Here is a 64345-nt window from a genome sequence, read left to right on the forward strand (position 1 = left end):
GATTTTACACCTGACTCAGATTTTTATTTTCTGTGATGTTTTACACTAGCATCTGCTTTAATAGAAAACTTTGTACTTTAAGTAGGGTACAACTACATTTCCTTTCTCTGAACACTGCTTTGGCTAGAAATGTGTAGTCCTTTGTGACAAGGATAGATTAGGACAGTTTGTGTGCAGTGTAGCACTTGCTCCATTTTTGCTAATCCTCATTTTCATAGCTTAAGGAACAGCAAAAGAACTCTCTGAGCAAGTGTAGTAATTCCTAACAGTCTGTAATCCAGATCTTCACACAGAGCCTCACTGAAAGAGGCTTTTCGCAGTGCTCACTTCACACCAATTGCAGGCTGTGGACCCCAGGCTGAGCCATGTCACCGAACTCGCTCAGTACTGGATTTGGCTTTTAAACTCAGTAAGAAACCATTTATGTATGTAGGTAAGGAGATACATATACATATTTATACATGCCATTGTTCCCCCATTTCTCTCTGTCTGCTGCAGCCATGCAAACTTGCAGTTTTCTCTCAACTTCTTCCCTTGGGCAAAGAAAACATTGTAAATTACTCTGTATTAGTCATATTCTGTATTCTGGTCCTTGGCTGCAACCCTTTGTTCACATACCAAGTTATGCAACAACCTGCAAAGAAATGTTACATATTTTGTCTTGATTCCTCTACTCAGAAAGCATTTATTTGTTTGTTTGTTTAGGGGATATTCCTGGCACCAATGAAATCAAGTAGAAGGAAGGGGAATGGTCAAGGTGTATCTCCTCAAAAACACAGCTCCAAGAAAAGGTAATACAAGCAAAGCTGCAGAACATGGTCACATTCTTAGTGTGTGTGTGGTGGGCAATGTTGAGTTATCACAGTTTAGAGGAAGACTGCTTTTATGGCTCCAGTAAATGTAGTCTGTGACTACAAAGATCAGTTTTCTCTTTTCAGTTCACAAACAGTGACTGGAAATGATTTGAAATAGATGTTCTCTCTAAAAGCATTTGTAGTCATTTGCCAGAAAGTCTCCATCAAGATTAAATTGTTTCGTGTGGAGCTGACATCTGGTTTATTACAGTGATATTTTGTAATTAACCCCCCACTATATGAGCTGATAGTTCTCCGTCTCTGAATTCAGCAAGATGACAGGAGGCCTGCACTCCTGGTCCCCTCAGACGTGGTTTCTCTCTGTGGTTAACTACCCATAGGGGAGATTCTCAAAGATGAAGAGTGTTGAAAATCCCTCCAGAGACAGATGATAAACAAGCCTTCTCCTGCCTCAGGTCATCTCCCATATGACATCCAGCTTTCGTCTCCTGCCGCCTCCAGGAGCAGCCTTTACTGTAGGGGATGATGGTGACCTCAATGGCCTTCGTATCCGCACACACAGATCACACTGCATTAGTACCTTAGCATGGCAGGAGAACAACCTTAAGAGAGCACTGCCTTCCACGGGCACTGGTGTCTCTTCCACTTCAGTGAGGACTCAAATTAAATGGGTCAAACACCCGTGGTGCCCCCATTCTTCTCTGTCTGCCTCAATTATGCAAACTTGTAGTTTTTTCTTAATTTCTTCCCTTGGGCAAAATAATGCTTTTTTTCTTTTTTGTCCCCCTTGAGGAATGAAGGATCCTCCCTCAGAAGAGGGAGGTACATGTCAGAAGATGCAAGCAGTAACGTGTTTGTCCTGTGATACCCAGTTAATGTCGGTGACCTGGGTAGAAACAGCTCGTGTGTGGTGTGGGGAGGGATGGCCCGTGGAGCCTGCTTGTGTTACTGACTCTGCTTGGACTGCAGCCCAGCCTGCGCTCCCGTGTACAGAACACCCTCACCTCAGCGCTTGAGCTGAGTCCTCAGACAACTCCACTGCCCCGGGGTCAGTTCAGGGCTGATAAACACCCCAAATCCCAGGCTGACCTTTCACTTTGTGCCTTGATTACTCCCGTTGCTTAGCTTAACACTGCTGACCTTTAGATACTGCAACACGGCTCAGTTGTTGCTAGGAAGTTATTCTCCCTGCCTTCGTTTTTCTGCCTCAATAATTACCGTGGGGGGCTGGGGGGGGGAGGCGGGGAAGTTTATGTTGTCGTTTCAAGCATTTACGCAATTTAATTTGTATATAATTCCAGAAACGGTGTTACTAAAGGGATGATGCGAGCGGCTGCGGAAGGCACTACAGGTAATAGTTTAATTCCTTGTGCTGTAATTCCGTGTTTGGAACTTCTGAAGAGCAGGAAGCACTATGACTGTTGAGTTATTTGGTTGTTTAGGGTCCACGAACGCTCCCCAAACGCTATTCTTAAGACAGACGTGGCCCAGCGGAGGTGCAGACCTGCCATCCGCAGCCTCAGCACAGCACGTAAGTAAACCGACCGCCACCCCGTTCTGCCCGGAGCCCCGTCTAGCCCCTGGGTCGCTGGCCGGGCCGGGCGTGACCGGGACCCGGGAGCGCGGCGGCGGCGGCGGCAGCGCCGGCCGAGCGGGGGCCCGCTCCATCCCTCCCCTCAGCGCCTCTGCGCGGCGGCGGCGGCGCGGCGCGGCGCGGCCCGGCCCGGCCGGGGGGGGGGCGGGCGGTGGAGGGTGCGCGGAGGCGCCGCCCCCAGCAGCCGCGGCGGCAGGAGGCGGTGGCGGCGGGAGGGGGCTGCGATGCTCCCGGCTGCGCGCCCCCCCGGAGCCGCCCCCGGGCGAGGTGAGTCAGCGGGGCCCCGCGGTGCGCGGGGGGCCGGGCCGGCAGCCAGGCCCGCGGCAGCCCGGGCGCCGCCGCCGCCTCCCCTGGCCGCGCTCCGCGGGGCGCCGGCAGCGGGCGGGCCTGACCGCGGGCCGGCGGGTACCGACCCGGGGGTCGCTGCGGGGCTGCCGGCGGGCGGGCCGGCTGTGGCGCACCTGGGCGCTGCCGCTGGGAGCCGGGCCGCCGGCGGGCCGGTGAGGCCGTTCCCCTTCCCAATCCCTGACCCGGCTCCGGCTTGCTCCCCGCTGGGGTGAGGGGCCTTGTCCCGCAGCCGCCCAGGATGCTGCCGTTGGGCCCTTGCCTCAGCCTTTTCCTTCCCTCCGTAACGGCTGCTGCGTTCAGCGCTTCCTTCCCGGAGGTGTTCGCTGCCTGCGCCGCGCCGGGGCCGATCTGCTCCTCAACTGAGCCGGGTGGTCGGTGTGCGCTGCTTCGCCCTCACTGAGGTCCCCCGAGGTTGGCTGTGGCTAAGCGGCGACCTCGTTAGGGTGCTGGTCCTCACCATCAGGAGCTCAGCGCTCTGGTTGAGGCGTTACCACCGTACCTGTGACCGAGCCATCCAACGCCGAATGTCCCGAGCCCTCCCGTGTGACCTCCATCCCCGGGCTGGGCCGTGTCCCGTGGGAACTCCTGTACAGGCGTCCCTGTGCTCGTCCCTGCTGCTAATACCCAGCCGTGGTGTTACGTGTGGCTGTCATTCGGTTTCTGAACCCTTAAATCCTGAAAGTACGATGTTTTTTTAGTAAGCAGGTTGTCAGTTGCTCCTCTGTTTATTAAAGCAAGCGTGGGAATAGATGCTTGTTTAAGAAATTGATGCTGGAGGTACCATAGGTGTTACAGATGCCTGTTAGATCCTAAGTTAGATGGAGTTTACAGCCCACGTTTGGTCAGCACACTTTTTAAATGTTGTGTTAATGAGAAATACAGTGTTGAAGAGTGATGAACTTGTAGTTTGGTAGAGAGGAGAGTGGCTGTATGAATGTAACTCTGGAGTATCTCAGTAAAAACTTCCCCAAAACATTTATTACGTTACTGAGATACACAGGGTCTAGTTGTCCACTGTATTTAGTAATGACCAAGGAAAAAGATTGTAAAATGCTAGTTTTCTAGCTTGGTTATTTTTTCGTACTTGTTTCCCTGGTTATAAATAGTGGACAAAGGCGACGTTTATTGTTTGTATTCTCCACAGGCAGCACTGGGAAATAGGGGAAAAGAAAACAATCCTCTTTTTAAGGATGGTGCTCGTGATAGCAGTCATAAACGTGGTAAAAATCCTAAGCAGATTTCAAGAAAAGAGTTCAAACAGGTGGGCTGAGACTATGAGAGCTAAAAGCTGATGAAGTGAGGAAGCTGTGGTTGATCCCTGATTTAGCTGGTGCTAGGGCACAACTGAAATACAACGTAAGATTCATCATCATCTCGGTTACAGCACAGTGGGCCCGAGTGCGTACAGCAGTGTGGAAGAGCGTGATGGGTGGCACAGCCCGGCCCCAGCAGCAGCTGGGTTTGCCCCGTGGCAGGGTTTGCTCAGTGCTGGCACAGCCCTGCTGCTCCTGCCGCAGCCGGGCTCCAGCCGGGTGCCTGCCTCCCTCCCCAGCGCTGGCAGCAGCTCAGCCTGTGGAGCCCTGCAGGCCTGACCCCGGGTGCTTGCCGGGCCTGTTGTTGAAGGCACGCTTGTTGTTTGCCATCACTAATGAAGTGTAAATCTTGGTGGTGCAGATGTGTCTTTGGTAAATTAAAAACTGGTTAAAAAAATTGAGTCTAATGCTGACTAAAACCAGGCTGATTAAGAAATAGAGTCTTCTGGGACACCTTCACGTGCACATATTTAATAGAAAACATGATTGGAAAGCAGGAGTCCTAAGATGTGAGTTTAATGGTTTTTCTTTAACAGATGAGGATCTGATAGTGTTCTTGTCATCTTTAATGTTAATGCTAAGCACTATTGTATCAACTTAGCAACCTCAGACCTATCATAAAGCGCATTAAACCTATTATAAACCTGATGTTGACATACTTCAGACATACTGTCGTGTCTCAATCTAGTTGACTAAATGTATCAAAGTATGTGGGGTTTTATATGCAAATTGAATGAAGTAGAAAAGCCTATCGACCAACACATTAAGTGAGTGAATGTCAGTAACACAAAATAAAGCAATTTTAAGAGTTAAGTGGTTTAGAACAAGGTGGTTTCACTTCATGGAAGCCCTAATTGTGGTGGTTAATGTTACAGCGCTAATATTTCACTTCAGACTTGAAAGAAATATATTTCCCAGCACTGAGTTAATTCACTAAATGTGATTTATTCCTGATTTTATAAATTCAGAGCAAGGTGTCCATGGTGGGGCCTCACAAGAGGACTCCTTGCTATTAGAGAGCAGGGGATGGTGATGTGGGGCAGGTGGGTCAGCCTGTGCAAGTTGCCTATATGGCTTGGCAGGGGACAGCCCCTCCAAGGACTTTGCCTCAGGTCGGCCTACATGAGAGAGGTTTGGGTACGTGAAGCAAGAGTAAATTAAGCCTATGTACTCCTCTGTCATGATGTAAGTTGTTTGCATAAAATTCTCCTCCTTTTTGGCATGGATGCGGGCGACAGCGCCAGGCTGTTCCTTAGGGGTGAAACTTCCTTGGAAATGGAAAACATGGTCTATTATTCATGTTTATTACAGCGATGCCTTGCAGGCTTGCTGGATGTAGGGCTTAATTCTGGGAGATGCTGCACAGATCCTGTAGCAGAAGGTCTTTCATCCAAAGGTTTTGTAGTTTAGATCAATGAGACAAGGGGGGCTGAGGAGGACATACTGTGCATGAGCAATATGATGGGTGCATTCATGGCAGTTGCATCAGCTGGGGGCTGAGTGAGGTGAGCTTTCTTTAGAAGATGGATAGTTTTTAAGTCTGCTTCCCTAGCACAGACCTGTTCTGAATCAAACAATAATTAGTGACTTTAAAAAAAAAGGGTTATTCATGAAACATATTTCCTATTAACAGATTTAAAAATATTCATATGAAAACGTCATGTGTTGGCTACACCATCAGTTTGCTAGTCTGTGGAAGTCTGAGAGCATAAAATAAGATGTGATGCCATGTCCAGTGGCTTTGTCTTATCCACACAGTGCAAACAGGTGTGGATAAGACAAAGCAGATATCCTGCTCTGTTCTTACAGGAACGTGTTGCTTCAGAGATCGGTTAATGATTCCTGGTTTGAAATTCTATTCTTAGAGTATTTTTTCTGAGACTGTATAAATACAAATCTTCTATAAATACAGTGATTTTGCTAGGGCTTAAGCTACTCTTGATCATTTGCACTGTCTTCTGGTTAACTGTCCTCTGGGTTTTTTTGTTTGGTTTGGTTTTACATTCATTGTATATCCAAAGCCTGATTTTTGAGGCTCTGCTTTGTGACTCTTAATTGTGCTTTAATTCTCAAAGCCTAATGAATGGAATATTTATGCTGAATTAAACTTTATTTAAAAACAGCAGTGTTCCTTCACCCCAAATCTAACTTTCTGCTGGTCTACAAGTGAAGTGTTAATGCCATGATGTTTTCCCTGAGAGGTTTAGGAATTTGCTAACCCACTCTGATCTGTTGATTGGCTTTAATTTCTGTCCTGAGATACAGTGCAAAGCAGGTGTTTTGAGGTGTTCTGGTTTTTTCCCCAGGTTTTGGGAAGAGTGACTCCAAGGGGAGAGCTGAGTTTTAGTATACTCTATTTTCCTTATTATAATTGTCTTTTGTTTTATAGTGAACTTCTTATAATGTCAGGTTGTCTTGAACAGATTAGCTTTTTATCCTTTCTGAGCTTGAAATCCTCTTAATTCCTAGGAAAGCCAGAGTAAATGAGGATCAGTTTAAGAAATTAAAAAGCCAAGAACGCTAAGAAGATCCTTAACTATGTGTAGAATACCCATACTTGACTTGTTCCACCTACCTGCCTAAAAGCCTTGTTAAAATAGCCATTGCATTTGTCATCATTGAATTCCTTGGGACAAATGGTTTTTCCTGTTCAGGTTGCTCAAAGGTACAAGTCTTCAGGAAAGTTGCTGTAGCTGTTAGCAGAAGATGATTGGACAAAAGATGTGTCGATGTAAGGGTTTGAAAGTGTATTTTGACTTGCTGGAGGTACGATGTAAACCAGGTGGCAGCAATCTGTATCAGGAAATTTAGGAAAAATAACGGATTCTAGTACTTATGTATCTGTGCAAAGCCTGAAGGAAGAATAGTCTTGTGGTTGAAAAGTATATTCTTCATATCTGAGCAGCGCATGAGCTGCTCAGAGCACGAGTGATGTTGCAGAATTAATCTGCAGCCTGAGAAAGCCATGTTGGCCACAAGTTTCCTGTGCAGCTCTGAGCAAGGGACTTGTGCTCCTGGGCTGGTATGATCATGGACTGGGGGGAAGTGGGCAGTTCAGGTTGTAATGAAGACTTTTTCCACCATGTCAGGGGTGACGGGATGGTGAGGAAACAAAGACTTGGTTCCCTGTTCTGAGTGGTTTGGAAACGTAAACCTGTGGGAGGACAAAAGCTTGCTTGTCTGCTGCAGGACCAGGGTGTTTTCCTGTGATGTCTAACTGCTGCGCTGTCCACATGCTACACCTCTTCCCCTTGCCCTTTGAGGGGCTTTCTCAGCATCTTTGCAGAAGTTTCTTCTTAGGGCTTTGTTGTATGTGTGTGCACTTGTCTAGTTTAGGGAAGATGGCTTCAAAACTGTTACTCCTATTTTTCAGAGTGATGTTGCCACTCTGCAACATCTCTGGTCTCACTTGACCTGGCTGAACTGATGACAATCGACAGGCGTCTACCAAAACTTTGCTTCATTCTGCCTCAGTGAGTTAAAATCTGTTCTCACACTGAAATCCATTCTGTTTACTGTCTAAACCTTTCTTCCTTGCTCATACTCTCTTGTTCATTTTAAACTTGCTGGTAGTGCTGTCTTCTATCCTCCTACCGTCTTGTGGATCGGAAAAAGGTTTTGCAAAGTGAAGATACAGTATTTGAAGACTATGGTTAAAATAACCAGTAGATAACTAGTCTCACTTAAAAGGACATTGTTTTTCCATCTGGTTTGATTTTCTGGAGGTATGATGTAAACCAGGTGGTTACTTACTGACTGGCATAGGTGTTTTTGTCAGTAGAAGGAAAGTCCTGTAGATTACTAAGTTTTCTGTGGATTTTTCAGTAACAATACCACTACTTTGGTTTTCTCATTTGCAGTCATTTATTTTTAGTCTTTAAGAAGTTGCTAAATAAAATCACTTTCAAAAGCCTGGCTCCTAAAGAAACTAGTGATCAAAACATTAAAGAATGCCATATGGCTTCTACTAGTCTTGATGCTGTTACATTTCTGAAGAGTATATTCTGTGTTATTAATAATATTCAATGAAACACTCTTAGGGTGGGAAAATATTTACTGAAATGCTTGTGAAATATACTTTTCATACCATTCTAACCCAAGATGTTCTAGTCAAAATACTAGGAGTGGATCTTTTGGATTAATCCTTGCGCACAACAGATTACAATAAGACGGATGCTGGGGCAGATATGAGTTATGGAGGGAGGGAGGAAGAAGATGCAGCAGCTGAAGTGTTTAAAGATGAACAATATAACAATTTTTAACATACCCCCTATTCATACAACGTACAAAATTGAAGCCCCATTACAGTGAAAAAGGGAAATGGAGTTTAAAAAGATTTAATACTCTTTGCTCTAAAAGCTTTCAGTATAATTTATATGAAATCAGCTGGTTCGGAGCTCATATATAAGGATAAAGAACATGGCTGTGTTGTTTAAATCGGGGTAAGTTTCCGTTCATACTCGCAAAGAAGTTGGCCTAATACCCAGGTGGTTAAAATATGAGTTCTATCTTGTCACGTCATGGGGACAGGGGAGGAAATTTATTCTTCACAATTAAATGCTGTAAAGCTCTGATACAGCTACAAAGCAAGTTCTGCAAACAGATGAGCATATACTGTTTTGGTAGGACACAGAACAGCACTGAAACCGCAGTTACATCCCCTTGACATAAGTGGGGCCCTGCACAAGTTCTGGAGTCTTTGTTGTGAAAGCAGGCAAGGCATAAAGAAAATAAAAGCACAGATGATGACTGATCTAATTTACTCGTTAGAAGGACTTGTTTTACGGATATAGAAGCGGAAAATGAGCAAATATATGAGCAAAAACCCCACAGTCCTTCCAGCTGTCAGGTGGAAGTGACTGCCTGAATCAAAAACTGCAGGAGCTAACTAGACAGCTGCTGGGTTTTGGTTCATGTGGCTTTTGATGGTAGTAGGTAAGAGCAAGAAAATGTGTTTTCACATTGGCCTGTTCTAACAACTTAATGAGACCTTTTTCTAATCTTTTGATACTTGAAATACTTTTTTTAATTGGATTGTCTCTGAAGGAACTGGAGAAAAAAGCAGTCTCTGTGTGCTGGCATTGTTTTAACTTCTGACCTTGAATACATGAATATTTAAGGTTCCAAGATTTTTATGCAACCTTTTCTCCCTAAGTGAAACCAGAGATCCTCCTAGGTAGTATCCCATTGAAATCACATTTAGAAGTGAAGAACACAAAAAAACCTCATGAGTGTTTGGGAATTTAATGGTGGTATTTTTAGACTTGTCTATCCCTGAACTGTGTAAGGTTTAGATTATTTTAATGGACTGTTGCTTTCAGAAGTATCCATGGTTTGTTCTATCAGCTGATATGTGTTGGATCAGTAAGAAACAGTTAAATTAACATGCTTGTCAACGTTAGGGTCTCTTTTCGGTTAATAGCCTTGCATTGGTTTGCAAATCCATTGTCAGTATTTAAATAAATTCTGAACAACAATTAATTTAAAGGCACTGGCTATATCAATGCATGACTAATTTTAAGGGGACGATACTGTGCTTACAGTTGAGTTTTGAAAGACTGCAATTTCATTGGAGTGTTTCTCGTGGAAGTAAAGTGCAGACCTGCAAAAAAATACTTGAAATTCCTGGAGAAGTTATTCCTGATTATAACTTGAGTGCTTTTGGAGAAATTTCAGGTTCTTCTAGAATAAAATGCTCTTTTCCTTGATGCTTGGAAAGGTTCCTGTGTGATAGGAACACTAATCCAAACCACAAAGGGATGACAAAACCAAAAATAGATTAAATGTTAAACTTTCTCGTAATGAACATGAGCTAATATTCCTAGGTTAAATTTACAGATACTAATATAGCAGAAATAGTTGCCTGATAGAATGATTTTGAGCTGGTAGCCTGCTGGCAGAGCTTTTCCTTTGTATTCCTTGAAAGGAAAGCAGGAAAGCTGCTGTTAGTTTGCTTAGCTTATTAGTTTGTTGTTTTTAAATGTGAGAGCTGGTTGGTCAAATGAAAGTCTAAGTAGTGGTGAATTTATTTTCAATTGTTGCTTTTCCAGTTTTACGGTTTTCTGCAGAGGGTAAATGTGGGCAGCTACAGGCAGTTACCTCCCAATCCACCTCTCTGCAATTTCAGATTTGGACTTGAAGAGGTCATTATAGGGTCTGTACTTGTTCTTTGTCCCTGTGTTTCATTGCTCCCAGGTCTTTGATGCCTTTGAAGTTGTTATCCTAATTTTGAGAGTTCCTTGTTTTAACCTTAAAGCCCCATCCTGATTCCCATCTCTCTTCTCATTCAGCCAAGAAGCTTAAGCCTCCCACCAGTTTCTGCTGGAGTTGTGTTTAGGAAATTGAGTTTCAAGAGGAGGTTGATGAACCTTTTGAAAGCCGTCATGAGGCTTTGGATAATAATTTGTTTTGATAATTAAAAAAACACAGATATATATGTGGCTGCGTTACTTAATTACAAAATCATGGCTATCCTTTAGTATAGTAGGGAATACTGGAAATAAAGCAGTTAGCCTTGGGGGAGAAAAGACAACTTGAAAGAAAAGACTTGCAAGTGCTAGCACGTAATTGCCACAGTAACTTTGAATATATAAATTATTCCCTGTCCTAAACGTGAAATATGTCTTATAGCACAATATTAAAGCTGCTGTTGGGAGAACTTCACAGAATTGGTCATAAACCACATTTTTATTGATGCTATCACATACCACTAGTCTAGACAAATGGCCTTCCACACCTTGATAGTGCATTTATTGCTCAGGGATGTCACCTACAAAAAAAGAAGCTGGCTTTGTCCTTGATGACTGGCATTGCAGGTCAGTTCCCGTGTGGTACCTTAACCATGTTATGTTTTATTTGTTCACAGGGTAGCCTTAGTTCCTTGAGAGAATATAAAGATACTGGATGCTTGTGGTAAACCATGGCAGCTGATGATAAGGTTGCCATTTTAACCGACGACGAAGAAGAACAAAAGAGAAAGTATGTGCTTGCTGATCCTTTCAGTGGCATTTCCAAGGATCAAGACTTGCCACCCCATAATGAGTCCCCTTCAACAGAGACAACCACTGTCCCGGATGAGGAGCTAGACTGGTTAGAAAAGCACTGCGTCAAAATAAACAATGATCTCCTCATCTCAAAGGTCTTCTATTTTTTCTTCTATTCTGCATATGGCTCCCTCTACCCCTTGCTGCCTGTGTATTACAAGCAGCTGGGTATGTCACCCAGTCAGAGTGGACTCCTGGTAGGCATCAGGTACTTTATTGAGTTTTGCAGTGCTCCCTTCTGGGGGGTGGTGGCAGATCGCTTCAAGAAAGGGAAGATTGTCCTCCTGTTTTCGCTTTTATGCTGGGTTTTATTTAACCTGGGGATTGGATTTGTTAGACCTGCCACGTTAAGATGCGTACCAAGGGGCCTCCCCCCAGCACACCCCACCAATGCAAGCAGCCTTTTCACAACAGCTTCGCAAAACATCTCGATGTCTTCTCCGCTAACCACTGCAAGTACTGCATCCCCGAAAGCTCGCAGGAAGAGAGACCTGCTCACTTCCAGCCCAGTCGCTTTGGAAACAACAGGGACAGCTAATCCTGAGGTAACATTCCTGTTACCTACGCAGAGCAGTGACTTGGAGTTTGTCGTGGAAAACAGTACCCATCTTACTGTGAAAAACACCACCACTAGCCCGGTCTCACTAGGGAACATGACTCCAAGTACCCTGCCAGCTGCCGTCACCACAAAGCCAATGCCTTCTGACCAAGCTGTGCTCATTTATGATCAACAAGAAGTAGAAGCCATCTTTCTACTCATTCTGCTGGTTGTCATCATAGGAGAATTTTTCAGTGCTTCCTCTGTTACTATTGTGGACACTGTAACTCTGCAGTACCTCGGCAAACACAGGGACCGGTATGGATTGCAGCGTATGTGGGGGTCTCTGGGCTGGGGCCTGGCCATGCTCTCTGTGGGAATTGGTATTGACTATACCCATACAGAAGTTAGCATTGAAGGTCAAGGATGTAAAGCTCCTGAGTACAAGAACTACAGGATAGTGTTCATCGTTTTTGGTGTTCTGATGACAATGGCATTGATCGTGGCCACCCAGTTTCGATTCCATTATGCGCACTTCAAGCAAGATGAAAGTAAGAGAAAAGAGGTAGAAATCTCACAGGTGGATAGAAATGCCTCCAACGAATCCTCTGATAACACTCCTACCAGTATGACCCAGTCACAGTCATTCAGTTTTTGGGACCTAATAAAACTGCTATGTAGTATCCAGTATGGCTCAGTGCTCTTCGTGGCATGGTTCATGGGGTTTGGATATGGCTTTGTGTTCACCTTTCTGTACTGGCACTTGGAAGACCTGAATGGTACCACCACGCTCTTTGGAGTTTGTTCTGTGCTCAGTCATGTGTCTGAGCTGACTGCCTACTTCTTCAGCCACAAATTGATTGAATTGGTTGGTCATATCAGGTAAGATGTTAGCAATCATTAAAGAGCTGTACAAAAAGATGCTGAGTTTCAGGCTTAGCCTTATGTTACAAAGTGAAATTCAAGCTAATTTTTATTTTAAAATTCCAAGTCCTGCTCAGTTACGTAGCTTGCCTGATGGAGTTTTTTATTGTTATTTTAGGAGCTGAAAATCCTCTGAAAAGCTTCCTTTGTGTTTGAGTTGCACGTTCGTACGTGCATTGTGCCTGGCACTGCAACCTTTTGCAGACGGTTTGGAAGACACCCTAGTTCAGTGATGCAAAGCTTTGTTAGAGATCTTTGCAAATCGCCACCCACTCAAAGATTGTCTGTTTTGACATACAAATACCATTAATTTTACATTTTTTTCCTGTGAGTAGCAGCATTCTGGAAAACTCCTGCTTTAGCCAGCTTTAGCATGCTCCATCCCTGGCAATGTTCAAGGCCAGGCTGGACAGAGACTTGGGCGACACGGTCTAGTGTGAGGTGTCCCTGCCCATGGCGCAGGGATTGGAACTAGGTGATCTTAAGGTCCTTTCCAACCCAACCGTTCTTGGATTCTCCTTGTGGGGCAGTTCTTTGCCCCCGCGGTAGCCTGGAAAGGTGTCACTTGCACGCTGAGAGGAGGAGGATGAGATGAAGAAGTGAGGGGAGCACCTCCTGTGCACATGTCCTGGTGATCAGACTCTGGGTGTTGGCAGAATGAGGCTGCAGCCTGGTGGTGTCATTTACGAGTTCAGTTCCTTGCAGCTGCTTGTGTCAGCTGCTGAAGGGAGATGGCCCTGCGGGGCTTCTCCCATCATTTTTGCCCTGTGTAAGTGAAACTGACTTCTTCCAGCATGTTGTTTAGTGTACATTGTTTTCCACTAAATTCATAATTGACTTAATTTTGCATATTCTAAATCCCTTCACTGCTCTTTAAGAAAAGCTCAGGGGGAAATCTGAGTTAATGAAATCATAAAAGGGTGTTTTTACATTTACTCAGGTACTCTGTGCAACTGAGCACAGAGCTCTGTGTTCTTAGCATCATGTCCTTTCCAAAGGCCCTGTTTATAATCATACATGAGATGAATTTTTAAGCTGTCTTCACTGTTCTTTTTGTGCATTTTCTGTTTTGTGGGTTTGTTTTTTTTTGTTTTGCTGGGATGAATTTTTTGATTCATTTGACCTCTACTAAAAATGTTTGAGATGCTTAGCATGGTAATTTGAGAGATTACTTTAAAGATGCTTTTTTCCTTCCTTTGAACTAAGGAGGATCCCTTGGCTTTGAGTCACTCTTCTAATTTCTGAGTTTGACAATAATCAGTATGAGAAAATGTGACACCTTGCATGCAAAGACTGGAGGAAGGATATGGTGATGGAGGAGCGGTGAGAACAGATCACAATCTTGATATCTAAAAATAGCTCGGGTATGCTTTTTCTGTGTATATTGTCAGGAATACAATACAGAATTCGGGCTTAGACTTCAACTAGAGAAAGAACAAAAACCAACAGAATGGTAGGCTTGTGAATAAGATGAAATAGAAGGGGATAGAAGCATTGACCAGTGAAAAGAAAGATAATGCACAGGATTAACGCCTATATTTTTTCTTCTTCTTTGCACTGTTAAGCCTACGAAGCCAAGACTGGATCAAGATGAAGTTGTTTTAAACACTAGCTCCTATTTGCAATGAAACAACATTCTTTATACCTACACCTGGGAAATACACATTAGTCATACTTTCATGTTATCTAATGCTTGCTTGTATTTAGTCATCACAGTTTATGAGGTGTCTCCTGGTTGCCTGCCTTCCTGTACTCTTTGAGCTGTGTGTAATGTATAGTTTGTTCAAGAGGAGGCAACCTTTTTTTAAAGACGAAAGTATAGGAGTTCATAGCTCATATTCTTTGATAGTTCCGTATATGTCTGCTGCCTTTTAGTACAGATGTTAAGTCTTCCATTAATAAGAACCAACGATATATTGTCTTTGAAACCACCTTAGCCAGAAGCATTTGAGAATGGCGTTTTGTACATTTTTTCCCCCTATATTTATATAATTATTTTTTTTTTAGCTATAATAGCTCAAAATTTCTTCTGGGTTGTTAAGATTCCTAGATATAGACAATCTTTCCGTAATATTTAGTTGAACATTATCGTTCAATCTTTTCTTCCTGTTCTGATTCACTGGAGACAGGCATGAGTACCAGAACTGCAGGCGCTGTCACAGTAGCAGAAAAAAATGCTATTGACTGTGCTTTGTAGAACTACAAGAAAACAGGCCTTACACCCTTGTCAGAAGTTCAGTTTTCCTTTTCTTGCTTTGTGAAACTTTGTTTCTACCATTGTATGGGGAAGCATATAAGACCCTTAAAATGTTTTGAAAGCTGATCTGTTTTCACTGAGGTGTTGGTTTGTTTTTTTTTTAACTAATACTCAAATTATTGTCCAAGCATTTTAAACATGACCATGCTAAACAGGCGGTGATTAAAATGCCTGATTCCTGACTTCATTAGCTTTACTCTTCATACACACGTGCATGGCATGTGTGCATATGTTATACATGCTGCTAGTGTTTTTAACAGTTGTATATTAGCAGGTCACTAGATTAATCTGGAGTAATGTGAGTGATCAGCTCGAAAGCTGTTCTGTCATAGTACAGGAGAGGTAGTATTGAAGATGTTAGAAGGGTATTTTTGCCTTGTCTGCTTCAGACACCACCTGAGAGATGACAGAGTAGAGTTTCATTAAAAAATATAAACACCTCCTTGGTGTGGTGAAGGCCACAAGTTCTTTGAGAGGATATTGCGATGGAAAAGCGTACAAAACCAGCTGTCTATTTAGATACCTTTGTTGAATGGTATCCTCTGTAGAAGCACTCGAAACTGCTATTGAGTTTAGGAAGATGATGTTAATCTCTGAAAATAACCTCCTGCTTGAGGTTAAGCTTGAATGTGTTTGTCTGACCACAATTCCAGCGTGTGAGTTTTTATAGGAAGCAGAGACTGGTAGTCATGGCTGTAAACAGCTTACTCTCCTTAACATAAATATAGATTCAGTGCTTTAAGTGTTTAACCTGTAAATTGAATACGGTGCCTCTGTGGATATTGCATATAGGGTTCATAAGGAACATCTGTTTGCATTTTCCATTTAGTTGTGATAAAGAGCCCAAGTGATCATTATAAATACATTTTTGATACAACTCTAAATACACAGAAGCTCTCCTGTGATGTGCCACTCCAAAACCATAATTGCAGAAACTGCAATTTACCTAAAACTCTGTACATATTCTAACAAATTAAAAGGTAGAACCTGGCTAAATTGCTGCTCTTAAACTCTGAATCCCAATCTTTCTGCAAGTGTAACATGCCAGAAGAGCCCAGGTAGCTGAGTGTGTTAGTGGTGCTGCTATGGAGCAGGAGTCCTCTTTGCCTCTCTAGTCTGGCTGTGACAGGGGACAGCTGAGGTGGGAAGAAGGTTATTGATGCACAGGCGAAGATTTTGCTAGGCAAAAGTGAAATTAAGCTGCAAGAACTGGTCCTGGACAGTTCTGGGCACATCTGTGCTGCTGATGGGGAAAACCAAATACATGGTGAGGCAATTCCTTTGTATCCCCAAGAGTTTGCAACACCCTGGTCTATACCAGCAGGGCAATGAAGAAAGGAACCTGAAGACCTTGCATGTTTGCTTACCTTTTGTGGCACATGTGTCCTAATATACTTCAGAAGTGTGATTGTACATAATTACATCAAGTTGTGGCTACAAAAGGAACTAGCAGAAGGCATTAATTAAAGGGGGAGATGAAATTTATGATGCGTGGCTCAAAGAACAAGTTTTTTCTCTTTATTGTATCATAATGAACATTTTCATGGCTTCCCATGTTTTCTTCAATGAATGCTTGGGCTTGCATTGCCTAAAGGCAGCTTAAACCAGCTATTCATGGACCTCACATGTATCTGGAAGCAACATGGCTTGGTCTGATGCGTGGTTTGGGGTGGGATGAACTTCCTGCAAGCTTACCCAACTTGCTGAAAGTAAAACAAATTGTCTTCTGTATATCCATGTTGTTGTGAAATGCATAGCCCTGAATGTTTCTTGATGTCACTGACGTGATGAAAACTATGGTACTGGTTTTGTAGCTGTCAACATGTATGTTTGGAGACCTCAGATGTTGACAAGATGCTGCATCTTTTTGATTGCATCTCACTCTAGATTTTTCAGTGGCTATGTACCACTTAATTAAATCTCGCTTTACTTTTGCAGAATAATTAAAAATGCAGCACAAAGCTTGCCCTTTCACAGTCTATGCTTATACTTTTAATTGCATTTATTTCACTTGTGCCAAACCAGGGGTGAACCAAGAAGCCATGTGTGGACAATAAATTATCCTTGTCCCTGTAAAAAAAAAATCTTTAAACTTAGCAATAGCATCTTTCCTTAAGCTAAAAACATGTTTTGAATTAAGTCTCTCTTTCCTAAGATCCATCTAAAAATAAGGGAAAGATAGCTGGATGAGTAAGCATCCTGGAGGTAAGCTAAGCTGAGTCTGAGAACTGGAAGAGAAAAGTCATCAGGTTAAACGTGCAGTGGGAAATGCACTGCACAAATAGTCCTTGTGCTTCATTGTTTAAAAACTGTTACAAGAGCTTCTTTTTCCTCTTCATTCTGAGATGCAGCATCTGCTGCTTTTCAACAGGATCATCCTGAGGCATGTTGTTATAAACCATATTGCTTCTGTGGGATGTGTTTTTAGAGTAGTTCTGAGCAGTTTGCAGATACTGGGACTATAAACTTATATTAATTGGGGTAAAATTAATTCATCTAATACAAACCTGCACCAGGCTTACATTAAAATGGTAGAACGAATCTCTGAACCATGAGAAAAGAAGATTGTTTGGAAGGGATGTTGAATGTGCTTAGAGATGGTCTCTCTGAAATATAATGCAGTGTAGAGCATGGCATGGAACTACAGAGCATAGTTAAAGGTTCAGTAGATTTGCTGTCCCTTTGAATTTTTTCATTTCTAATTTTTTTTCCCATTAGGATTTTGAAGAGAGTCTTAACTTTAGCCTCAGCTTGAATGTGTGTTTGGAGTGGGCAAGAGGAGAGTTTATGTTTGGTTGTAGGACTTAAAGACTGTATTTTGCGTTGCTTTAGGCTGGCAAACTGTTCTGTGCATGTACAAATAGCTTCTGAAGCAGTAAGCTATGTTACAACATACCAAAAAAAAAAAAGAAAGTGGAAACTATCCTGACTTCTCTTTTCCTTACTTCCTTTAGAGTGCTTTACATTGGTCTTGCCTGTAATACAGCTCGATACATTTACATCTCATATCTCGAAAATGCTTGGACTGTGCTCCCAATGGAAGTACTTCAAGGTAAGGCAGTGCAGTAATGCCCGTCCAACATAAGATCAAGTTCTTACATTTATCTTGTTTTCAGGGGAACTCTGATAAAGTAAAAATCTGGTATTTCTGTGTTTTTGTTGACCACAAATATTCCAGAAGACCCAGGTTCATAAAACATCACTGTTTGACCTGGGAAATACTTGACGTCAAAAGGGTGGCTTTGCATTTGATTGTGCACGGTTTTTTGTTTATTTAAACAGAACTGTGCGAGACCAACACACCCTTTAACTAAACAAAGAGACAGAAGCATGAGCTGGGTACACACCTACTGCAGATCCTGTTTGGTGGAAAATGTGAGCTTCATTAAACGCAAAAGGTCGCAGCTCTTGAAAGTAGTGTGGGTCATTCTGTCTTTGTTCAAATACTTTGTAGTTTTTCATCGGTATTGTTCGATCAATACCTTTAGACTGCGGTATTATTTGTTTTCAATAGCTAGAGAGGAATTCCTTTCAATAGCTTTGTGCTAATAAAGCTTCTTTAAGATACTCACCCTTTAATATAATTAGAAGACAGAGGTGTGGTCTACAAAAAGTAAGTTGAGCCCTGTTTTCAAGTCATGTTGTCACAGAAGTCTGTAAGACCTTCATTGTGATGTTAAAACATTAATTGTTCTAACTTAGATTTTGCAACATTTTTTTGTGTCTTTGTAGTGGGTACCACTTCTCTAAACCAGGAAAAATCTAAACCTTTTTACTTTTTGTCTCTTCAGTATTTGAAGAATACTGAAGTTTTTGGGTTTGTAAGCTTGCAAGAGAATGGTTAATTTAAATGAAGAAAATATTTTCCCTGCCTTTAAAAGTAATTGCACTATCTTTGTTAAAGCCAGGATTTTGAGTTTCTGCAATACCACCTAGACTATTTTCCACAGGTTATACTGAGAAGTTTTATTCTTCTATATGCATTTGAATTTGCATTAACTTTTTCTACTCTATTTACAAAAATCTTTTTAAGGTATATTTTAACTTGAGTTATAAATGCCATTGGAGAGCACTGTGTAAATCTGTAAGCATAGAAAGAGATCTGTTTGTGTCCCGGCTCCTCACCTCCCTTGCTAACAAAAACTATTTATTGTATTTAAACTGCCACAACAGCAAGCTTCTGAATTTTGTTATTAAAAAAACCCCAAACCAGAGCTGTTGAATTGATACTTCATCATTCATACCAAGTGTTAAAATATGGAAATGTTGCAGAGATCCTGAAGGATGCGTGTGTGTTATGCCCTTGCCTGCTTAAACATCTAGGGGGAACAAATTACGAATACAAAGCTTTGGATATTGCCTTTCTAGGAAATCCTGTTTTAAAGATACCCCAACTCAAAATATAGGAAAAAACCCAGTGTCTTGACAACACAGCCATAAGTTTGCACCTGGAAGCATCCTATAGTCATGACTGAGAAAGAAGTTTCTTTTACTTTGAATCTTGTTTTTATTTTCCTGAAATTTCAATATGAATTGCATAATATGTATGTTTGCCTTTACAGCAAGGCTGTGAGGGATCTGTTTTGGTTGGGTTTCTTGTGTGGTATAGTCTTGAGTAATTTAAAGAAAAAGCTAAGGACCTTCAAAATAATACTTCATCATGAATTTATCTGCCAGACTATATCTAGCCACTGCTGAATCATGCACACTTCAGTTATTGTTGCTATTTGCAGTTGTTTATAGTCAGCAAATGAGAAAGTTAAAACAAACACATAGACTTGTCCCCCAGCCCCAAGTGTCGTGTTCTACATGCACTTTTCAGCCTGCCTCTAATATCATTTATTGCTATGAAGTCCATAGGTACATTGAATGTGTGTCTAAGTACTGCCACTATGTTTGTTACATTCCAGTAATCTCACTCAGTCGTTCCTGAATGGGAGATGGATGGAGTTTTATCTTTTTAGAAGTACTGCTGACTCCCCCCCTCCACTTTACTCTTTTCCCCTCCTCACTCTTACTGGTTTTAATCTCTTCTTGATGCATTATTTCTTTCGCAGTGGTTACCAAATCCTATTTCTTCGGGCTCTGCTTTTTTCCCCACATATCCATTGAATCTGTCAGTAGGGATAACAGGTATAACCTTAATGAAATTTGGTGAGGTGGAAGCTCTTGTTTTTGTTAAATGAGTTTGTTGACAGAGGGAGATAGGAGTTGTAGCTCCTTTGCATGTGTAAGGATTAGAAGTATTTAAAAGCAATAAAAGAGTAAATTGTGCAGAACACGTGGGTACCGTGTGGGACACATGGCTGCACCAAGTTGGTAGGACCTTTAAATAAATCCCTTGGTGAAATCCTTGTTATATGTGTATACAGCTTTTTTCCAGGAAGCTGTCAAATTCCACGTAAATTCCAGTTTCATGAGCTGGAGGGGCTTTAAGTTCAGCAACAGTTTCAGCTGAATTTTGTAAAGAATTTATTTTTCTTTTTAATATATTTCTGCAATATAAGGATTATCCCCATGTGCTGTGCTAAAGGGCATGGAGAGATTTCTGGAAGACGACTCCCCAGGCTGCATCTATTGACTGTAATAAGAACCATGCTGTGTTTCAGTTGCTGTCTGTAACTGGGATGGGGAGGACTCTTTTATGTGTATTGCACTCTCAGAGGAGTAAATGAGGAGATTTAAACTTGCTTGTTAATTTAGAGTTTTGAGTAGGTATGCTGCATTGACTTGCACATGCAACATATGAAAGGAAGAGCTTAGGCTGAATCTTTAGTAACTGAAAATGTCAAGACATCCTCATAGGCAAATGGTAAAGTGTGTGTGTATATATATATCTGCCTGCGAACACACAGGCAATCTTGTTCATTTTACAATTAACAGATTAGATTTTGATATGCTAGTTAGCTGCAGCTTATTGTTACAAAGAAATGGTCCAAATTCTCTGATAACAGCTATGCTAGCTCACCAGTTTACATAACAGGGATTTTGTAAATGACAAAACCATATTGATAACCTGAAAATTAGCTATTTTTACTTGGCAGTTATCCAACAAACTCCAAAACAAGTGCTGTTGTACAAAATGACTCCTACTGATGCTCCGGCAGCACAGTTATGTCTAAAGAGCAAAATGCTTGGGTCTTTAACTGGCAGTGATGAGGATATATGTCTCCTGAAATAAATTTGGCTCCCCAAATCTTCAGCTCTTGGTTTATATGTAAATTATCCTAAGTTTGCTAAACATTGTTATTCCAAGCATAACACTGGGGTGGTTCCGTTTGTTGGAACGATAGTCCAGATGTTGAAATGATGGTTAGTGGTTTTGCAGATAATGTCACAATATGTATATTATACACAACTTTTTCTTAAAAGAATCGTGGTTAGCAGTAATCCAGACCAGACTTCTTATAAAAGTTGTTGTAAAAATTGTTCTAAATAGTCACTGTTGTATAAATAATTACATTATTTATAAATCACGTTAGCAATATACACATACTATAAAAAAAACCCTAAAACAAAAAATTTATCTTAAAACATGTGAAATAATCTGGTTTAAAGGTATGGATTTGTTTTCAGAGGAACTGGGAACACTGTGTCCTATCTGGATTGCCTCGTAAAGGTGAAAACACCCAAGAACCTGTTGGTTAAGTTATGGCCTTTTGTTTTCAAACAAATACAGTGGTATTGTGCTTCATGGTTCAAATAATTTCTGATGTGTTTTTGATTTGCCAGGCTTTAAAACTGGACTTACTCTTTAATAGCTGATAAAACTGAATGTTTTACATTCATTGACAGCCTTTCTAAAACGAAAACACATTAGATGAGATTAGCTTTGCTTTGTTATTGGGACAGTTCTTGTTTGCTATTTTCAGTGCATACATGGGTCTCAATTTTAAAAAAGTAGGTATTCAGTGAGTTTTAAAATCGTGAGCTTTTTGGATAGAAAATCTGAGTTTTAAAGCCTTAAGCTGTAAATGGTAAGGTAAAATGCACTGATCCTGATGTAAGCTTTTTAGTTTTCACCAAGGTGATGTAGTATTACCAAAACCACCTCTGCAATGTATAAAGGTGAAAGGTGGCCTTTTACAAACCCAAAGCTTGAGAAATTTTTATTTAGCTTTGGAATGAAATTGGACTGTACAGCCTCATGGACATGTAACATGGCTATCCCTGAACTGTATCCATTCCAGTCAGTGCTATTTATTGTTTTACACCTAACCAAAATCTAAGCTATTCTGTATGTTACAAAATCTTGTATTTTCTTGCTCTTACCAGTCTTCAGCTTAAATGGCTAAGTAATTACTGAGTGTCCAACTGTTCATTAATAAGTCAAGTGTAGAGGACAGAAACATGTTGCCTGAATCATCAGTGGTGCCAATGTTCTTTTAAACTGAGGCAGTAGAGCTGAGGCATTGGTAAGCTGTGATGACTATTTTTAATACCACTCAAATAAGAAAAAAGTATTCCCACTCAATCCGAGGGTGGCAAAATAGTTCAGGCTTATTCAGTGTGTGATGAGCTAATAAACTGTTTTGCTTTTCCAACTTCTCCACAACCCTGCCTTTTCCTGTCCTGTCCTCCGCACTCCACAAAACCCCCACCAAGGCGGTGCTCAAAGACGAAGGCTTCACCTGCAGCCCGTTTCTGTGTGCTGATGGTCATTCACAGGTTATTTGCGCACAGGTTATTTCCCCCTAGAATCATGGAATCATAGAATGGTTTGGGTTGGAAGGGACTCAAAACTCGTCCGGTTCCAACCCCCTGCCACGGGCAGGGACACCTTCCACTAGAGCAAGTTGCTCCAAGCCCCGTCCAGCCTGGCGTTGAACACTGCCAGGGATAGGGCATTAGCTATCCTTCTGCTGCAGTACAAAGAAATGTTCCTAACCCCGAATCTACAAGACATGCCAGAAAGAGGCTTCCAAAACCTCTGCTGTGGCGCTGGGGCTGTCTTGGAGCTGTGGCTGTTGTTTATAGCAGCCAGGCCCTCGGCTGCGCTCGGTCCCCGGAGCGGGAGTGGGTGAAGTGGGAGGCGGCAGCAGCGTGCGGCAGCTCCTACGCAGGATGCAGTCATCGCGGGAGGAAGGGCATGCTGACTCTGCCTCTCAACAGCAGGCGTGAAAATCTGCATCTTTGGCCTACCCTGAGGAGCTTGAGTGCTTTTTTCGTCCAGACCATTCAGTGCTAAATGCAGAGTGTGTTGGTGTTGAGTTCAGAAAGAGTTTACTTGGGGGTGGTTGGATTGGGGATGGGGGGGGGGAGTGAGAAGGACAGGAGGGGATTAATTCTTGCCTGGGGAATGACATGGATATCTCTGATATTATTTGGATTTTATGACCTTTGCACTGCCTTCATTGTGGCAGTGAGGAGTCTGCTGAGAGGCATCAATGCTTAATTGCTTGCAGCTTATCAAATTAAGACTGTATTTCAAAGGCCCAGCATCACTCTCGAAGGGACAAGGAATCTGGTAGAGAGACATCTAAGGCACTTAATCTTCCGAGCGACTGTGTCTCAAGAAGAGAAGTGAGGTCATCTTAGAGGGAGAAAGAGCTATTGACAGCCTCTGCAGAAGGAGTCATCATGTCTCCTTGTGGCTTGGTTGCCAGTATCACATTACCAAAAGCTGGTTTGTGTTTCACAGGGGGCTGTCAGTAGAGGAGTTCTGTTGTTTTTCTCCAACACGTGCTCCAGCTGATGAGTGCAGTTGTTCTGACGTTGTGTTGGAACGCTCTGGACCCTGTACTTCTCACAATGTTTCATCTCTCTAGGTGTCACGCATGCAGCTATATGGGCAGCCTGTATTTCATACCTTAGCGCGGCAGTGCCTCCGGAGCTGAGAACGTCAGCCCAGGGAATCCTGCAAGGTCTTCACTTGGGTCTGGGCAGAGGATGCGGGGCTATGGTTGGAGGGGTTTTGGTCAATTACTTTGGTAAGCGAAAATCATATTGAAAACTTTCATTTTATTTATTGAAATTACGGTTTTACTGAACTACCAGCTTTAAACTGATTTATGCCTAAGGTCTTGTTGTGCTTTAAAGAGTAATAATACACTTCGGGTAAATTATGGAATCACAGAACTGCTCAGGCTAGAAGGGACCTCAGATGTCCACTCCAGGCTCCTAGTCAAAACAAGGTCAGCACTGAATGCTGACCAGATTGCTTATGGCTTTGTCCTGTGAGCACTACTGATTGATTAAACATGTTATGCCTGGATATTTTTAGTACTGTGTGAGCAAATCTCCAACCTGATCCATAAGTGAGATGAATGAATCCTTTGTGAGAGAATAGGTTGATACTATGCAGCCTCTCCATGAGCAAATGAGAATCTAATTACTTGGTTAAAAATCCTTTGCAAAGCCTGCTCAAGAGCTGGGGGGAGGAAAATATAATGAAATAGGCTAATAAGAGCCTACATGGGACAGTTTGTACCCAAGGAGTGCATAATACTGACTCATCTTAAGTACATTCTCAATTTAGAAAAAAAAAATAATCTCATTACAGGTCCTGCTGCCACATTCAGAGGAATAGGGATGGCTTGTTTAGTGATTCTTCTTCTATTTGCCCTGATCCAGTGGCTGTTGGTTCCTGATGAAGAAGAAGGTAAGTATTCATGTCCCTGAGACCCCGCAAAATTAGAACTAGTGAAGGAAGGTATCTCTGAAGCTTCTACCTGCAGTTTGAATTCTGTATGTTTGGTGTCTTTACTCAGATTTTGACAGAACGGTTTGTTTTCAAGTGGGAAGTTTTTTCCTGAGCAATGACAGAAGTTGAAGGGGTGTGCTGCTGCTGTAAGAAGGGCGTCATTGAGTTTTTGGATGTCAATAGGAGGAAAGCATAACATATTTTACCACCTGTATGTCCTCTTAGTTCTGGGAATCCCTTAGGTTAGTCTTAACATACAGCGAGTCATTTCAGTCATGTCAGTTCTTTATGGTCACCTTTGCCACTGCATGCTGTCATATTCTACCAGTCCAAGCCACCACCTCTGCCAGAAATTGTAGAGATGGCTTCAGAGGACACAAACTTTTATAGCTTCCTCAGTTCTGTTGTGGCACCCGAGAAATCTCCCTTCAGGTGGAATTTGAACTTTTCCATCTCCACCTTTATTGATATAAAGGCTAACCAGAAAATGAAATACTTGGTGCAAGGATTTAGCATAGATCTAATAATTACAATAAAACTGTGGCAAATTCTGAAAAGTCATGAATTTTTGAGCTGCTTTTTACCCAAATTTACTTTTCAATATAAGCTTTGAATAGGAAATGAAAGTTAGTTTTCTTTGGCTGGAATATTAAATGAATTGTTTTAGACTAGTTAGCAAGTTGTCTATAATAAAGTGTTCAAATATCTATTTTGCTAGAATTTTCTTCACCTCTGTTCAAATGATAATGCCAAAAAATGGAAAGGTGAAAAGGCTATTTGCTGCTTCAGTTTCCCATCAACTTCTGGTTAATTACACATGAGCCTACAAAAGAATAGTTTATTCTTAGTAGCCTTATTGTATTTAGTTTGTTTCAGTCTTTGGTTTTCATTTAATATGCACTGCCCATCTTAACAGTGTGTATCTTCATTTTAAGCATGGCACTAATTAGGTCGCTTTCAGCCAGACCAGTTGGATGAGTAAGACTAAGCATGTGGTCAAGTGTGTGCAGGATTAGTCTCTTCATTTCTTCAGTACTAGAAAACATCCAGCCATTGCTTAAAATATCCAGTGCTGAGAGTCTGTAAACAAAATACAATTTTATAATTTTGAAAAAAAAATCTTTAATTGCAAAAATAGTTCTACTCAGAAAAAAAAAAATTATTTTCTCAAAATTTACAGTGTTATTTACAGACCCCTAGATAACATACAGCTATTACTTAAAATATCTTCACAGTTTCTAACAATGTTTAATTACTTTTCATATGTAAATACTCTGGCTTTTCAAGACTGTAAGGCACATTGTGTTGGGCCATGACAGTCGTTTTGTGGATGGCATTTCAAGACAGTTGTAAAAACTATTTCAGATTATCAGAAGACCTTAGATGTAAAAATCTGCCGGGAGGATTTCTTCCTTTACCTGGAACTCTGTTACAGATATTTTATATCTCCTCCAGTGTGTCACTAACCTTGTTCTTTTCTCACTAACTGCGTAACTCCATAGTAACTACGTAGGGATGGTTTACTTCAGTAAAAAAAAAAAGTGTTGAAGATGTAGGACAACTTCTTTAAGTCAAATGAGTAGGTTTGGAAATTTTAAGACCAGAAAGGGCTGTTCTGATGATGCAGGCCATGTGCCTTCACCGAATGGTTCCTGTTTGAAGCTAGTGTTTAGTTATCCAGAGTACAAGTGAGTTGTGAGATGCAGGCTTTACCCAGAGAAAGAAGTTTGCTACAAGTTTAAAAGGCTTATTTCCAGTTTGCATGTAACATGAGAATGACTTCTTCCATGTAACCTGAAAACACGGATTTCTAATACCTGGAAATAAATGGACTGCTGCATACGCATTAGCCCTTCCTGTTTGTGCAGACATCTGAAATACCTGCTGCAGTTGCAGAACAGCCGTGCTTGTAAGGCAGCATCCGTGGCGTATTGCCCTAGCTAGGTTGTGGTGTGTCTCGCTCCTGGCTGTTTGTGCCAGTGTTCTGCTTTCAGTACAGTGATAACTGGTCTGTGAAAGCAAGTCATACTTAGTGTTCTTTGTCTGCTTCACTCTTTTGGGGTGGGATCTTTTTAAGGTCATTGGCTTTGCCAGTGACTATTTTGTTTTAAACTTCAGAAAAGACAATGCTGGCGGAAAGGATCCCAGTGCCTTCCAGTCCTGTTCCCATAGCAACTATTGACCTTGTACAGCAGCAGTCAGAAGATATCATGCCTCGAACTGAGCCCAGGCTCCCCGTAAAGAAAACTAAACACCAAGAAGACCAAGAGGATGTGAACAAGCCTGCCTGGGGCATCAGCTCTTCTCCTTGGGTCACCTTAGCTTATGCTGTCTACCAGATCAAAGAGATGGTTAAACTATCCAAAACCCATCCAACTCCCGAGAATCAGCCTTTGCAGGTAATCTTCTAATGTACAGGAAGTTCTTATGCATTTGTTAGGTGCTTGAAACCTTTACAGCTGTGTAAATCTGTTAGTACCTGGCAGGTATTCTCTGTCAGCTTGTGATAAATTTGGTGTTCTGACATGGTAGTTGAAATACTGCATGAAATGGAGTCGCTCTCTATGTATAGTACAGCAGGAGTAACTATTTTTGCAAGTATTGTTTTCCTGAAGATGGGAGGGGAGGGAGAGACATAGAATGAGACTCCGGTTTACAGGCTTAGATATGCTTGAATTCCCTTTACGTTCACATTTGGTTTGGTATTAGTTGGAGTGTGGAGGTAATGCATGTTTCAAAATGTACAAGGTGGTGACTGAACATGAAGATGCACAGCTGCTTAACAGTGTAAAATGATTTTGTATTTAGTTTTGCTTCCTTGGGTGGTGCTGTCAGACATCTACATGGTTGCAGAAATAGGTGTTTCAGACAGCTACAGATGGGATACAAACCTTCTGTTCAAATAAAAATAGTCTCTCTTTTTATCTAGAGTTACACCAGATAAGAGCCATTCTGTGACTTAAAATGTCTGATTGCTGCTGCTTACTTTACACCATTTCCCTTCTGTCCAGTCTTCCTCCAAAATACCTTTTAATAGCTTCATCAATGGTTGGATGGGCTTGGATCTTGAACTATCTTCTAATGCTTTGGACATGCCTTTCAGAAGGGAGCCGCTTAAGCAGTGGTGTCAATGCTGGGTTTAGAATAGCATGGTTAACGCTAAAACCACTGTGTTTACCTGTCTGGAAGGAGTGGGTGAGGTTCCTTCTTATGCACCCGGTAGGCGTAAACACAGAAACGCTTTTTCCACAACTGCTGTCTTTAGAAATGGGTAATTTGGGAGATGAGTGTGAATCAGCAGAGCAGAGTGTGTAGGAATGTCACGCGGTCAGCGATCTCCTGCCTTTCTTACTTGTCTTTATTCCTGAAAATACACTGCAGGCATGTCTGCTGTAGGCTGGTGGGGGTTGGTTTGGGTTTTTTTTGATCTTCACTGAGTCAAAGAACATCTTTTTTTCATAGTGACACTGAAGATATCACAAGGTCTTTGACATCAAAGTAATTTGTCCAGACAAACCGCTCTGTTTCTCATTGGTAAATATCCTCAAGGTCTTGGTTAGTATAAGCTGTCCCCTTTTAAATCAGAGAAGAGCAGTCACATGGACCTTATGCCATGAACATGGCAAGAAAAGAATGTTTTTGCAGTTGTGTGGTGTCTGAGAGGGACTAGTCCAACGCTGCTGTTCACCACCCAGCTGCTTCACTGAGAATTGTGAAGAGGCAAGAAAGGCTTTTGTGCCTGTTCTCTATGGAACATGATCTCTTCATTATTCTTTCCTTCCTGTAAAAATACAGCGCTGATATAAAAGTAGTTCTCATTCATGTGCCAGAATTCCATGCACCCCACTGTATTATTTCCTTCATCATCTCTATTCTCCAAAATCTCTCATCCCTGTTTCAATGCCCCCAAAAGACAAACCTGCCCCAAAACACTTCAAGCTTTTTTTGCTCATTTACTTTAGGCTGGTAGTAAAACACTGAAACTAGAAAAAGGCTGCCCAGCTCTCTTACTAAATTTAAGTAGCCTCCTTAAAACTAAAACAGATCATTTGGAAGGAGGGTCAGTACACAGAAAATGGAATTAGTGACAAAAATTATTCCTTCTTACTAAGATTGTGGCTTGATTTTGCTGCTGCTTGCTTATACTCCTTCAAGCAAAGAGACATACTTGCCATATTCTCTATTCTTCAATGCGAAACAGTTGTAGTGTGGCATCTTCTAAGTGGAATGTATTGGTGTTAAGGCTTGCTATTTCAACCCTGGGCAATGTAACTGGTGTTTAAATGTGCTTTCATGTTCCATAGCAAGGCCTGTTGAGTAGACTGGCTGGAATCATACACCAGTATTGCAGAAGTTCTGCCATTCAGAAAGTCTGAGGAATATCTTGGGGCAGGGGGAAGGATTAGGGAACAAACTGTTGGGTAGTAGGAGCATTTATGTATTTAAGGAGCATGAAAAATAACTTATAGAATTGCTTGGTCAATAGAATGATCTTGTCTGAACTCTTTGAAGTCCAGTTAATTGTGTGTTTTTTCCCTTGAAACACAACAAGTTTGTTTTTTGCATGCTTCTTGGGAAAGTGCAGTTAGGAAAAGAGATGGAAGGTAAGCTACTGTCTGCTTGCTGTTAGTGTCATCTGGATTTAAATGTACTGCTTTTGCTTTGCTTCTTTAAGTTTGATTTGTTCTGTTGCCGGCATTGAAAGTAAGTGCTTTGTGAATTTCCAGAAGTGCCTGAATGCATCTGGGGTGTACCACTGGGGATGGGGTTATGAGTGTTCATACTCACTTTTTGCATGCAATCCTTTCCCCTCTCTTTAGAAAATCAATGAGAATTGCAGTGCTTCATCAGCCAACTCAGCAAGACAACCCCAAAATCCGACAGATTCTGGGCAGTCCAGCAATTGTTCAGCACTAACACCTACAGCAACATCAGATTCCCAAGTAGATGGCAACCGCGTTGTGTCGGATCATGATGCTCAGCCTGCTGCTGCAGGGCCCTGAGATGCGCTCATCTTATCAAATCCAGTGCATGGAATTCTGCTTCTCACCTGGGAAACGCTGGAGTAGGAGCTCAAAAGTAGGACTTCTTTCATCTTAATGATCATAATGTGATGCAGTGCAAGCTTTTAGCTATATAAAGAATATTCATATGACTACACAGAGCAACACGAGCGGGGAAGCCAAAGTTCGGAATTCTTGAGGGAAGTGATGTGGCCGGATCTAATGGTAGGAAGAATTCTTGGCTGCTTTGCTAAAGCTGAGTCAAATGCTATGTAGAAAAAGGGAGTTCACTCCTCACTTGTTGAGGCACAGAGTGTCTGACTTGATTGGATAATTTTTCTTCTTTGAGTTTGTTCCCAAGACAAAATGAGAAGACTTTTTAGGAGAGAAACTTGAGTTTCCCTGCATAGTCTACTAAAAAATATCCAGTAAATATAGGAACAGCATGAAACTGTCTCTGTAAAGACTTCTCAGAAACAGAATAGCTTTAGGAAGTGTATCTTCATGTTACGGTGGTGGATTAAGTAAAACACACACATATTCAAAGAATATGTTTTTGAATCTGATGTTATCTTGTTTGAGATAAAGGTTTAGTTCTGCAAAGCAAAGATTTTTGAACTGGGTTTTTAGTGAAACAGAAGAGCTGGAGGAAGGCTTCTGAAGAAGTTAACCTCTGCACTTGCAGCCCTTCAGTTGGGCATTGGCTGTGTGCGTTTGGGTAATTTTAGGTTTGATGTTGTATTGAGACAAGAATCTTTGGTCAAGATTGCACAACCTGAGATTGATCGAGGGTTTCAATGGACACGCCGTCTTCTTGGGTTTTTTATTTCATCACCTATACAATGGTTTATTTAATGCAGTGTAGTTACTGTGGTTATTTATTAAGAAAAGAGTAAGCTTTAAGTGCCTAGGGAAAGTGGGGGATAAGGACGAATTACCTGCAAATCTTAATGATTAAGATTATGGAGCAAAGTTGTTGATGCAGAAATCAAGTAGAGTGAGAGATCCTCAGGAGGAAGCAAACGTAATTAAATCGCAGTGTGTTTAGGAAATGACTTTGCCCAATGTCAAGACACTGGATGACTTTGGCTTATGTTTTGTTATGCTTTTCAATATTAACTGCAGCAGGCTCACTTAGTGCATAGTGAAAATTGCTGCTGGAGGGAAATCCTTGGGCTCAGGGAGGAGCCTGGGGGTTTGGTCAGGACAGTGGTTTGGCCCATTTGCTTGTATTAACAGCTTTTTCCTGGGAGATTCTGAGCACTCGGCTTCTAGGGGACCGAGTGAGTATTGCTCAGCCCTCCTTGGGATCAGCTGTCTGATGTTTCGGGCCTTTTGTGGGGAAGATATGTGCTGTGGGACTGTACAGTGATCCAGAGGCAGACCAACAGGAGCACAGGGTTAGGGGAGAGGAAGATGGCAGCAGCTAAGCAGCAAAAGGGATGTGCAGTTTTACCTGCTTTGACTGAAGGGGCGTCCCGTAGCTGTGCTTTAGCTGTGCTTTTGGAACAACCCGTGTTCTGGTGGTGCCTGGGACCAACACCATAGACAATAAAAAGAAACATCGATGACTAACCACTAGTTACTTTTTTTGCACTTGAACTTAAATGTACTGTACTCACGTAAATCCTCATGACTTGTCTAAGTGTCCTTTAAAATCAGAAATGTATTTATTGTATGTTTGTATAACTCGGAGGAGAACTAAAGACTGAACAGGTGACAGGAGGATGCTGAAAACCATCTCGAGGCAAACCAACCATTTGTTGAGTTCATGCTGTATGGTGTTACCTCAGCTGCTACTGCATAGCACCAGGTTGAAGAGCTTGTACACTGTGTTTACACTTCAGAATCGTGTATTTGGAATGCCTGCTCTTTTTGGAATCGTATAGTCATTCTATGTTGCAAAATGGACATGTACACCTGGGTTTTGATATTTGTGAAACTGTAAAAACCGTGGTAAGAAATATAAAATATCCATAATGTATTCAGTAGCGTGGATCTGAGCCTTTCTTACATTTGCTCACATTACGGTGCCAGCAGTGAACATAATCACCAGAACTGGGAAGAATTCAGTGATAATGACCTTTTCCTAGGATCACTGGAGGGCAGCGCCCAGAGGGTGGTGAACCTAGAGCCTGGGAGCTGCTCTTGCACAGTGTTAAAATCTGTTTCATGATAAAATCTGGCTGTAGGCACAAATCCCCTTCTGTGGGCTGAGGGGAATGTAAGGGATGCACAGTGATGCGCTTCATAAACAGGTTGATATGAAATGTGCAGGACACACAGAATCAATGAGGTTGGAAACGACCTTTAAGATCATCAAGTACAACCTTTACATAGTGAGTGAAAGTCAGAATTGGATTGTGTTTGTTACCTGGCAGTTTTGAGATAGAGGCTGCTCTGAGTGCACGTCATGTCAGCTTGTATGGAGATACTTCCAATTTCTGTTTCTGATTAATGAAATACATTTGCACCTACCATAACAGGAGCACATTTGGCTGGAATCGATTTTTATATTGGGTGTAAGGACAATTAGGTTTTTACTTTTAACTGCTCAACTTGCACGAGTACAAACGTGCTGACAGGGCTTAGTTTCTTTGTTTGCATGTGTATAGTGTATATGTGCCACACCATGTCACCTTATGAATTTGGCTTTGGTGGAGGTTTGGATGCATCAGGAAGGGAGAATGGGGATGGCAAGCTCCTTCAGGGAGAGGCATCTGAGGTCGAGGGGACGCTATTTTGGAGCAACCACAGCTAATGCGCAAGTTACGGCTTCTTAGATCTGCAACAAGGGAGAAAACCTCAGGACGTAAACATACCCAATTTGCTTGGCTCTTCCTTGCCATATGTCCTGCTGCTCTGAAGACAGTAAATGCATAAGGGACGAGAAGGATATAGTTGAAAAATACTTTAATTTAAAAAAATCTTGAAAGTACAGACAGTGTATCGAGTGTGTTGTACCATGAATACAAAATAAATATAAAATCCTAACTTTTTTAAACATCATGAAACAGAAGATACATGTAACTCATCCTTTGTTAAGGAAGAAGGGCTTTTATAACAGTTGAGGCAATAGATCAACATTGGGATTCTGTTCCCAGATTTTCTGGGTGACCACTGGACAGCACCTAACAGTTGTGTTTCAGTAAACCTGTGTGATATCTCCATATATCACAGGAGCACTGTGCAAGGAAACTCACTGTTGGCAAAGGGCTCAAATAACAGCACTTGGGTTTGGTGGGTTTTGTTTAGGAAGTGCTTCCAATGTTGCAACAGGCTTGGGAGCATTGTTAATGTCGGTACCAGCTATCCACTAAACTAGTCATCGTCTTTCTCATGTTGCTGCACCTACCTTGGATGTACTTGGTTGGTTCCTGCTCTGCTTCGAATAGTGTTCACGCATCCCTGGCAAATGCTGGACCTCAGAGCTACACAGAACGTGGGTTGGTTTTGGTTGGTTTATTTGAGGGTTTTTGGTTAGTGGTGTTTTTTCTGTGTTGGAGTAGGTGTAGCTGGTATTGCCCTAAATAATTCAGTAAAAGGAACAGTGTCTGAAGAACGTAATTGCCTATTTTGAGGGGCTTTTACATTTAACATACCGCTTAGGTAAAGTATTCTCTTAAGGTATTATTTGGACATATAAATACATATTATGTACTTATGGAGGGATAATCATTGTTACCTCAGTGAAGTGGAAATCCAGACAAACTGTGGGTTTGAGCTAGGGCAAATCTGATTCTTCCCCCGGCCTCAAATCACATGGATGGGAGTTCTTAGCTAACTACAGAGTACACTGCAATAAACCTGTGTACTTGACAACATGCAAAACCCACTAGGCATCTCTTCAGATAACCTTTTTTGACTAACCTGTAATAATTTTAAGTACTTCACGTTCATGGTGGTAACACAGGCAAAGGTAAAATACATCTTTAGTCTACAAAGATCATTGTTTGGGGGGAGTTTCCATTGTTCTCCCAAACCATCACAGCTAATGAGGCTTTCCTGCATTTTCACAACAGCTAACACTGCCAGTCTCCTGCTAGTGACAGAACCCCCCAAGCCAAGCCCAGCTTCCAGAGCGTGGTGGTATTAGCTGTGAATTTGGTTCTCAGAGGTGAATCTTCCTGCTTAGTGGCCTTCCGCATCAGAACTCTCTTGCTGTTTTGAATGTTGTGGACTTAACAGTATTTTGGATCACCTGCTAGAAAGGGCTTCTCTCTGCTAAACATGCTATAGATTTGCATATGTATTTATAAATTTATGGCACAGAAGGCTGTTAAGTGTCTCTTCCTCTTAAAATGAAGTTCAATCATTGTAAAGGAGAAAGAGACATGTAAGGCTTTCAAGCACCAAATCTGTCTCCTCTTTTAGACAGAGTTGCTCCTGGAATGTGGTACAGCAGCACCTCTCAGCACTGTTAGAGGTAACAGATTTTCTCCCTTGTCCAGCAATGGACAATGAGAAACCATGGTCGTGCATGCACCACTGAAGTCATGCTGCATCATCAGGCATGGTACAAAGAAAAGAGATCCCTTTTAAAGCATATACATCCTGGTCGGACATGCCCTTCTGGAGAGCTGACTTGCTTCCCACCACTGGTAACCCCTTTTGGGTTTGGAAGATCAGATGGTGACAGATTAATGGTCTTCTGTTTTCTGCAGTGTGGAAGACAGTAAAGTAAAACAGTGAGGTGAGGACAGAAGAATACAGAGATAGTTTAAAGAACAAAAGAAGGAAATGACCTCTGCAGGTGGGTGAATGAGGGGACATGATCTACTCCCTAGCCTAGGATTGTGAAATACCTAACTTGAAAGATACTTGACAGTCTAAATTTTTCTCCCTTTTCTTTTCCTCCCCACACACCTTCTGTGTTCAGTCCCAAAATGAAGGCTGAAGAAGGGGAGGCAGAAGCCAGGTATCCTTCCCTCCTTGTTTTGCCAGGAATTACTTTCTGCTTTTTACTGAATGAGTAAACTGCTGAGTATTTTGAGGACAGTGGAGCTCTATGTGGGTTATCTGTATTCCTAGTTACATGGTTACGGCATCACGCCGGCTGTGCTGACAGCAGTTCCTCCAAGCAGCTGAAAACAGCCTCAGCCTTTGTTGTTTTTTCTATGGCATTGAGAGGCCTGGAATGGACAGCAGCACCCATCCGAGGTAAGGCAACAGTGAAACGGAAAGCAACAGTAACTATACAATTGGGGATGGAAATCCTCTCCTAAATCACCTGCAGGTGTCAGATGGAGAAAGAAAGGACTGAAGGAAGGTTCCACAGAGGGACCTGTTGAAGAGGGGAGGAGAGTTCTGTGACAAGCAAAGGCATGGAAAGAGCAAAGTACAATGTAAGTAAAGCAGAGACCAAGAACAGAACAATACAGGCAGAGGATAAAAAGTCAGGCAGGGTTCTGAAGAGTAAGGAGAGCTTAAACCACATGTGGAGAGGCAAAATGAAGCTAATGTGCAGCAAGCCTAGCCAGAAGAGCAAACAAATCTCGTTCAGCTGTGTTAACTCTCTCTTCATCTTTAGCACTGAAAAGTCTCACAAACCATAAAAAGTTTATCAGCACATTAACAGCATTATGAAAATTGTTGACACATAGGGTACTTAGTAAAAGTAGAGTATTAATAATGGCTTCTCCCTCTAGTGCTCAGCACAGAGGACTCGACAATGAAAAGGACCAAAAGAGAGAATGTTTTCTAGAGGCAGTAGCCTTGGCACAACAAGGCATCCTGCTGGGACAGGCTGCTGCCAGTACTCACTTTGGGAATAAGCAATGTTTACTTCCCCGGTTAAAGTACCAGTAGCATGAGAATCCTCTTCACTCAAACAGCCTCTAGGGTTTCCTTCTGTTGCGCTGATCAGGCAGCATCAGTGATATAGGGAACAGTGTTTTTAGAAAATCCCTGTGTCCACCAGCAACCACAAGAAATCACCAAGCCTGAGTTCTCACTCTGTATCCTTCCTCTCTAGGATGAATGTGTTTTCCTTCCTGATATTTCCCAAAGCTCAGAGCAACTCGGTAGCATATGGAAATGAAATTTGTTCATGCGTTTCATCTTTGTCGTCCTCATCTCCTTCATGGGTGGAATTGGCTGGATCATCTTGCTCAGATTCTGTCCCTGTCTCAAACAGCTGCTCTTCCAGGAAGAAGCTCCCAATGCCGTATTCCTCCTCGTGCGCCCTTGTTTCTGCAGGTGAGATGTGGGGAGATCCCAGAACAAAGTCTGCAAACCTGCCAGATTTTTAAAGGGAGAAATGATCAACGGAGAAATGTAAAACCCCTGTAAATGCAGGGGCTACTACCAATTAAGCAGGGATGTTGTAAGGAAGTGCCCGCAGGCAGCGCAGATGAGGGGAAGTTGCAGCATGAGCTAGGGAGTCCTGAACAACAGAGAGTAAATCACAACAGATGGCAACAACCCTGAAGATTTGTTTTCCCACCTCATTTTTTCAGTCTTTTCTATATAAGTAACTTTTGCTCTTCTAGAGGCCATCTGCAAGGTCTTGTGACTAAGCAAGAAGATCTAACTTCGTTTTCACATCTTGTCAGTGCTCATGGCGTAATCCAGAGTAAGCATTTGTACAGTTGGATAGATGGCACTTCAGCTTCTAAAAATAAATCAGAGCTGTAGCATATCTGAGGGAAAGGCTGTAAGAATTCAGGTGTTGACATTGCTAATGAAAGGAAAAATGGTGAGAACGTCATATTCTTACACTGCTGCAATGTCACCTCGCTTCTGGTGCTGCACGCACGCTCTGGGCAGGCTGAGCTAAAGTCTAAACACCAAACTGGAGGTCTGGCAGAACTCAGCATGAACTTAGCACTGTCCCTACATTTCAGTTTGCCACAAGTCTTACTTTCAGTGGACAAGCAGACTGAAGAGCTAGAATGGAGCTGGAGGTTTCTGGCAGGCGTGTGGAAACAGACGGCAGTTCTGACACCTGGTAAGTGTCGACAGCATCAGAGAAATGTAAGAAAAAGGAAATGCAGCTACATTCTGGAGTTCTGGTAAACTGATCAATAATTTACATTTTTGACTTCACATTTCTGTAAGATGAATGCTGTCACCTCGCTCTTCTTGGAAGCACTGTTAGTCTAAATGGGGAACTGGCTGTTGGCCAGGCTGTTTTACAGGTTTGCCTTGTGTTGAACTATCTTCTGATGTTTAATAGAAGCCTGAAGGGGTACTCAACTTTAAATCAGGCTTCTGCTGGTTCTCCTTTTTATTTTTGTATTTTTGGAGGGAACAGTTGTTGAGATGGCTAGCAAATACATGTGTCTCCATTGTTTGTTTTGTGCATTTGGCAGTATTTTGTTTTACAATACTGCAGTGAGTTTTCACTTTCTGTATCTTTGAATCATGCTACAGAGTGCAACTAGCTTAGAAAATAAGATGGTTTAAATCTATAAAAGCTGGCAGAGAGGGTGCCTGTGTGCCCAGCCAAGGAAGATGAAGCTTCTATAACTAGTTTTAACATTTTCTCATTTTTTTTTTTTTAATTAAATTCCAAGCCAACTGGGGCTCCTTTGAAATTGTGACACTTGGTTCTCTAGCAAGGGCCAAGTCTTTGTGGCTGGCTACTATGTGAAACTCTGCTTCTCATATCCTGAAGTCTTGATCTGGACAGAAATACACTGCTATTGTGATTCATTTTATATTCAGCAAGATTTTCTGGCTGCACCTATCTAATCCTTCCCATCCCATGTTTGTCTTAAGTTGGTCTCTTAAGCTACATCTGGAGTAGCTCTTCTACTTACTACACTTCCTAGGTGCAGGCATTGATTTCTTTCTCCGTATTCTTAGTCCTAGCTATTGGTTGATACTTGAAGTAATAGGATTCCTTGGCAGTGCAGGCTTGCAGTTGGGAGAGCTTAACACAGGTAGTATTTGAGCATGTATCTTTAGCCTGCCCTAGTTTTACACAATGCAAAAGTGTACTGCTTCAAAAACTGGAGAAAGGGGCACTTTGCTGGTTAGACAGCCACCTGGGCCACTGTGTGGGACCTCAGGGAGGCATTAGTAGGCTTTCCCGTAAGGAAAGCTGCCATTAAAGTGAATTAGCTCCGAGTAATTCATGGTCAGGGAGGAGAAAAGAGAGGGCTTAATACCACCACCAATACCCTTGAGAGATATGGCTGTGGTCTTTGGTGGGATTACTGAAGAAGATAAAGCTACCCATGTGCACATCTGACTACATGCAAGATAAATGCACCTGGAACAGCACCTGAAGTGGCATTTGGGTCTGCTCTGTCAGTGTCTGTCCAAAGTGTTTCCTGTTTTAGAGAAGCCAGGTTTTATTACCTGTGTGGGGAGTGGAGTTTGGATACAGCTAACCATGATGGGAAATCAGGGTTCCTGCAGAATGAGCGTAGCTCCTCCAGAGCTCTCATAGTTTCTGTTTCACCTTGTTCTCGATACTCCTCTTCAGTAAGGTGTTTAAACACTAACTTTTTTGATATAAAGTGGTTCTTCATTTTTCTGGAATGAAATGAAAACCATTAGTATTTCTAAAGTATTCTGGCACGTGACCGTTGTCTGTCCTCTTTCTCCACTACCTGCTATTAACATGCATTCATCATTTTTATCATTTTAAGAGGACAAGCTACATTCTTGCATTAAAATTTTAGGACAAGGTGTCTAACGTTTGCTAGCCTGTTTACCACAGGTCTTAACTGACGTTGCAGAATTCCACAGAACGGCATCTAATGAACTTCAGATAAGCTTTGGATCAGGTCCTTATTGTGTATGCATGGACTAAAATCTCATAGAATTAAATAGATGGCTGCTTGCTCAGCCGTTTATAGGTGCAATATGCAAAATGTGTCTGTGCAGAGACACGGGCTGAATCAAAACCCAGTCTGCATATGTAACTTTGAAGGCGAGCACTGCTCCGTTATGAGCTGTTCATGATGTTTGCTAGATCACTTCTCTTAAATCTTGCTTTAAATTACAAAGCTGAGTACTCGGAGGCCAAAATGTTTACAATCTGATGTTTTTTTAGCTGCCGCGTAGCGCTGTATAATATAATTAGGTATCAATTAGAAAGTGTGCCATGTTCTGTTCCCTTCTGTCGACTGCCTTCAATTTAAATGTTGGGATGAGTTAAGATAAGCAAGGGCTGGATGCCCGTAAAACTTTCAGCTCCGTATAAAACACCTGCTCCAACCAGCAGCATTCAGCTTTCCTCCTGATTTCCATGTAAAGCAAGAATGAACCCTTGTACAGATCAAATGGTAAAGGTCTTGCTGGTTTAGAGGGATCTACTGATCTTAACAACAAATAATGCAAGATTCTTGATATATCTGCTGCTCTGAATTGTGATCACTGGAAACTGTTATTTTTGTGGATATGGGTTTTTAGTCTCTGAACTCTGTGTAACCTACAAGGACTGTCACTTGTTAACATCTGCTTCCCTGGTGACAGTACACTGGTTTACCCCATAAGATTCAGTAGTGACCTGCAGACTCTCTCCCTGCCCATGAAACCAAGGCAGTATTGCTTCAGTCTAATCAGATAACCAAACAGAAATGTTTTGGTTATAATACGCTGCAGACTAGAAGGTGCTATGTTTGTACTTAAGAACACAGTCACATTTCTCCATTATTCATAGAAAAAAACCTCATGCTTAAACCTGCCAAATGGAAAATAATTAAATTCCTGTGTCTTGGGGCTTTAAACCTTTTCTAAGCTTTACATTTGACAGAAATATGAGCTAGTTAGAAACTCATAAATCATTACTGAAGCATAATGGTTTTTTCATTATCAGCCTCTGCATTTCCTGGCAATGCAGGGCCTTGGACCTTCACAGATACACACCTGCCTATGTGACACGCAGCACCCAGCGGGTAACACAGGCCCTTTGAACAGAGGCTGACCGCTATCACTGCATATGCAACTTGAGGTATGGTGACTCCACAATAAATCAAGACAAAGGCTGTTAACTGCAGTGTCCATGTAAACAAGGATATGCTCAGATCAGTGGTAGGAGGTCCGTGCTGATAGCAAGCAGCAAAGCTGGTCATTCCAACAGCCAGAAAATACCCTGTAGAAACAGAAGAGGTGGACGTGGGGAAAAGGATGTAAACTAGTCATATAAATGTCATTAGTTTGCTTCACAAAGCTTCCAACTGCTGTGAAGTACAGCCTGCTGTTTCTTGTGTTGCCTTACAGGTACCTGCATTATGTTGCATGGGCTTTTTATTTCAAAAGTGTGCGAAGAGGTGATCTATGAACGACCTTTAGCTAATGCTCTGAGCTGCACATCAATTCTCCCCATGCTAGAATGTTGAGGCAGGTGCTAGATCAATACATTGGTCAGCCCCTGCAGCCACATCCAGTTCCAAAATCCCAGCAAAACCTGAGCCAGCATAGCCACCCCTTTGCTGTTACAGGGGAAGTATGTAATGACAGATCACTGGACAAATAATACAGGCAAAATCTGCTCTCCGTGCTGCTACTGGCCACTATATCCAACTCCTATTTAATGAGTAAATACTTATTTGAGTGGATTAGGAACCTTTGGAATATTCCAACATCTATGGCTTGGGAGAAAAAAGTACACCATAAATAAGTCTCACTTGATTTGGTTTTTTATGGGCAGGTATTCATCTGACCACTAAATTAACCCAAAATCTGCAGCACGTTTCTTGGTAATTTTCTTACCCAACAAGTAGTTTCTGTTTTCAGCCCACAACCACTGCATATTCTCTTTGAAGCAGTATAGAAAATAGAGAGAGGACATCCAGCAGCCACTCATTAAGATCCAGAAGGTGCTGTGCTGGAAATAATAAAAAAAAAATATTAAAAAAAAAATCCCCAAACCACTTTAAAAATACATTTTTAAAAATAAAATCTTGAAAAAATAAAAGGATTTCAAATCAAACCCACAACCACTTTGTGCAAGGGAACTCGCAGGCAAAACCAGATGACTTGTTAGGCTTCCACATCACAGTGCTCTGGTGCCCTGGTATAAGCCTGTTGCAGCGTGCTCCCAGTTAACATCACAATATTGTGGGAATGCACGGGCTTTGCAGAAGTAAAGGAAAAATTCACATCTGCCCTGCAATGAATTGTGTCTGTTTGAATGGAGGAGAATCTCTCCCAGTTGCCACTAAAACTACATTTTGATTTAGACTTATTCAAAAGTAAGCTTAGCTCCAGTCCGATAACAATAATGTGTGTTTCAGAATAAACTATTCTTGTACATCAACAATCTCCTGTTCTGTTTAAACTCAGGAGCAAGCTAACCAGAACTTGATTCTGACCTAACTGTATCTACTTGACACAAGCAATCCTGCAGTCATTAAAACAGAGCTGTAAGGACAGAGCATGGCCAGAACCTGGCTCTGTCCTCTTCATTTCCTATATTATGATGCTTATTATTGCTTTAGAAATGTAGATTTACCCTTGGAATAAACCTTTTAAGTATCAACAGGACAAAGACTAGCAGAGCAAGAACACCCAGTATTACTCCAGAAAGGTAAAAGAATTTGGTACTCCTGTAAAAGAACAAGAAAGAATATGGTGAGAAGTGTAATCTGTAATTGGTTATGATGCCAACATTTGTAAAAACAGCAGCAGTGATCTTCAGAAAGAACTTAGCACAGCTGTAAGTTAGAGTTGCCACTACATGGTTAAGAGGCCCAGTTCAGATATTAAATCCATGTAAGGAAAAAGTCCCAACAGAGACTTAAGGTCACTGGAGGTGTTTCAGGCTAGCAGATTGTGGTTTGGGTTTATTTAATGCACACACTACTTCTGATTTCCTTGACCCTCTAATTTCTAGTAAACTCATTTTCTTCCATGTACCAATATGGCTCTGTACTGCAAGAAAATTGGGTGGTTTGTTGTTGTTGTTTTGGTTGGTTGGTTTTGGGTTTAATTTAAAATGTAAAAAAATCTCCACAAACCCACAAGTTGTTTATTTTTTCTAAGCTTATTCATTTATAAAATCTGACTTTTTAATTCAGGTAACTCTATAAAACCTACTGCTGCTCTGCTTGTTTCAGAGGTGCCTCCTGGCAATTAACTTGTGACTCATTTTGCTTTGAAGTCATGGGCCACTGTTTTGCTATAACAATTAAGTATCCTCCCTTACACGCTGTCCAAAATGTGCATCAAAAGAACGATGGGGGAAGGTTGGTCCAGAGATGGAGGCACACAAGGCCCCAAGTGACCTCATCCTAAGCATTTCTCCCTGCAAGAAAGCATCACTGATAGTACATGCAGCAGCATTTAGCATCCAGCAAACCTCACTGGTCTACAAAAGGGAGAGAGATTTTGTCTGAATCCCCACACTTGCTCCCTAAGGATTGTCCTGGTGTTGCCCAGTGCAGGAAGCTTGGGTAGGAGAACCCTAACACAGCTAAGTGATTAACAGAGGGCAGTACTCCAGCCTATGTCACAATCTGTCCAAATACAAATGGTACAGAGGAGCTGTAAATATACATTCAGTTTCCTTATTTCACTTTCCCAAGGAACTGCCTCTTGAGCTTAGAAAACAGACTGAAGATGCACAGGCTTTGGGAAAGAAGGTCAAACCCCAATGGCTAGTACTCACCGGCTCAGGCTGCTTGCAAAATGGAACAGAAAAATTCCAGCTATAAACAAAAACAAGAGCTTTCCATCTAGCACTAAAAAAAAGGGGGAAAAAAAATAGAAAAGGACTTTAGAGTAATTCACTCTGAAATGCTGATTATATATCGACAGAAACATCCCAAGCTTCTTACAGAAGAGGTGGTACCTTCAGTAACAGTGGCAATACCGAGCTATCTGTAATGCAAAGGGAAAGGTTTTCTACTTACTTTCTCGTTTCACACTGACAATGTACGGTTCGGTTTTCATGGGCTGTATTTTGAAACAAATATCCTCTCCATACTGTTTTACGCTTACTCTGGTTTCTGTAGCTGTCTCTGGTTTCCAGAAGACTTGAACAGCACATGCAGCAAACTCAAAGACAGTTTCTGAATTACGACAGTTGCTTTGTTCTGAAATGGGCTCAAACCTGAACATTTCTCTGCTGTTAACTTTTACCTGCAAACCAACCACAGAATACACAGAGAAAGTAGCTCAGAAGCACTGGGGGGGTGGTTTTTTGGAACTACACAGCACATAATGAAAATCAGTACAGAGAGTTTGAGTGCAATTCTTAGTTGTTTCATATTGGTTATTAATACTATGCAAAGATCCATTGATTAGGCCTTAGAAGGTGATTCAGAGAACTCCATGACAGCAAAGTTCTATGGAGGGACCTCAATCCCTCCAAAAACTTGGTGGGTTTGGATTTACCATGACCACACTTTGGATTTACTTGCCCACACACAAATCTCTAACAAAACCAGTAATCTTTGACAACAGTTTCTTCTGTGGATGTTCGTAGACTTCCCTGTCCCCCTCCTGAACCATAAGACTTTGGACTTGCTTTTCTTGTAACTAATAATACAGTTTTTATGTTAGGGTCAGAAGAGGGATAAGGAAAATGAAAGATATAACCAGAAATGTAAAAGTAAACACATTCCTGTTGGGTATTTCAGGATTTGTTCCTAGCACACCCCCCCATGAAACTGGTAAAAGATCTTGTCCATCTTCTGAGATGGGGTGATCTTCTTGAAGATTGTGATTCACTGTGAGCTCTCGATCAGAGCCTATTAGACAACAAAGACCCATCTATAAAAGGTGATGCAACAGGTAATAAACCAGGCTTTTACTGGAAGAAGAGACAACACATCAGCCACCAATTTGTTGTGCGAAAGATCTGAACTTCCTGCTTTTAAACATCTACTCCAGGAAGGTGTGTGTGACTGCCAAAGGGTTTTACCACCTGAAGTTTGCTACCATTCATAATAACATCTGCACCCTGTTCCTGAGGAAAACAGTCCTGGGAACAACAGACAACGAGATGTTTCACGTCCTTATATCTGAGAGCAAATTCCTCCAACAGAAATGAAGTGAAACAGTTTCCTTCCTTTGTCCAGAGCCATGCTTCCCAGGAAAAAAAAAGAACCCTACAGATAGTCAGCTTGTTCTTTAGCTGTTACTGCTTCCACTGTTAGGAGATTTTTATATTGTTTCAAGTGAATCTCTAAACATGTTTCTTATAAGATGACCCTTTGTTACTCAGGAAAAGAGACATGCACTGCTACTGCTGTCTTTTCATTAGTCACAATCTGATACACCTTTGGTTCGTGTACTGTGGCCTGGTATGCTACAGTGAGTGAGTCAGAACTGCATTTTAAACTCAAATTAAAAAGCTTTATGAAGGCGTTTGGTGATAAGAACATTTGCTGAAGAGGTTGAGTGGTCCATCAATAGAAAAGGTGTGCAACAAAATAACACACAACTCTACGTTTATGTTTGGTGGCATCATACTATAAGCCTGCTTGTCATCTTTCTAATAAAGGAAACCAAACCTCACTGCATCCAAAGCGGATGATCGCAGTGCTGCATTTTCATCATGGTCCTACCTATACATTGTTCAAACTACTGCTTACAGAGAGATACTGCTTTGATCTAGCTGATCATACACTTTGCTGGCAAATGTTTATGTGAAACATACTGCATATCAGAATGATCCCCCAAACAGCCTCTTACCTGAAGAGTCGACCAAACATACTGTAAGTGAATGGTTCTGTTCTGCATATAGCAGTAACAGCTTTCATCCCGTTTCTGGATGACATCTGTTTCCTGCAAAAAGCTACAGTTTCTACCTGTGGGGGGAGGACAGAAAAGTTAATTTTAAGCATGTATCAAATACAAATGAATAATTTTCCTCCATTTCATTATTGCACATGCTGAGGGAATCACAAGCAATTTGCAGATAATCAGAAGTAAAAGCTGTGCCGCAGGGTAGCACGTGCAGTATGATCTAGATGAAAATTCAAATTAGACTTCTCATCAAGTCGTTTGGGCTCCAGAGTAAACTGCACCACCTTTGGGAAAGGTGGTATTTTTAAACACATGTAGTCCATGGAAGTCTGGCTTTGGTATCGGTGTTTTGATGGCACTGGAATGGGGCCTCGGAGCCAAACTCACTGCTGGCACGAGTGGGTGTAACTCCACTGGAGCCGATGCTTACACCAATGGTGAATACCACCGTGGGAGTCTGAGCAGGTAAACAGCTTACGTATTAAATAGTCATTTAGCACATGGCACGGCTGCTGATCGCAGAAAGCAGGCTCCTCTCCCTCAGAAATGCTTCTTGTGTTCAATAACACAACTCTTCTCTGTAAAACAAGTCTTCCTGACATAGTCCAGCCATGACATGTAAGAAGGGAACCGCGCTGATAGCTTGTGTTAGAGGTAAGTCATTTTATTAGGGATGCTAATTGGTGTAACTCCCCTGCAATGTGAGCGAGCACCCTGCGATCCTCAAAATCAGATTGCACTGTTGAGCAGAAATGCACCTAAAAGATTTATGGAGCAAACTCTGAAGAGTAACATACATTCCAACCCATATACATGTGTAAACTATACCCTACAGTGCATTGCTGCAGTGTTCCAGGAACATAATTAAAGACAAGAATAAAGGAAATAATTACAGATCTGAACAGAGGGGATCATCTGGCTCACCAAGCAGAAAATGTAGGTCTAAGCCAAGCTCAGTAATAACTGCTAAAACACTGTCATAAACTCAGAACAGCAAAATGAGTATGTGCAAAACAGTCTCAATCTCGACAAGGAGATACTGTTTGCAGGTAAAAACCTGCCCTGCCTGCACAAGGAAGCTGAACGTTGGCTAAATTCTTTTTTTAACCAATTTAATTAAGCCAATGAAAAATACCAGTGTGGATATTCTTACATAAGGTTATGATGTCATTCCAGAATTGAAGTGTCCACAGATGATCCTGCTGAAGTAAACTGGTTTGAAATTTGGGCAATTCTATCGTGAAAAACTAACCCTGTGGGTAATTTTTGCCCACAGCAAAGTGCCTCTTGACAGGCACTTCCATTAGAGTCATCAGATGAAGCTGCAAAAGGTTTCATTCTTTCCTGAAGTGTTGCTGACTGACACAGCAAGTAGGCGAGGCCGGGCGCTACCCAGGGCTGAGACCAAAATAATCCAGTGATGGGAAATCCAACACTCCTGCAGGACCAGAATGCAGCCCAGAGTGCCCACACCTTCCCTGCAGGGTGTGTTGGGAACTAAGTATGTCCTCCATATACAACACTAGCAAATATTTTCTTACTTCCTCCTTACTTTTAAGCTGTTTTCTTGAGAAAAATAATGTGCTTCAAACACGACATCAGCTCCATAGAGTGAAATAACCATGTTCCAAAAGGAAAGATGCTTCTGAACAGGTAACCGTGAGTTGGAGGAGGAATTTAACTATTAGGACACAGAGAGGGCAGCCCTCCAGTTTTGAGATGACGAACAACTGAGAGAATCAGCATCTGCTGCGGAATCCGGGGGGAACATCTCTTCAGTTATGTATCACTGCTACAACTGAGAATAACCTGCAGGGTTTTCGCTGCCCTCATTAATAAAAGCTCTGTTCTGCACCCCAGTGTCCTGAGCCAAGCTGATGAGCCAGCCAGCGGGATTAACGCAGACCACCAGTGCCGGCCACAACCAGCCTTCCACCCCTGCCACAACCGCAACGGAGGCACTTGCCCTGCGAGCATCTGCGGCCGCTTTGTTCGCCGTGTTCACGGGCCACCCCAGCGCCCGTGTCCCGCAGGGTACCAGGCACAGGTCTCCTCTGGAGACCGAGCTGACACGGCACAAGCAGGAGAACACAGCGAAGCGCCTCCGGGCCGCGCCTGGCCCCGGGCACGACTTCGGGCAGGACGGAGACGGCGGCCGCGGCCTCCCCGTGGGGCAGCGCCATATTGGGCGGCCATGGAAACCGAGGGAAGCCGGCGGAGAACAATGTGTTCTCCCGCTCCCAACGGGAGACAAGGGGTGAGGAACCCCGCAGCCTGCGCCCACCCGGGCAGGGGAACGGGACCCCCACAGCACCGCCGCCGCTGCCCCGCCCGCCCCGCGCAGGCCCCTCGGGGCGAAAGGGGCAGGCCCGTACCTGCTGCCGGCACCTCCCCGGTGGCCCCGGGCAGCGCCAGGAGGAGGGGCAGGAGCTGCCCCAGCAGCCCCAGCCGGGCCCGGGGGCGCCGCCCCGCCGGGCTCATGTGGCGGCCGCCCGCTCCCGCCTCGGCCCTGCCGGTCGCGGCGAGGGCGGGCCCCGGCGCGGAGAGGGGCGGCGCGGCCCGGCGCTGCCCGCCTGCCCCCGCGGGGCGGCTCGGGGTGAGCGGGCCCGGGCAGGGGCGCAGCGCGGGGCGGCCTGACCCGCGTGCGGCAGCGGCCAGGCCGGAGGCAGAAGCGGCCCCGCGGCGGCGGGAGGCAGCGCTGCTGGCGGGTCCCGTCCTGCCGCGTGTCGCTGGCTTGTGCTTTGGGGCTTGGCGGGGCTCGGAGGGTGCGTTTGGGGGAACGAAAAAACAAGGAGGTAACAGCGCGGGAAGAGCGTTTCCTTGGAAGGTTGGGGCTGTTCAGCCTGGAGAAGAGAAGCTGCGTGGAGAGCTCAGAGCAGCTTCCAGTGTCTGCAGGGGGCTACAAGGATGGTGGGGAGCGACTCTTCATCAGGGGCTGTAGCGATCGGACAAAGGGTAATGGCTTCAAACTTAAACAGGGGAAGTTCGGGTTAGATACAAGGCAGAAGTTCTTCCCTGTGAGGGTGGTGAGACACTGTCACAGGGTGCCCAGAGAAGCTGTGGCTTCCCCATCCCTGGCAGTGTTCAAGGCCAGGTTGGACGGGGCTTGGGTGACATGCCCTAGCGCAAGGTGTCCCTGCCCATGGCAGTGGTGTTGGAACTGGGTGATCTTTAAGGCCTCTTCCAACCCAATGATGATCCGTTCATGAATAGTCCAGTGATGGGACCATTCATGACCATGGTCGCATCCCTGCCTGGCAGACCCAAAGTGTTGACTGCCCTTACCAGTCAGGGTGTTAATTGGTCGAAAACCAAAGGCTCATGTGAACAGTTTGCGACGCTTCCACACCAGGAGGAATTCTGTGAGTGAGATGTTATTAGGTGCCTTGATGGAGGTGGACATCCACCACTTTTCCGTGTTTCCTAGGCAGCCACAGGAAAAGCCTGGAACAGGACACGCTGTTCCCACCGGTGTTGAGAGTACGTGAGCTAGGTCCAACTCCATTCAGTCCGTGCTTGCTCACTGCACTCGTTTTAGGTGACATGTGAGTCACAGTCAGCACTCAGGGGTGGAAAGGGCTGGCACTTTCTTCCTGTTTTATGAAAATCAATAAACACAATTTTGCCAAGGCATTCTGGCATCACCAACGTCTATTTTTATACCGAGCCCAACGTTTGACCTTCCCAACCTACTTGCTTTGCTACAGCGCGTTCCCTTCCTTGTTCTTAACACACTTTCTCTGCGTGAGGGATGCTTTTGGGTTTATTTTTTATTGTTTAGGGCCGGATCCAATTCTCGGGGGTGCCAGGATGGGGTTTTTTAACACCTGGAGGGGCTGCCCACTGCCTCGCACTGTGTCTTGGCGCTCGCCTCTGCAGGGAGTGGGTGCTGTGGGGCTGCGCTCTCCTCGCCTCACCTCCTACACCCGCTCCGCGCTGGCTGGGATTGCATCTAACTGTGGATTATTCCTTGCAAGTACTGAGGAAGTGGAAGATAAGGGCAAAAATAGTTGGGATTTGATAGCGTGTGCAACATCTGACAAACTGCAGTCGCTTAAGGAAGCAGCGATTGATTTATATCTTTATTTGTCTTTACGTAATTTGGGTGTTGTCTTTATATAACTTTTCGGGCGCTTTCTCTAGCAAATGCAGTGAAGAAAGAAATGCTGGATTCTGTGCTTACCCGCTTCCCTAATACACCCTTTGAAATACATCACCTCTCGGTTGCATGTCTAAACAGCGAGGGACAATCACAGCCAAGTTATTAGTGGAATCCCCTTCACATTTGCAATATTCTTTCAGTTACGTTCACCTTCTTGACAGCATTTTCTCTGGGTAAGGAGACACTCCATGTTCAGTTCTCGCTTGTTTTTTCATTCCTAGAGCTCTTTGCACTTCACCGCTAATTAACTTTCAATAACTGTCGTAGGGTTACAGGCAGTCAGCATGAATCAGATGGAAAATGTAGCTTTAGGGGACCTCACTCTGTCACAAACGATTAGAAACCTTTGCTTGATTCCCGAGGAGAACGCACTCACTCACTCAAGCAGGATACAGCAGCTATTAGGCAGCGTTCTACCACAGTGAGAAATGCCTCATAAAAGGGACTGCATTCTCTCGCTACAGCCCTCCTGTCAGTGTTTGTCTTCCTAAATGGTGGAATTGCTTAGGGCAGCTCGGGTTCTGATCTTAAAGGTGGTATTTTTAACTGTTTGCTCACAAATGTAGTTTGAAATGGGGAGGTCGCTTACAGGTGCGGCTCTGCCCTTCTCAGGTGTTGTAAGATGGGAGGGTTGAGTGAGACCAGCTTTTGGCTGGGAGAGCTCCAGGGAAGATCTAGCTGTGGCAGGCAGTGATGCTGGTAGTCCTGGGAATGGGTCACATTCCTAGGAAGCAGCATGCAGGGCTCTAAGCTCTGTCCTTTTGAGAAGGTGCCACTTCAGTAATTGCAAAGGAGGCAGGTGAGCAGTGCAGAGCCATGTCCCCAGTGTGTGCTTTCCTCAGGCTTTTGGAGCTCCGCGGTATGCCACCTGATGCACGCTGGCCTGTGAAGCACTCCTTAATATCACCTGCAATGCCTTTGTGTAGCTGCCTAAAAGCTGTCTGTAATGTTAGATGTAATACCAAATCCTCTTTGTACTGCTGCATGCTTTTTCTTCCACAGACAATCCAGCCGCTCCCTGCTGATGATTTATTTGGCCTGTGCAGCCATAGAAATGGGCTAGAGCTGTGCAGGGCACCGAGGGGGAGGTCCTCTGTGCTCCTCAAAGCTTTGCCTACCTGAGGCCCTCCTGCTGCTGGAGACAGTTCCTGTCCCCTGCAGCATCTTCAAACCCAAACTAGGGACAAGGCACTCGGGGTTCCAGTTCCCACTCTCTGAGGTGATGCTCATTACCCAGTTGCAGCCTGCTGTTTACTTTCTAGCTAGAGCTAAGAGAGGCTTTTCATTTCCAGGTGTGCTGTTAAAAATCTCAACACATGCTCAGGATGACTAAGGATGCTGCCTCTGATATTATTCCTTCCCCCGCCTTTGCTCTCCCTTCCGCCTCCTTACATCAGCAATGGGTATAATTTGTTTGCACAGTTGCAGGGTGCTTTATCTTTCTTTGGCCAGCCCTGAGCGGATGGGGGTTTGTTGAAGCCATAGCATTCTTGCTTTCTTAGAGCTGGCATGTGGGTGTTGGATTGTGTCATTCGTAGGAGGGGAACGTCAAAGGAAGTGGGATCAACTGCTGGAGGAGGTTTGTAAGCCAGGTACTTAATATTTGGTTTCCTGGAAAAGCAAGAGAAATGTAGCAAAACAGGCAGCCTTTGTGTCTTTATTTTCCCCATGTAATCAGAACAACACAATTCCAAAACATGCTTGAACACAGTTCGGTTTGGGTTTTTTGTTGTTTGGGATTGTTTTCCTGTTTTCCTTGGTTTACTCAGGATGGAGAGCTACTGTATTTCCTTTTAAATAGTTCCGCGTGTTTTGGTAGATTCTGTTGAATGTTTATCCCGGTAACACAAATAATTCATGTTCCATAAGTGCCTTTGCAAATAATGCAATTTATTATCAGGTACATTATGTTGTCTCTTTATTTGATGTAAAACGGTCCCTTAGAGTTAAAATTAGACAGAAGAGCCATTTGAGACTATTTTGTTCCTCTCCAACTGTTTTTTCAGGAGTGCATTAGTCTGAAGTATTTCACTGGCAAAATACTGAGTTATTTTGGGGGGAGAGAAATGATCTACCAACGAAAAGTACAGCTACTCTTTTTTACAGTAGTTTCATGGTAATCACTATCTTATTTGACGTGTGTAGATACCGAGATACATACTGCTCAACTAGGAATATTTACTTCTCCTAAACTGCTCTAGGTAGTAGATATCTTACAGCCCTTGTTCAGGATAACCTTAAAAAATAATAATAACAGTTATGTTTTTTAAAGGTTACCTGTCTTATCTTACGGATTAGGCAAAAGAACCATATTTTTTCATTACGCTGCTTTTTCTTAAGCCTTTGCCTATTTATCTAAGTGAAGGATTCTTATTCTAGCTGCTTTTGAAAATCTCTGTGCCATCACACACATTCCCCTGTTGTTTTGTTGGGGGTCAGGCGTGTCTGAGACGGGTTCAATCTGAATGTTTCTAGATAAACCCCTATGAATAAAGCAGCTTTTTCCTCCTTGTGTGGCTTCTGAGTCACCCAGCTTTCTTGGCATTTAACCCTGTGCTCGCTTTCCCATTGCTATCAGAGGGGCCTGTAGGTCAGGAGGAAGGAAAGCTCGGTCAGCTGATGGTAAAGCGTTCATGGGAGGATGTGTCTGCAATTGCTGGGAGCACAGTCCCTCCCTCTGGCTTCAGCAGAGGATTCTGGTGTAAATTCATTGATCTCATTGCTATTATTCCTGATTTACACAACAGTGAGCAGTAGGTAAGCACAACAGTAAGTTAAGTGGCGCTGGGCCTTAAATATTTATCTGGTTTATTTTTAGCATGTCAATTGCAGCTATTTATATAGCAAGGAAGCAGTGATACAAATCTGTCTGGATTCCTCCTTTGCTTGGAATCTGCAATAGAGAGGCGGGGGGGGGTTGGGTTTTTTTACATTTTATTTATTATGTTAAATTTGCTCTGATTAATATGTTACAGACTTCATTTTCCAGGTCCCTCTTAACCCTCACTTTTAAGCATAAGTGATCTTGTTGCTTATCTAAAAGAGCATTGATGCAGCCTGCGAGCAGCTGTGAGATTACCCTGTGCAGGCACTACTAACTTACATGGATTTATTGGTGGGGAAAAGTCCCAACATTGTGGGAAGGACATTTCCTGTAAAAGAAGCATGAAGGATAAGCTAGGCTGGTGGATGGAGATGCTGGAAAATGGCACATGGTTGTATGTGTTGGCTCAAAAATAAGCATTCTTGGCTCTTAAGCCACTAGTTTATACGTAGCTTAGCTTAGTATTTAACAAAATCTATTGCTTGCTTTTGAGATCCTTAGTGACATGGTTTAGTGGTGGTCTTGGCAGTCCTGGGGTAATGGTTGGACTTTATGATCTTACAGGTCTTTTCCAACCTAGTTGATTCTATGATTCTATGATTACGGATGGTCTGTGGTAATTAGATTGGTGATCCCAGCCTGGTCTTTATTTGGCAGAGAAGCACATCACAAAAGGCAAGCCCCACCACTAATGTTAGCATGTCAACTATAGGCTCAGACAGGTACCCAGGGCTTCACTGGCACCTGAACAGCGCTCACCACTTGCAGGCAGGCAGGTCATCACCTTGCAGGACCAGTTTTCTTGCTGCATCCCTCCTGTGGAGAAACTGAGGACTTGCCCACTGCCACGAGCTTCAAAGCATCATTCTGTGGTTTAAAAACAAACCTTGAGAGCCCAGGAGTGAAAGAGAACTAACTGAGCAAGTGTGTGTGTTCCCCCCCCCATGTCTGCTCTGGGGAACCACAGGAGGGGGTATGGTTTTATAAAAGAGGCCACGGGAACAAGGTCTTGTTTATGGATAAGTCTGTGTCTGTCTTGTGCCTTCAGATTTACACTCATGTTAACCATTGCTGCTTTTTACCACCTTTATGCAGCGGCCTCTAGTAATTGTCCTGGGATTTGACAAAGCACTCTTGGAAGAATGAATTGCTAACAGTGTTAAACAAATGTGAAAAAACAACTCTCTTTCCAGTGGTTCTGGAAATTAAATTTTATCCCTGATGTGCTCAGCTACCTTCATGATTAATCTCTGTGCTATCAGAGGAGCCTGTCAAGCTCTTTTAGGTCAAAGGAGGCTATTTTGTATGAAGAAGACTCTGGTGATGTCTTCCAATTACTTTGTAATCACCCTTTTGCATGAATGCCACCACAGTTGCTGGTGTGCCCTTACACTGACCAGGGAAAATCATAGATTTCAATCAGCCAGGTGCATGGTTGGTGGGCACCTCTTCCAAACCATGCCTATCTGCAAGCCAGGAACAGAGTTAAACTGGCTCGAGACCTAGTCCTTCATGTTGATGTTCTGATCTTGAATAATTTGTTAATAGACAATTATTTTATGGAAACCTTCCTGTGAGGCTTCACATGAGAAAATGCTCCATTAGAGAGGCAATAGCCTCCCCTTAACAAAGGTATGGAGGACAGGGGAATTGAAGGAACCTGCTGCCTTAGCCCCACAGGGCACAGTCCAGGGCCAGCACGCTCATTGTGCAGCACAGTGTCAAGGACAGCCTTGGCAAGGCCGGACTTGTGCTTGAAACTGTCATTGCCTTTAGCTAAGTAGGTGGTGAGACAGACAGGGCAGCCTAAGCCATCCTGGCTGGGAAGGCCTGGGAAGGGCAGTCCCTCGTACAGCTCTTGGGTACAGCACAAAGGTGGCCTGTGGCTCTCTGCTGCCATTCAACACATTAAGTTTTGGGGTGTCTTTCTGCTTCCTGTTTTCTTTTGTGTGTGTGCTCTGACAGGTCCAGCTCCGGCTGGCGGCTGTTAGCACACCCGCAACTGAGCACTTCCAAACTGCCTGCAACATCTCCTTGCTTTCGGGGCCTGTGCAGTCTGGGTTGTGGACCATCTCTTTTTGCAGCCTGACGTTGCTTACCCGAGCACCACTGTACACTGAATTCCACTGGTGTGCAATCCTTGTTACTGGCACAGTGTGCCAGCTTGGCATGCATCCCCTCCCTTCCCAGCATGCCTGGCGTTTGGAGATGTCTGCTTTTCCTGCTCTCAGACACAGCCCTCCTTCATTATCAAGTTTCCGTGCCTCTCCAAACAGGCTGCTTGATGACCCTTTTTTTTGTGTGTTTTCCTTATCAACTCAGAATTTTTTGGCTGCTGGGTTTTTCCTGTCTAAATATAAACATGGGAGAGACTAAGAAATAAGTGCTGTTGAATGATGAGGCAGAGATACACCAGTGGCTTTGCTTGATTAATGGATTTACATTGTACATTACCTATAGGCAGCTTTCCAGTGTCTTTCCCTAAACCAAGGTAATTTGCTTAAAGGGCTATCTTTTGTAAAACACCAATAAGCAAGAGATAATGGGTGCATGTGTGAATGCCTAGGTAGGGAGAGCCAGGATGTACAGTCATTTTGCCCTTACTAGTCACAGCCGCTCCTGCCGGCGCTTAAGGAATGCAGGATGTGCCCCAAATAGGTCTTTACAAACATTCCCCGCTGCATTCATTTCAGCCTTTCCCAGCATTCATATTTGCTCTCGCTGACAACAACAGGATTTTCGTGATGGTGACTCCAGCAGAGTACAAATGGGTTTTTTTTCCCTCCCTTTCATGCCAGCTGGAAACCAAAGGTAAAGTCTTGCTGCACTGACTCAGATGAACGGTTGGACAAGCCTGGGCTCCTGTCTCTGGTGGTGGCCAGAGAAGCTTCAAGAGAGTCAAAGAACAAAAGAATTTTAATACTTTTGCCCACTCCATCCTCCTTGCAAATTGAGTGTTTCCAGCTTTGGCATCTATTCTGGTAGGATAAGAATGAACAACTTAAAGAAATAAGGTGGTGAACTGAGGAGAGAGGCATTCTCTTCAAAGTACTATCAGGGTTTAGTTTTCTGATCCAGTGCCAAACACAATAGAGGTACTTGCCAAATGCCCTTGCAGTGGGACTTGTTCTGGGGCTTTACAGCATCGCCCCTTGCTGCCTGTGTCCTGCTGCTCTGCTTCTGCTGGAGTCAGGGGGTTCCTCTGATGCTGCGTCTGCCACTGAGCCTGTGTGACAATCCCACTGCTCCTGACTGCAGGGCATGTCTTTGGTTCATACTGTCTGCTCAGGACTGACCTTGTATCATACTCCCATTTCCTCTAGGTTCAGTCTTGTTGTAAATATGCTGAAGGTTGTAGCATCAGTGTCAGGCTCCCCTGAAGCACTGGTGTCTGGGCAGCCCCACCTCAGGGTTTGGCCTGGTGGATTATATGTACATTTACTGCAGAAAATGCATGAGAGATGAAGGCACAAGAGTGATTCCAGATTGAAAGCTGAAACTGTCTCCATGAGATGTCAGCTTTTTTAACTGCACAGTGCTCTTCTGGCCATTCCAGTTGTATAATGCAGGTGTTACAGCAAAGAGATATTTTATATTTCTGTCCATTTTGATGTCAAGTTAACTGGAGAGCGAGCTTCTGGCTTGGACATTTTCTTTACTGCCTAAAACAAATACTTTTTAAGCTTTTAATCTCAGAAGCAGCATGGTCTGGAAGCATCAGCTTTTCTTTTGTGTCATTAAACCTCAAGTCTGAATTCCCAGAACTGTGCTTCCAAAGGAAAGCATCTATAGGCAGGTGTTACTTGCCAGCTGACTTGGACCTTTGGCAATTCCTAGCTCCAAGCAAGCTTCCTTGGCATGGAGACGCACCACAGCACTGGTAAGCTGGCAAACACCATGCCCTGCTTCAAAGAAGTTACGAGTTCCAAACACACCAGGGGATCCTGCCAGCTCCATAACCCAAACAGACTGCAGGCTAAGGAGGTCAGAAACAGCTTAGGCACACCTGGAAATACTCATCAAGCACTTGAGTCTCACCAGTGTTGCTCAAGGTGTGGAGCAGTACTGCAAACATTCAACCTATGCCTGAGCCTGGTGTGGCTGGGGCAGCTTGGATGCCCCAAAGCGCTCACCAGGCTAGAATCACACAGCTAATGCTTCTCCATTTCTCAGTTTGTTTGTGCCTACGTCTCTATAGCCCTTGTGTGGGGAGAGAAGATCACGGCTTTACCTGGATGCAGAAGGGTGCAACAGCATCTTCTAGCCCAAAATGCTCGTCTTCTCTGTACTGATCTTGAGTGGCCACGGGACACCTTTAGAAGAATGTTAATGTTGGACAAAGATGGGGTACTGCCATTTATTGAGAATTAGGCAATTTTAACACATCTCTAATGACCAAAACTTGCAATGCTCAAAATCACTGGCCAGTGTTATGTAGGCATATACTGTAGACATTTCCCATTGTTGGTTTTACTTCCTAGCTTGCTATGTTAGTTTCTTCTGCTGTGAGTCATAGCACCACAGCCGTGACAGAGACTATTGCTACATCCGCTGGAAATGGAGGCTTCAAACCTTTGAAGAATAGCAGAGATCAGAAGGTTGTGAAGGGATTGTCTATTGTATGCACAGAAACCAGCAGCTGGGGGGAACAGCAACAGGGAGACTGCACAGGAGCAGTGGCTGAAGTGCTCCCCAGCCTCTTGTAGCAGAAGGGTGGGACACATTTGGGTTCACTGCACTCCCTTTATTTGAAGGACGATTAATTGCTGAGCTTTGAAGTCTCGCCTACAAGGCTAATGTGCAGTTAGGATGCTCAGAAACGGAGCCAAGTGCTGAGACACCCCACAGCACTTGGGGTTTCCACTGTTGTGCTGCAGCTGGGACCAGCTTTGAGCACCCATAAACAGAATTTCCTCCTTCACTGTTGAGATTTAAACTACCTTGTTGATTTTGATGCAGAGCAATGCCATTACAGGCACCGTGCTGTTACTGATTTAGCAGGATTTATTTTCAGCATGGTGAACAGGTAGCCAGCCCAAACTTCACTGTGCATTGCTTGGTGCTCCTCAGAAGCAGATGTTCTTTGGACAGAGTTTCTTGTTCCCTGATGCTGCAATACACCACGCTCCTTCCAGTGCAAAGGCAGCATCCCTCCTTTGTTCTCTACTGGCATCTGCAGGAAAGAAAATCTTCAGTTCCAGGCTGAAATAATTCCTCTCCTGTGGCGGCTAGATGCTTTCTCTGTATTGGGAGCAGAAGATCAGACCAAAACAAGGCCTTCTGCTAAACTGGCTTTAGAAGTATGCTTACTAGCACTAATCACATTTTTAAGCAACCATGGGGAAGTTGAACCGCATGTTGGCAAAGGAGTTATTTCACTTTAAAGACTTGTGCTTTTGCAACTGGTTCTCTGTGGTGTTACATCCTGAACTTGGGCGTACTGGTACTGTGTAGGGCATGGCACGTGGATCTGCAGGACCCTGTTTGACTTCTGGTTCTTCTGGTTATTGTGTCAGCATCATGCCTGAAATGAAACAGTGCTTGTGACAATGCCAGGTGACCTTGTTCTGATGTCCCATTACCAGCACTGCTGGAAGAGGCACTACAGCACCTCGAAGGAGCTAGCTGGGGCAGAGGGAAGGTGATGCCAGGCCTAGGCAGAGCAATGGTGAGGCAGGACAGTACCACCATGGATGGGATACAAATGAGCTGGGCTTAAAGAGTCTTGGTTTGGCTGCCAGTCTTCCTCTCAAGTGAGGCTTAACTAGGAAATTGTGAACCTCAGGCAGCTAGGAACTGATTTCTTGCTTAAAGCTGGGATATTCTCTGCCACATAAACTGCATTAACTCCTTTAGTGACAGTTTGTAGCACAAATCCTGGCTGTTTAATTGGATTTATCATGGCTATTGGGAGCATAAATGTGTTTACAGATTTGTTGTGAAAGCTTTTTTGTGTGTTTTTCTCATAGCAAGTCAACTTCCATGTGGTGCAATTATGTTCAAGATGTTCCCTGTAGCACTGGAATAATGTCAGATTATACTGTGTGTGCATGTTGTTCTTCAGAAGGATTTTATCTCAGGCACAATGCACCGTGTTGGAAGTAGAAAAGGAGCTTAGTCTTTTATTAAGAAATGCACACAAAGCTTAAAACACAAAAACTTCTGTCAAATCCTTTCCTTATTATAGAGAAACGCTTGTCTCTGTCTACTGAAATGTGAAACTTCTCCCCCATTAACTTCCTTCCTGCTCCATGCAGCTCTGCCAGAACTAAGTCCACCCATCTCCATCCAACTACTTCTGTGCTGCAGCCTTTTCAGCACTGAAAGGTTGAAGCAAACACAGCAAAGCATTTCAGAGACAAGAGTCTGGAGGGGGGCAAGAGATGACCGTCCTTTGGTTTGGAAAGCTTCTTAGGTTTTGTTTGGTTTGTCATTCCACATAGTTTGGCCTAGAAACTTGCAGCGTGTTGGATGCAGTCTTACAGGAACCCTGCACGAAGCCTGCTCACATTCCCAGCTGTGGGGCTGCTGCCGAGGGGATGCTGTGGAAGGGGAACCGGAATGGGTGTTGTGGGCTACAGCGAACAGGGATGCACTAGGGATGAACTGGCCCTTAGTGCTCACTGCCAAATGTTTCTTTCTTTCTTTCTTATTTACTTTTTTAAGTTAACTTGGGGAACAACGTGATTTAGCAATTCAGTTTCCTGTCTGATGGCAGTTCAGACATTAAATGTCACATCTGCTTAATACTTTCATTCTTAACTATGACAAGTTTTCCCAGCACTTCTAAAAGAGACGTTTGTGATATGTTTCATTCCCTGCTGAATGACAGTCATAAACCCAAATTTGCTCTGTAACCCGTTATTATTATTGCTAATTGTTTTTAGTAAGCCTCGTAGAGGAGTTACTCAGAACAGCAGCACAACAATTCTCCCCACCATGGGAAAGGTCAGGATATTCAGATGCTGCCATTCAGAGCCTGTAACCTATTACTCTGTGTGTCAGTCACGGGTTTTCCTTTTCCAAAGTCTCACTGAAGGACAATTTCCAGGGATGTGCCTCTGCTCTCTCTTGCTGCCCATTTAGTCCATCCCTTCCTTACAATGTCTTCCTGCCTTACTTGCCTTTCTCTCATAAGCAGTAGTGGTAAGGGAGCAGGAGAGAGGACACAAGCACATTGGAGCTAAATGGAAAGGAAAATCCATATGGCAATTGCTCACTAAAATAAAGGTGGGTGATCTCTGGCAATCTGATTTCTGGTGGCCCTATGCAGATTCATGCCAGAGAATGAGAATCTGGCCCCAGAAACTGAGCATGGCAGCATTGCTGAGAGCAGAGTAACTGTGTATGCAAGCTTCAGGTAATATTTCTCATTGGCTTAGTAAACTCAGATCTGCAGATCTGCTTTGCTGATTGAAAATTTGGCCTTGGTTTTAAAGAAGAAAAAAGAAAGAAAAAAGCCTGTAGCTCTGTGCAGTTATGCAAGAATGTACCCAAGAATGTAGAAACACAGCTTTGTGGGCTTAATCAGGTAGATATTTGCCAAATTTTCCATAAGAGTTTGCATGTTCAGAAGAAAATCCCCTTTGAAAAGCACCAAGTGAACTTTATGGACGCTCAGTGTCCAAGCCATTTTACAGAATTGGGGTTTTTACTCAGCTTCAATCTGGTTAAAAAGCCTCAAAGATGAGCCATGTCAAAGTACTTCACAAGACCTGTGAGTCATGGGAAACCCTATCACATTTCCCCCCCTGGTTGAAAATGCAGAAGTTATGAATGGTAAAAAGCTATTAAATCACAAATAAAGGATGCTGCACAATGGATTGGTGAAAATAAATAACCCCCCCTTAGTTTTCTTCCAGCTTCTAATTCCCCGGGCATGAATTCAGGTATGGCAGCTCACCCTCGAAAAGGAGTGGCGTGCAGCTGTATCCCTTGCAGAGCTGCTGTTCCTTCTCTTGGTTTCTTTACTGCTGCAGGCAAATAGAGATTTTAATACCACTCCTTTATCTAGCAGAGTTAATTTCCCTACGCTGTGCCAGCTCAGCTTCTCGGGCAGGTATGTTGGGGGATGGTGGACCCGAGCTTTCATCTGCTCCCAAGTCTCCTGCTAACAAAATTGCCCATTTGTGATCCCACAGAACCTGCTCCGTGCCCAGAGCGATCCAGGCAGGCAGGTAGGAGGTGACACCGTGTCCATATAACTTGGCTCTACCAATGCTGCTACTCCTGTATTGTTATGATACCATAGATATTTTTATTACTAGAGTAAATGCTGCCTGGAACTACTGCTGGGGTCTATGGGTAAGTAAGTACTAGGTTGGCCTTTCAACTTCTTACTTCCATATCTATTTCTTATGCCACTGTAATTGTTGAAATCCTTCTCCTTTTAGTTTCTTTTCCCTGAAATGCAGTGGTCAGGTTGGCCAGGAATTTCTAATTGTAGGAAAGCACTAGGCAGGGGGTCTTAGGTGACCTTAAACCATAAGGACATCTAATCAGAGGCAAGGTCTCACTTTCTATTTTCAGTCACCATTTTTGGAGCATGTATTGGAGGTCAGAAATTACTTTTGGCACAAATAAAAGTGAATTCAAATAGTAAGAGAAATGTGCCATTTTTGCCTCTATTTTGTGAAAGAAATCGATGGGAAACAATTATTTTTCATTGCTTACATGGTTAAAATCTGTATGATTAAACTGGCTTTTAGCTGAGAGAAAAGTGTGGTTCAACTTTGCTTGTGGCACTGAGAGTAGTCCTGTTCTCAATAAACCTGAAATGCCCTCACTATTAAAGGGATTTCTAATGACTTCTCATTGTTACTTTTATTCAGGTTCTCATTTCCACGCATTTTTTTCCTTTCCCACAGCCACCTCGTCCTCTCTAACCAGTTCCTTCTGGAGAAAAGATAATGGGAAAAGGGAAAAGAAGCCCAAATCACTGTCAAACATGAAATTAGAATTGCATGCGTGTTTTTGTGACATCCCTCAGAGCTGGATCATTGCCAGCAGCCATACAACAGAAAGCAGGAAACCCCAAACCCTGGTCCTCGGTTAATGTGGTGGGGAGAAAGCAGGGCTCACCAAGCATGGCTGATGGAGTCCTCTTCTAGCATCTTGTAGTGATTGATCTAGAGCCTAATCCACTTCTGTGCAGTGTGAGGGGAGACAGCAGCAACCTTTGGGCTTTCAGCTTCTGCCTTATGCCCCAGCACTGTGTAGGATCTGCCATCTGATCTTCCCTTTACCAGTACATGTGAAGGGACAGTAACACCCTTGAAACATCCTTCCATGTAAAATTAAACGCGTCCTGCTTTCAGATGGTTGCAAAATTCCACACATTGTAATGAACTTGCGATACTAATTTATTGTAAAATATCTTTTGTGTATGTTAATGAGCTGTGTCTTGCCAATGCTAAAAATAAGTCTCAATGTAGAAAAGGCTTATGGAATGAGCAGAATTGCTCCTTCCCACAAAAACTTCATCTGTTGTAAAAAAGATCTGATCATGTAACATCTCCAGCTCTCTGCTCCTTGCAGAGTAACACTGGACCTCCTTACCCCTGCTCCTGCAGGTAGTGGGCCTAGTGAGAAATTTTGATGTCCTGTATAGTGAGGATGCTGATGCAAGACTTCTGAAAACAGGCACAAAGATGTATTGATTTGGGGGGGGGGGGGGGGGAAATCAACTTGAGGTAAATGCCTGGCATGGAAAATTTTAATCCAAATTATTAAAGTTTAGAAAGATCAGAGCATCTTAAAACAGGTCTTCTTTACAGGAAGTGTTAGATAAGATATGAAGCTCTCAGCCTTGCTAGTAATCATCTCCTTAAGTAATCAGCTCCTTAAGAAGGTCACATACTGTTCTGTCTTTGAAAAGCTGGCAGCTAATTTTGAACACAAAAAGGCCTGCACAGTGATTATTGGAGTGAACCTTGCAGTTATCCACGTATAGTCCAAAGGCGGCCATGTTGTTTCTGCTTTTTTTCTTGGCAAAGCCCTTAGAAGAGGCTCTATGTGTATTTCAGATGTGTTCAATACCTGAATGTGACCTTTCTCTCTCACTGATGTCAAACTTGCACGGAGGAAAGCAAGCCACAGGCTTTGCTTTTGTTTGTTGCTAAATCCCGGGTCTCACTTGTGTGTGTTGGGCATCAGCTGCCTTTTGACACATCACAAGGCTCATCTTTGTTCCAGTTCATCCAGCTGCCACTGGTGCTCTCTGAGGCACCACCGCCTGGGTCACGCAGCAGGAAAAGACTAAACTTGCTGTTCTACATCGAGGAAGCAGCTAGCAGAAGAAAGATCCAGTGGAGATGGCCATGAGACTGGTCAGAGCTGGTGGTGCTGTGATGCATGCTTCCATGTCTCGGGAGGAATCCCCTCCCGAGACATGGAAGCATGCATCACAGCACCTTGCTTTGGTGCAAGGATATGAGGTGACCTTTGTGGATTAGAGGAAGAAACATTGTGGTTTTTACGTGTGTCAGTAGCACAGTAGGATATCACAAGTATAGGTCAGAACCTTGTGTGCTGGATCCCATTGACAAGACAACCCCAGATTTGGGAGATGGGAGTATGCTGTGTGGATTCAGCAGGTACAGATGGTGGGGACCAGTTTGATGAACTGATACAGCATTTAGCACTAAAAATAAAGTCCCCCTTTTCTAAGGAGAGTGACTTGCAGGCATTGTGAAAGGCCTGCTTTAAAAGACAGCGAAATTCTTGCTTTATACCTTTGGGCAGATGTTTTCCCACATGAAGAGCACTCTCTCTGAAATGCAAAGTGCGTGTTTCTTGGTTATTGTGCAGTGGATTTGCCCTGTGCTGGCTTGTCGCCATGGTGCTGGGCTGGGGAAGCTGCAGGTCAAAAGCTTTACAGAGCTGCTCGGCTGAATGGCTTCTGCTTTTCATTGTCCATTAAAAACAAGCTAAATGGAAGATGAGAACCTGCCTGCTTTAGGTTCATATGCAAGTAACTATAGGGCAAGGCAGCAGCAAGTTGAGTAGATGGTTTGGCCTCTTCAGAAAATCTGCAGCAAACAGGTCATTCCCAAAAAACTTTTTGAGGCAACGGGAAGTTGGTGAAAAGAAATCACTAATGGAAAGGAGAAAACACTGATGAAAGGGAGTGTTTCATCTGATACCTGAAACTGTTTGCTTTCATCCTGATCCTGTTGGGGTTTTTGTGTATAGCTTTTAGAGTGCCCTTAAGTCTTCTCAAAAGGTTATTACTTTTCCAGTGGCATTAGAAAGGCTGAAGTTATATTTGCAATGAGGGTAAGTGTCTCTCTCTGCGGTTTTGGCATCCACAGCTCCAGATAAACTAAAAATGCAGGCATTTTGTAAATCTGAAAATCAGTCCCTTTTGGTCCTGCATGCTCCACAGAAGCCAACCTAAGTTTTGCGAGTAGGACCAGAGCAGGAACACAGTATATGCTATACAAGGGACATATGCCTGGAACAATTAAGCCACCCAGAATGAATTCCCGTTCATAAGGTGGTGGCCTCTGTTCTTTTTGTTCAGACTACCTCATCCATGGAAGTCAGGGAAGCCCGGGTGGTGGTTGCATTGATGGGAACAGCAAGACTTCCCTTTCCGGTATTAGTTTTGGCTCACTGGAGATGTTATTCTTGCAAGTTTCTGTAATTTACAATTACCTCAGGTTTCCAGTTCCCAAAGTGAAAGAGCTCCGTTCAAGGTCTGGAGTAGATTAAAGCAGTGACTGCTAATCCAGAACTGGTTCTTGAGATGCTCCACAAGTAGAGAGATGGCTTCAACCACAATGAGGTGAAAGGCCACGGAGGCCCTGGCAACGAAAAACCAGCTCAGGGGACAACAGGATAATACCAATGGGGTATATGTGTATATACATACTCCCATGCACACAGCTATATCTCGGTTGCACAGGAATGTTCCCTTCCTCACCAGCAGCTACTAACTTCCCTTCAAGAAAGAAAACCCTTGACAGACTTGAAGTGATGAGTAATGACTACACTTTCTTCCATTCCAGCTGCCACACAGGCATGTTGGTCCCTCGTTGGCCCAGCAAATAAGAATGTCTTTAACCCTTTCTTATTGCCTCATGTCTGCCCTACCACTTATCGATTGCTTGCTGTTGTGGTATGGTGGTATGTCTCTCAGCAGACACTGCAATCGCTTTTACAAAGAGAAAGAAAATGCCCATAGACACCGGTGAACACCTAGGGAAATGTCAGCACTTAAACCCGAGTCTCGCTTTTCCCTCTGAGCCGTCATCGCTGGATCCTCTGCCCTGCTTTACAAGTGGGACTGAGGAGGTGGTTGTTTTGGCTGGAATTGAAGAGGCACAGGTGGTACCACCAGCTGTAAATTGGAGGAGGCACTTCCTGATTATGACCACTGCCTACACGCGGATCATTGCCAAGAGAGGAGCTGGAAGGCACAGAAGCCTTCTCCTTACTTGGAAAAAGGGCCCGGGGGAATCATCGCTCCCCTCTCCCTCTGTAGGCTTCCACCTGTAGGCTTTGGGCTTCTTTGCAAATGCTTGGATTCCCATAATGCTGAGATGTGAATAACCCTCAGCCGTCATCGAGAGACGGATAAACCGAGGCACTGAGTGTTTTAAATCTGCGCGTCTAACATTTAGGCAATGGGGTCTGTATAAAGCCAAGGAGATGCAAGTGCACAGCACACTTGAAAGCCAGCTTACTTTAAGGGAATTCAGCATGGATTCAGAAGTCTGCTTAACCACAGCAAAGTAAGTGGTGAATAACTCCTTGATCCCTGCAAAGTCAAGATTTTGCCCTCCAGCTTTAAATGTCAGTGGCAAGAGGCTTGTACCAAGCTGCAGAGTGAGCATGCACCAGGCTTTCCTGTGTGGAGTTTGGGATGTTATTCCTGGGGGCTGTTCTTGGAGGGCACTGCCCTCTGGCAAAACCACCCTGGTCTCCACTGTGAGCACACACCACCATATGCAGTTATGTGTTTTTATTGCCGGGTCTGGTGCTCATGTCTCCACCTTCCCATGACGGAGGCCTCTGCTGCTGGCCCTGGCTTGCCTTGCCTTCAGGAAACTCGGGGTGCCTTGAATCCTGGTTTGCCGAAAGCCCTTTCCCTGGGCTGACCCCTCGTCCCATTGCCTCGGTTTACATCTTGAGTGCTGAGCACGGGTGCACCGCTGGTGAGGAGAGGCGTTGGAGGGTTAACCCACCACTGTGTGCTCCAAACCCACGTGCACCAGGAGAGCACCGGA

The 64345-nt window shown here is 43.4% G+C and overlaps 2 protein-coding genes across 8 annotated transcripts; one reads left to right on the top strand and one right to left on the bottom strand.

The window, feature by feature from the left end:
• Positions 1-1727: 1727 nt before the first annotated feature.
• On the top strand, positions 1728-31466 carry MFSD6 (major facilitator superfamily domain containing 6). 7 transcript variants are annotated; one of them, XM_030487111.1, is made up of 10 exons: positions 2098-2166; positions 2258-2346; positions 10361-10493; positions 10931-12533; positions 17787-17884; positions 23601-23762; positions 24335-24433; positions 26594-26874; positions 29061-29079; positions 29296-31444. In XM_030487111.1, exons 4-10 carry the CDS (start codon positions 10990-10992, stop codon positions 29304-29306), a joined length of 2214 nt encoding a protein of 737 aa, XP_030342971.1. In that variant the 5' UTR covers positions 2098-2166; positions 2258-2346; positions 10361-10493; positions 10931-10989; the 3' UTR covers positions 29307-31444. The 7 variants fall into 7 exon arrangements, with proteins under 7 accessions (XP_030342970.1, XP_030342969.1, XP_030342971.1 ...); XM_030487110.1 differs by lacking the exons at positions 2258-2346; positions 10361-10493; positions 29061-29079 and adding an exon at positions 1728-1863 and having other exon boundaries at positions 2117-2166; positions 10936-12533; positions 29296-31466; XM_030487107.1 differs by lacking the exons at positions 10361-10493; positions 29061-29079 and having other exon boundaries at positions 2102-2166; positions 10936-12533; positions 29296-31466.
• Positions 31467-32374: 908 nt separating this feature from the next.
• NEMP2 (nuclear envelope integral membrane protein 2) lies at positions 32375-46729 on the bottom strand. The gene is made up of 9 exons (XM_030487112.1): positions 46503-46729; positions 44074-44189; positions 42288-42516; positions 42044-42116; positions 40889-40982; positions 40147-40261; positions 39301-39526; positions 37786-37962; positions 32375-35714 (listed from the first exon to the last, which is right to left on the bottom strand). The coding sequence occupies exons 1-9, from the start codon at positions 46606-46608 to the stop codon at positions 35489-35491; spliced, it is 1362 nt and encodes a 453-aa protein (XP_030342972.1). The 5' UTR covers positions 46609-46729; the 3' UTR covers positions 32375-35488.
• Positions 46730-64345: the final 17616 nt, after the last annotated feature.

This window comes from Strigops habroptila, chromosome 5 (assembly GCF_004027225.2).
Source record: "Strigops habroptila isolate Jane chromosome 5, bStrHab1.2.pri, whole genome shotgun sequence".
NCBI classification, from domain to species: domain Eukaryota; kingdom Metazoa; phylum Chordata; class Aves; order Psittaciformes; family Psittacidae; genus Strigops; species Strigops habroptila.

Bases quoted from the DNA above. Each gene is read 5' to 3' on its own strand.
- MFSD6 (XM_030487110.1), top strand. From the start codon at position 10,990: ATGGCAGCTGATGATAAGGTTGCCATTTTAACCGACGACGAAGAAGAA. The intron at 23,763-24,334 runs GTAAGCGAAAAT...ATCTCATTACAG, and splicing joins GGTTTTGGTCAATTACTTTG to GTCCTGCTGCCACATTCAGA. The intron at 26,875-29,295 runs GTAATCTTCTAA...CCCTCTCTTTAG, and splicing joins CCGAGAATCAGCCTTTGCAG to AAAATCAATGAGAATTGCAG.
- NEMP2 (XM_030487112.1), bottom strand. From the start codon at position 46,608: ATGAGCCCGGCGGGGCGGCGCCCCCGGGCCCGGCTGGGGCTGCTGGGG. The intron at 42,117-42,287 runs GTAAGTAGAAAA...CCTTTTTTTTAG, and splicing joins TGTCAGTGTGAAACGAGAAA to TGCTAGATGGAAAGCTCTTG. The intron at 40,983-42,043 runs GTGAGTACTAGC...GTTCTTTTACAG, and splicing joins TTTGCAAGCAGCCTGAGCCG to GAGTACCAAATTCTTTTACC.